The 72,089-nt window shown below is 36.1% G+C and overlaps 2 protein-coding genes and 2 long non-coding RNA genes across 5 annotated transcripts; 1 reads left to right on the forward strand and 3 right to left on the reverse strand.

The window, feature by feature from the left end:
* Nucleotides 1-9,816: 9,816 nt before the first annotated feature.
* Nucleotides 9,817-10,550, forward strand: LOC145114102 (uncharacterized). The gene is made up of 2 exons (XM_079050112.1): nt 9,817-10,482; nt 10,539-10,550. Exons 1-2 carry the CDS (start codon nt 9,817-9,819, stop codon nt 10,548-10,550), a joined length of 678 nt encoding a protein of 225 aa, XP_078906238.1.
* A 10,018-nt stretch (nt 10,551-20,568) lies between these two features.
* On the reverse strand, nt 20,569-21,014 carry LOC145114729 (uncharacterized). The gene is made up of 3 exons (XR_013711177.1): nt 20,902-21,014; nt 20,740-20,787; nt 20,569-20,658 (listed from the first exon to the last, which is right to left on the reverse strand). It is a non-coding gene; the product is annotated as an uncharacterized LOC145114729 (long non-coding RNA).
* Nucleotides 21,015-22,736: 1,722 nt separating this feature from the next.
* On the reverse strand, nt 22,737-24,541 carry LOC145116505 (uncharacterized). Of its 2 annotated transcripts, none has more exons than XR_013712125.1 (4): nt 24,339-24,541; nt 23,707-23,760; nt 23,357-23,572; nt 22,737-23,063 (listed from the first exon to the last, which is right to left on the reverse strand). It is a non-coding gene; the product is annotated as an uncharacterized LOC145116505 (long non-coding RNA). The 2 variants fall into 2 exon arrangements; XR_013712126.1 differs by having other exon boundaries at nt 22,737-23,076.
* A 5,239-nt stretch (nt 24,542-29,780) lies between these two features.
* LOC145112754 (thioredoxin domain-containing protein PLP3B-like) lies at nt 29,781-32,143 on the reverse strand. The gene is made up of 9 exons (XM_079048884.1): nt 31,968-32,143; nt 31,692-31,816; nt 31,174-31,248; nt 31,035-31,082; nt 30,799-30,941; nt 30,640-30,712; nt 30,497-30,558; nt 30,303-30,400; nt 29,781-29,909 (listed from the first exon to the last, which is right to left on the reverse strand). Exons 2-9 carry the CDS (start codon nt 31,773-31,775, stop codon nt 29,803-29,805), a joined length of 690 nt encoding a protein of 229 aa, XP_078905010.1. The 5' UTR covers nt 31,776-31,816; nt 31,968-32,143; the 3' UTR covers nt 29,781-29,802.
* Between the last annotated feature and the right edge of the window lie 39,946 nt (nt 32,144-72,089).

Genomic DNA, 72,089 nt, shown 5'->3' on the forward strand with positions numbered 1-72,089 from the left:
ATTTTTATGGACAAGGGACCTCAAAGGTGTTAAGATCTAACATCCATGGCTTCTGGAGTAGACCATACTCTCAAATATGGCTTAAAGGACCCAAAATGCACAAATGAAGCTCTAACCTGGATCTAGTATAAGGAACCATCAAGTTGATAGCATTATACCACAAATAGCTTGCACATTTGATGATGATTCTGGATCTACAAGCTCAAGACACTCCAAAGCAACCTCCACGAGTTCTTCTTCCTTCAAGTCACCGAGGGTGTCATAAGTTGTTTAAATAGGGCACAAATACTAACTTCCAAGCTCAAATCTCACAAATTGCAAATAGGGTTTCGAACTTAGGGTATAGAGAGGTGCAGACTGGTCATAAGGAGGTCCAAGGGTGTCATAAGTTGTTTAAATAGGGCACAAACAAAGAGAAACCCTGCAAACAAACGCATACAAAAACTCTACAGATAAAGTAGTACCCTACAAACAAAGCAATTTGACATACAAAGCCACATAAGAAAAGGGACACGAATCCAAAAGTAGAACGCTATTAAACTAAACCTATGACATGAATTCCAAAATAGAATCCTACAAACAAGACCACACAAGAACCCTATAAACATAGCCACAAAAAAAGGGTCACAAATTAAAAAATAGAACCCTACAAATCGATCTAAAGACAAGAATTCCAATGCGGAATCCTATAAACAAAACCACACAAGAACTCTCTATAAACAAAGTAGAACCTTATAAACAAAGCTACTTTGCTAACAAAGAGAAACCCTACAAACAAACCCACACAAAAACTTTATAGATAAAGTAGAACCCTACAAACAAACCCACACAAAATAAGAGGCACAAAGTCAAAAGTAGAACCCTAAAAACTAAATCAAGACATGAACTCCAAAGCAAAATCCTACAAACTAATCCACACAAGAAACAAATAAAGTAGAACCCTATAAAAAAAGTCACATAAGAAACTCTCTACAAAAAAAAAAGTAGAACCTTATAAGCAAAACTACTCTTGTAACAGAGTAGAACCCTACAAACAAAGCCACACATTAACTCTACAGAATAAATAAATAAATAAAAATAAAACACTACAAACAAAGACACACAAGAAAAGAGACAAATTCAAAAGTAAAACCCTACAAACTAAACCAAGACATGAATTCCAAGGAAGAATCATACAAACAAAGCCACACAAGAACCCTCTACAAACAAAGTAGATCCCTACAAACAAAGCCACACAATAAAATACAAATAGAGCCACATAACCAAAACAAAAACTCCAAAGCATAACTGTAAAAACAAAACCAAAGAACTCTACAAACAAACCCTGCAAAAGAAATCTACACAAGACCTCTACAAATAAAGCTACACAAGAAAGTGACTTGACAAGAATATCTAAAGCAAAACTCTATAAATAAAGCAAAAGCTTGCAAACAAAGCCACACCATAACTCTACAAACAAAGCAGTACCACACAACAACTCTGCAAACAGTGCAGGGCCCTACAAATAAAGCCACATAAGAACACAAATAAAGTGCAATCCTAGAAACAAAGCTACACATGAAAATGCAAATGGACAAAGAATTCTAAATCAGAAGCGTACAAACAAAGCCACACTCTGAACTCATTGTGTCTAATTATTATGTAAAACATATTATTAACATAGTAAGAGTAATGACACCCTAATTGTTGATGATTGGTCGAGGACAACTAGGGTTTGAACAAAAGTAACTATTTATGGAACTCTCAAGGATGAGCAAAGCTATAAAACACCAACCATGTTATAACAAAAAAAAAAAGAATCAAAACTTGTAAACAACACAATATCTTTAGGAAATTAAAAGAAATGGATAGAAAGTAAGAAAGTGTACTTAATTAAGCAAGACAGAATTAGAAAACACGAACCTGAACTTGCTATAGCCTATGCAAATTTTGGTCCAGTGGCTTTTTGAACCTGTTACTATATTTTCTAAAACAAATATTACGAACCGTAAAATTTAACTAAGAGCAAGCCTTTACAAAAAAAAAAAAACAGGTAAATCTTTGCCCACCCCGCTCCCGATCAAAAAGAGCGTGCGGGACTTCGAAGGGACATTCAAACATGAATTCATGAGCAACTGCACGAACATTGTAAAAAGGGGGAAGGGCGGCTGTCCGTGCACTTTCCGGAAATGACGGAAATACATTCAAACATGAATTCGTGAGCAAATGCACGAACATTGTGAAAAGGGGGAAGGGCGGCTGTCCGTGCACTTTCCAGAAATGACGGAAATCTAGTCCAGTGTCGCGAAGGCGATAATGTCTTACGATCTGGAGATCTCCGCGGAGACGGATACAGAAACCCCCCCGCAGATGGGTAAAGAATATAAGGGGGCCCTAATCTCCAAAAACCAGTCATTAGGGAATACCGACCAAATGAGTCTGTCTGCCGCTTGATTTCATAATAGAGCCGTTATTCCCGGCTGGCATAGAAGTCTCTTGCGCGGGCGAAGGAGATGCATTTCTGGTACTGGTAGTATTGGACAAGAAAAAAGGGAATAATTTCTTTCTTCTTTCTGCCTTTCTTTCCCATGACGACTAGGAACGGGCAAATCAAAAATTCCACTTCGAATTTCGGACCTCAACATCCTGTTGCTCATGGTGTTTCACGATCAGTATTGGAAATGAACGGAGAAGTGGTGGAACGTGCGGAACCACATATTGGATCACTCCAGTGCGGCACGAAGCCGCTGATGCCGAGTTGGCTCCTATGCTGCTAGCTATGCCCTGCTTGGTCCCCCGGCACGGTGGAGGTTCCGTAGCGCGTCATGAGCACCGAGCTAAGGGGCGGTTGAGCAACTCAAGCGAACCGCCCTACCTTACTACAACATAAGGACAGCAGGGAGAAGGTTGTGAAGGTGGCCTCGTTATCCACACCTACGGTCGGATGAATGGAGGATCGACCGACCCGGGTTTTCACGAGCGTTGGCGGGTTCTGGAGTGCTTGTCAAGGGCGCTAGCGCATACCCCGGGGTGATCATCACCACCTGCACCTCAAATCTCGGCACAGTGGAACATGTAACCCGCCTGCTATTCCATTCAACTACATTTGTTCCTGTAATCCATAGCCTAACAGAACGCAGCAGCGAGGGGCAACACGCCCATACAGCCAGCGGGGAGGATGACACTACTGGCAAAGACTGTCTGGCGAAAACGCTGCAGGCGCGAAGCGTGGTAGGTCTGCGCCGGGGGAGCATAGGGAAGAAAGGGAGCCCAGACGGTGGAAGAGCCAGGGGAGGCCGGATCAAATGGAAAGCTTTGGACTATGAACCTCTTAAAGAAGGCCCTATGGAGTAAAGGGAAGTGCATGAATTCATGGAAAAAGAGGGAGCGAGCCTATATAAAAAATGGAATCAAGCAAATTCAATGAATAGATAGAGTCAACGGTACAACAGACAGCGCTGCCTACATGCGAATTTGCTTCCGAAGTCGAGCAGTCTCAATTTCACTACAGGATTTTAGAATGAATGTTGGGCTGGGCCACCTCGAATGGCGTGAGCCGCATGCGGGGAGACCCGCACGTACGGTTTTTAGGGGGATCTGGTCGAAAGACCGGCCGACGCCCACCCGACTAGAGGGACTGAGAAATTAAAAAAGTACAAAACTTATCTTCAAGCTTTACCTTATTCTGATCGTTCAGAGGGCGATCGCGGGGTCACTGAATGAAGTCCTCCGTTTCTTTCGGAGGTGTTGACCCGCAGCGAGGCAGAGATGATTTTCAAATGCAAGCTTTACCTTATTTTAACCAAGACGATTTAAAGAAAATTGCGGCCTAGTCAACAAGCTTCTCAACTTCCTTTCATCTGCTTATACGAGAAAGACCTAAACAGAGCCCTGGATGAGGCATCTACTTCTGATCTAAAGACGGATTTAGAATCTGAGGTAGTTGTTGTGAGGTATAGAACAAACCTTAAGAGGCAGTATGAGTTGGACTACACGAACATTGTGAAAAGGGGGAAGGGCGGCTGTCCGTGCACTTTCCGGAAATGACGGAAATCTAGTCCAGTGCCGCGAAGGCGATAATGTCTTACGATCTGGAGATCTCCGCGGAGACGGATACGGAAACCCCACGCAGATGGGTAGAGAATATAAGGGGGACCCTAATCTCCTAAAACCAGTCATTAGGGAATACCGACCAAATGAGTCTGTCTGCCGCTTGATTTCATAACAGAGTCGTTATTCCCGGCTGGCATAGAAATCTCTCGCGCGGGTGAAGGAGATGCATTTCTGGTACTGGTGGTATTGGACAAGAAAAAAGGGAATAATTTCTTTCTTCTTTCTGCCTTTCTTTCCCATGACGACTAGGAACGGGCAAATCAAAAATTTCACTTCGAATTTCGGACCTCAACATCCTGTTGCTCATGGTGTTTCACGATCAGTATTGGAAATGAACAGAGAAGTGGTGGAACGTGCGGAACCACATATTGGATCACTCCAGTGCGGCATGAAGCCGCTGATACCGAGTCGGCTCCTATGCCGCTAGCTATGCCCTGCTTGGTCCCCCAGCACGGTGGAGGTTCCATAGCGCGTCATGAGCACCGGGCTAAGGGGCGGTTAAGCAACTCAAGCGAACAGCCCTACCTTACTACAACATAAGGACAGAAGGGAGAAGGTTGTGAAGGTGACCTCGTTATCCAGGGGAGGCCGAGTCATTTGACAGAAATGGAAGGCTTTGGACTATGAACCTCTTAAAGAAGGCCCTATGGAGTAAAGGGAAGTGCATGAATTCTTGGAAAAAGAGGGAGCGAGCCTATATAAAAAATCGAATCAAGCAAATTCAATGAATAGATAGAGTCAACGGTACAACAGATAGCACTGCCTACACGCGAATTTGCTTCCGAAGTCGAGCAGTCTCAATTTCACTACAAGATTTTAGAATGAATGCTGGGCTGGGCCACCTCGAATTGCGTGAGCCGCATGCGGGGAGACCCGCACGTACGGTTTTTAGGGGGATCTGGTTGAAAGACCAGACGGCGCCCACCCGACTAGAGGGACTGAGAAATTAATAGAGTACAAAACTTATCTTCAAGCTTTACCTTATTCTGATCGTTCAGAGGGCGATCACGGGGTCACTAAATGAAGTCCTCTGTTTCTTTCGGAGGTGCTGACCCGCAGCGAGGCAGAGATGATTTTCAAATTCAAGCTTTACCTTATTTTAACCAAGACGATTTAAAAGGCTTGCTCTTAGTTAAATATTTCAAGTGAAAAGTTGTAATTGAGATGATTTTCAAAGAAAAAACATGCATTTTTTAAGAAAAACTGAAACTACAAGACTATAATAGGTAAATATTTCAAAGTACAACGCCTAGATAAGTAAAACATGTAAAGATTTTTGTAAAAAATGTCTTGATAAAAAAATATTTGGAAGTAAACATGTTATAAGAGGAAAAAAAACTAAAAAAATGCAATGCTTTATTTGGAAGATTTTTTAAAAGAAATGTGCTTTTATTCAAAAAACAGAAGGTAAAATGCTATATTTAGAAATTTTTCAAAGTAAAATGCATAGAAAAATGTAAAAAATGTAAAATTTTTTGTAAAAAATGTCTTGATAAAAAATATCTGAAAATGAACATGTTTTAATAGGAAAAAAAACTAAAAAAATGATTTGGATGATTTTTCATAAGAAATGTGCATTTATTCAGAAAACAGAAAGTACAATGCTATAATTGTTAAGTTTTTGAAAGTAAAATGCCTAGATAAATAAAAAACGTCTTGATAAAAAAATATCTGAAAGTAAACATGTTTTATTAGAAAAAAAATCTAAAAAAATACAATGCTTTAATTGGGTTGATTTTTTAAAAGAAATGTACTTTTATTTAGAAAACAAAAAGTACAATACTGTAATTTATAAATTTTTCAAAGTAAAACGCCTAAATAAGTAAAAAGTACAACGTCATACTAGAAAAAAAAACTAAAACAATGCAATGCTTTAATTAAGATAATTTTTTCAAAAAAATGTGCAATGCTATAATTTTTAAAATTTTGAAAGTAAAATGCTTAGACAAGTAAAAAAATTCTTGCTAAAAAATATATGAAAGTAAACATGTTTTATTAGAAAAAAAAAACTAAAAAAATGCAATTCTTTAATTGGGATATTTTTCTAAAGAAAAGTGCTTTTGTTAAGAAAACAAAAAGTACAATGCTTTAATTGGTAAATTTTTTAAAGTAAAATGCTAGATAAGTAAAAAATGTAAAGATTTTAGTAAAAAAGGTCTTTATAAAAAAGATACTTGAAATTAATCATGTTTTACTAGAAAAAAAAACTAAAATAAATGCAATGCTTAAATTGAAATAATTTTTTAAAACAAATGTGCTTTTATTAAGAAAGCAGAAAGTACAATGTTATAATTGGTAAATTGTTTAATTGAAAAGTAATCATGTTTTATTGTTTAATTGAAAAGTAAATTGTTAAATTGAAATAATTTTTTAAAACAAATGTGCTTTTATTAAGAAAGCAGAAAGTACAATGTTATAATTGGTAAATTGTTTAATTGAAAAGTAAATTGTTAAATTGTATAATTGGTAAATTGAAATAATTTTTGAAAAAAAATGTCTACATAAAAAATAGCCAAAAGTAATCATGTTTTATTAAAAAAAATGCTTTAATTGAAATGATTTTTTAAAAGAAAACAAAAAGTACAATGCTATAATTGGTTATTTTTTAAGGTAAAATGCCTAGATAAATAAAATGTAATGATTTTTGTAAAAAATGTATTTATAAAAAATATCTAAAAGTAATCATGTTTTATTAGAAAAAAAATATAATAAATGCAATGCTTTAATTGAAATGATATTTTAAAAGAAATGTGCTTTTATTAAAAAAATAGAAGGTACAATGCTATAAGTGGTAAATTTTTCAAAAAAAATGTCTAGATAAGTTAAAAATGTAAAGATTTTTGTAAAAAATGTCTTGATAAAAAAATATCTGAACGTAAACATGTTTTTATAGAAAAAAAAACCTAAAAATATGCAATGCTTTAATTGAAATGATTTTTCAAAAGAAATGTGCTTTTATTAAGAAAACATAAAGTATAATGCTATAATTGGTAAATTTTACAAAGTAAAATGCCTAGATAAGTAAAATATGTACCGATATTTGTGAAAAATTTCTTGATAAAAAATTATTTGAAAGTAAACAATTTTAATAGGAAAAAAAACTAAAAAACTCAATGCTTTAATTAGGATGATTTTTCATAAGAAATGTGCTTTTTAACAAAAAAATGAATGTACAATGTTATAATTGGTAAATTTTTCAAAGTACAAAATGTAAAGATTTTTTAAAAAATGTCTTTTGATATAATAAAAATTGAAAGTAAAATTGCTTTAGTAGAAAAAAAGACTAAAAAATTTAATTGGAATGATTTTTCAAAAGAAATGTGTTTTTTTTTAAAGAATGTACAATGCTATAATTAGTAAATTTTTCAAAGTAAAAAATGCACAGACTTTTTTAAAAATGTCTTTTGATAAAAAAGTAATTGAAAGTAAAATTACTTTAGTAGAAAAAAAAAACTAAAAAAATGCAGTGTTTTATCTGGATGATTTCTCAAAAGAAATGTGTTGTTATTCAGAAAACAGAAGGTAAAATACTATATTTAGAAAATTTTCAAAGTCAAATGCATAGATAAGTAAAAAATGTAAAAGATTTTTGTAAAAAATATATTGATAAAAAAATATCTTAATATAAACATGTTTTAATAGGAAAAAAAACTAAAAAACAGATTGAGATGATTTTTCATAAGAAATGTGCTTTTATTCAGAAAACAGAAAGTACAATGCTATAATTGTTACATTTTTTAAAGTAAAATGCCTAGATAAATTAAAAATGTCTTCATAAAAAATATCTAAAAGTAAACATGTTTTATTAGAAAAAAAAAACCTAAAAAAATGCAATGCTTTAATTGGGTTCATTTTTTAAAAGAAATGTACTTTTATTTAGAAAACAAAAAGTACAATGTTGTAATTGGTCAATTTTTCAAAGTAAAACGCATAAATAAGTAAAAAATCTAAAAAAGTAAAAACTACAATGTTTTATTAAAAAAAAAAACTAAAACAATGCAATGCTTTAATTGGGATGATTTTTAAAAAGATTGTGCAATGCTATAATTCTTAAAATTTTGAAAGTAAAATGCTTAGATAAGTAAAAAAATGTCTTTATAAAACATATATAAAAGGAAACATGTTTTATTAAAAAAAATGCAATTCTTTAATTGGGTTGATTTTTAAAAGACATGTGCATTTATTAAGAAAACAGAAACTACAATGATATAATTGGTAAATTTTTCAAAGTAAAAAATGTCTTGATATATAAATATTTGAAAGTAAAATTGTTTTAGCAGAAAGAAAAATTAAAAAAATGCAATGCTCTATGAGAAATGGTTTTTTTTTAAAGTGTGCTTTTTATAAGAAAACTGAAAGTGCAATGCTATAATTGGTAATTTTTTCATAGTAAAATGCCTAGATAAGTAAAAAATGTCTTTAAAAAATTATCTTCAAAACTTAATGTGTTTAAAAGAAATGTGTTTTTTATAAGAAAACTGAAAGAACAATGCTATAATTGGTAAATTTTTCATAGAAAAATGCCTAGAAAACTGAAAAAACTATCTGCAAGTAAACACGTTTTATCAGGAAAAAAATAAAATAAAATAAAAAAATAAAAAATAAAAACAAAAAATATGCAATGATTTAATTTGGTTGATTTTTTAAAAGACATGTGCATTAACTAAGAAAACAGAAACTACAATGATATAATTGGTAAATTTTTCAAAGTAAAAATGTCTTGATATAAAAATATTTGAAAGTAAAATTGCTTTAGTAGAAAAAAAAACTAAAAAAATGCAATACTTTATATGAAATGATTTTTTTAAAAGAAGTGTGCTTTTTATAAGAAAACTGAAAGAACAATGCTATACTTGGTAAATTTTACAAAGTAAAATGCCTAGATAAGTAAAAAATGTAAAGATATTTGTAAAAAAATTCTTGAAAAAAACTATTTGAAAGTAAACATGTTTTAAAAGGGAAAAAAAAAACTAAAGAAATGCAATGCTTTATATGGGATGATTTTACAAAAGAAATGTGCTTTTTAAAAAAAATTTGAATGTACAATGCTATAATTGGTAAATTTTTCAAATTAAAAAAATGTATAGATTTTTTAAAAATGTCGTTTGAAATAAAATTAATTGAAAGTAAAATTGCTTTAGTAGAAAAAAAAACTAAATAAATGCAATGCTTTAATTGGGATAATTTTTCAAAAGAAATGTGCTTTTTAAAAAAAATAATAATAATTGAATGTACAATGCTATAATTAGTAAATTTTTCAAAGTAAATAATACACATGTTTTTTTAAAAACGTCTTTTGATATAAAAATAATTGAAAGTAAAGCCACTTTAATACAAAAAAAAAAAAAAAACGTATTGGAATGTAAATATTGTACATATGCATTAACCTAGTTTTAGCCCATGGGCCCGTAGGGTTTCATATGTCTAGGGATCCTGCCTCTTTATATACCCTGACATCTTCTTGTAATAAGTGTACAATTAACAAGGTTATTTTAACCCTAAATCTATTTTCTAGTTTACATGGTATCAGAGAGAGGTTTAGGGTTGGAGGGTTTTTTGCATTGAGAGATTACTGTTCACGAAGTACTGTTCATCGAGCACAATTCTGGTACTGTTCATCGGTACTGTTCATCGGTGTTCCAGCACCTTGTGAGTGCACCGTTTTCTGATTAGGGCATCCTGTGAGTGTCGTTCTCTTTTCTTATTTGTTTCTAGTTCGTAAAGATGTCCGGAGGAGACAAATCATCTAGCAGCAGTGGTCCACGAGTACCTGAGTTGCTTCCGGTAATTGCTAGACTCACCGACAACAAACTTAATGGCTCCAATTTCTTTGAATGGAACAAAACTATTCGGATCTACCTCCGAAGCATGGGAATGGCTTCTCATCTCACATCTGATCCCCCCAAAGGTGATGGTTCTGATTTGTGGCTACAAAGTGATGCTCGTTTGTATTTGCAGATTGTCAATACTATCGAGCCTTCTGTCTCTTCGCTGGTTAGTCACTGTGAATATGTGAAAGAACTTATGGACTATCTTAACTTCTTATATTCTGGACAAAGCAACATCTCACGAATCTATAGTGTTTGTAAGTCCTTTCATCGTGGGGAACAACAAGATCGATCACTCACCACTTATGTCATGGAATTTAAGAAAGTATATGAGGAGCTCAACTCCCTTCTTCCCTTGAGTGCTGATGTCCAAGCTATGCAGACTCAGAGAGAACAAGTGGCTGTAATCAGTTTCTTGACTGGTTTGCGACCAAAATTCGACTCTATCAGATCTCAGTTTTTGAATGAATCCGCCATTCCTTCCCTTCAAGAAACATTTGCTCGTGTTCTTCGAAATGAGAATATTCAGTCTCCACAACCTTCTGATCATAATAGTGCTTTGGTTAGTCGAGGAGGATTTCATGGTGGCTCCCGAGGAGGATCTCGTGGGGGTCACAGAGGGAGTTCTAGAGGTGGTCATAGTGACCGAACTACAAAATCACGGGTTGCTATCTCAACTTCTGATGACGTTGAGTGTTATTATTGTCATGATTTTGGTCACACCAAACGCACTTGTAAGAAGCTCTTGTCTAGAAATCAGAAAAGCTCATCAGCACATGTTGCTTCTGCATCAGACAACACTATTACCATACCCGCAGAAGAATATGCACGCCTTTTAAAGACTGAGAACTCCACTGGTCCAACTGTTGCATTTGCTGAAAAAGGTAACCCTAATACATGCCTATTATCTTCTGCCTCAAAATGGGTAATCGATTCAGGTGCCTCAGATCACATGACAGGTAATCCTACCCTCTTCTTTAGTCTTGATAAACACACATCTTCATCTCATGTCACGATTGCTGATGGGTCTACCCCACATGTTCTTGGTTCTGGCACTATTGAACTTACGCCATCTGTTTCCTTATCCTCTGTATTGAGTCTACCAAATTTCTCGTTCAATCTGTTATCAGTTAGCAAAATTACCCATGCCTTAAAGTGTTGTGTCTCATTCTTTCCTGATTATTGTGTCTTTCAGGATCTGTCGACGAAGAAGATTATTGGTAGAGGACGGGAATCTGATGGCCTATACATATTCGAACATCCAACACCTTACTCTTTGGCGTCATCCACTTCATCCCCATTTGAAGTTCATTGTCGATTAGGTCATCCGTCTCTGCAGAATCTAAAGAAGTTGTGTCCTGAGTTTTCTTATTTAACGTCTTTACAGTGTGAGTCTTGTCAGTTTGCTAAACACCAACGTATTCATTTAAGTCCAAGAGTCAATAAGCGGGTTTCATCCCCATTTGAGTTAGTCCATTATGATGTTTAGGGACCATGCCCTGTTACTTCAAAACTTGGGTTTAAATATTTTGTTACGTTTGTTGATGATTATTCACGTACTACCTGACTTTATTTTATGAAAAATCGATCTGAAGTGTTTACACATTTTTGTTCATTCTATGCTGAGATTAAAACACAATTTAAAACCGCCATCCAAACCCTTCGTAGTGATAACGCAAAAGAATATTTGTCTCAAACATTTCAGTCTTACATGCTTCAAAATGGTATTCTTCATGAGTCTTCCTTTGTTGACACACCAGCCCAAAATGGGGTCGCAGAACGGAAAAATCGTCATCTTTTAGAGGTGGCTCGGGCTCTTCTATTTCACATGTCTGTTCCTAAAACTTATTGGGCTGATGCGCTTTTTACTGCTTGTTTTCTCATTAATAGAATGCCTTCTGTTGTCTTGGATGGTATGAGTCCACTCTCGGTTCTATTTCCTACAAAGTCATTGTTTCCTGTCGAACCAAAGATCTTTGGGAGTACGTGTTTTGTTCGTGATACCCGACCACACCTAACCAAGTTGGATCCGAAGTCCTTGAAATGTATCTTCCTTGGTTACTCTAGACTTCAGAAAGGCTACAAGTGTTTCTCTCCTACACTCAATCGGTACATTGTATCTCGAGATGTTACATTTCATGAAAATATACCCTTCTTTCCTATGACCAATCGTTCCAACCCAAGTGTGTCTGATGATCTGTTGGTATATACCATACCTGCTCCTGAGTCTCCTAGCCCATGTAACTCCACACAACGTGAAGAGCATATTAAGCCACCAATTATTCACGTATATAGACGCCAACGACCTACATCAAATCCCGATCCAATACCATCTTCTTTTGCAGATCCAAGTACTGATGAGACTCCTGCTATGAGCGATTCATCACCTTCCGATACACGGGAACCTGATCTTGATGTTCCTATTGCCCTAAGGAAAGGTAAGCGTTCATGTACGTACCCTATAGCCTCTTTTGTATCCTATGGTAAACTGTCTGCAGCTTCACGCTCTATGATCTCTACACTTGATACTATACATGTTCCTAAAACGGTTGGTGAAGCCTTGAACCATTCTGGATGGCGGGATGCTATGATTGATGAGATCAATGCTCTTGATCATAATAATACATGGGAGTTGGTAGAATTACCTGTAGGTAAAAAGGCGATCGGTTGTAAATGGGTATTCACGGTGAAAGTCAACCCGGATGGATCTGTGGCTCGTCTGAAGGCACGGTTGGTTGCTAAAGGATATGCTCAAACTTATGGGGTCGACTACTCAGAGACATTCTCTCCTGTGTCTAAGGTATCTTCCATCCGCTTGTTCATTTCATTAGCTGCTACTTATGGCTGGGCCCTTCACCAACTAGATGTGAAGAATGCCTTCCTACATGGTGATTTACATGAGGAAGTTTATATGGAGCAACCACCTGGGTTTGTTGCTCAGGGGGAGTATGGCAGGGTTTGTAAGTTGCGTAAATCATTGTATGGTTTAAAGCAATCCCCTTGGGCTTGGTTTGGACGGTTTAATGTTGTGGTAAAAGAGTTTGGCTTACGAAGAAGCTCTTATGATCATTCTGTGTTCTTTGCTTCATCTTCTTCTGGATGCATTCTGCTAGTGGTGTATGTTGATGATATTGTGATTAGCGGGAGTGATGGAACTGGAATCAAGAAACTGAAAGATTTTCTTGCATCTCGATTTCAAACCAAGGATCTAGGTCCTTTAAAATATTTTTTGGGAATTGAGGTCTCTCGTACTCGAAAAGGGATCTGTTTGTCTCAACGAAAATATTGTTTGGATATTCTGAGAGATTCTGGGATGATTGAAACAAAGCCTTGTGAGTCCCCAATGGTTCCGAATATGAAATTGAAAGCAGACGATGGAGATCCACTTGAGAACCCAGAGAAATACAGAAGAGTTGTGGGAAAACTTAACTATTTGACGATTACACGTCCAGACATTGCTTTTCCAGTGAGTGTTGTAAGTCAGTTTATGTCGTCACCTCGAACTTCTCATTGGGATGCGGTTACTCATATTCTAAAGTACCTAAAGGGTGCTCCTGGTCATGGCATCCTATATCAAAATCATGGTCATCATGTCATTGAAGGGTTCACAGATGCTGATTACAATGGAGATCCTACAAACAGACGGTCTACCACAGGTTATTGTGTATTTGTCGGAGGGAACCTAGTTTCGTGGAAAAGTAAAAAGCAAAATGTCGTTTCACGATCAAGTGCCGAATCTGAATATAGGGCTATGGCTCAGACTACATGTGAGCTGATATGGGTACAGAATTTGTTAGGTGAAGTTGGGTTTGCTCAATCAAAACCAATGAACCTGTATTGTGATAATGAGGCGGCTATCCATATTGCAAACAATCCCGTGTTTCACGAAAGGACTAAACATATCGAAGTAGATTGTCATTTCACTCGTGAAAAGCTAGAAGATGGAACCATCTCTACTCCTCATGTTCGAACAGGAAACCAACTAGCTGATGTCTTTACCAAAGCTTTACCTGGTTTGCGAATATCTGTAATTTGTAACAAGCTGGGAATGTATAACATTTATGATCCAGCTTGAGGGGGAGTATTGGAATGTAAATATTGTACATATGCATTAACCTAGTTTTAGCCCATGGGCCTGTAGGGTTTCATATGTCTAAGGATCCTGCCTCTTTATATACCCTGACATCTTCTTGTAACAAGTGTACAATTAACAAGGTTATTTTCACCCTAAATCTATTTTCTAGTTTACAAAACGCAATGCATAGATAAGTAAAAAATGCTATATTTAGAAAAAATTTCAAAGCAAAATGCATAGATAAGTAAAAAATGTGAAGATTTTTGTAAAAATGTCTTAATAAAAAAAATATCTGAAAATAAACATGTTTCAATAGGAAAAAAAAATTAAAAAAATGATTGGGATGATTATTCATAAGAAATGTGCTTTTGTTCAGAAAATAAAAAGTGCAATGCTATAATTGTTAAATTTTTCAAACTAAAATGCCTAGATAAATAAAAAATGTCTTGATAAAAATATCTGAAAGTAAACATGTTTTATTAGAAAAAAAAATCTAAAAAAATGCAATGCTTTAATTGGGTTGATTTTTTTTTTAAAATGTACTTTTCTTTAGAAAACAAAAAGTACAATGCTATAATAGGTAATTTTTTCAAAATAAAAATGTAATGATTTTTTAAAAAATGTCTTGATATATAAATATTTGAAAGTAAAATTGCTTTAGTAGAAAAAAAAAACTAAAAAATGCAATGCTTTATATGAAATATTTTTTTTAAAGTGTGCTTTTTATAAGAAAACTGAAAGAACATTACTATAATTGGTAAATTTTTCATAAAAAAAAATGCCTAGATAAGTTAAAAATGTAAAGATATTTGTTAAAAATGTCTTGAAAAAAAACTATCTGCAAGTATACATGTTTTATCAGAAAAAAAAAACTAAAAAATATGCAATAATTTAATTGGGTTGATTTTTCAAAAGACATGTGCTTTTATTAAGAAAACACAAACTACAATGCTATAATTAGTAAAAATGTAATGATTTTGTAAAAAATGTCTTGATATATAAATATTTGAAAGTAAAATTGCATTGGTAGAAAAAAAACTAAAAAAAAAGCAATGCTTTTTATGATGATTTTTTTTGAAAGAAGTGTGTTTTTTATAAGAAAAATGAAAGAACAATGCTATAAATGGTAAAATTTTCATATAAAAATGACTAGATAAGTAAAATATATATATATTTCTGTAAAAAATGTCTTGAAAAAAAACTATCTGTAAGTAAACATGTTTTATCAGAAAAAAAAACTAAAAATATGCAATGATTTAATTGGTTTGATTTTTCAAAAGACATGTGCTTTTATTAAGAAAATAGAAACTACAATGATATAATTAGTAAATTTTTCAAAGTAAAAAATGTAATGATTTTGTAAAAAATATATTGATATACAAATAATTGAAAGTAAACATGTTTTATTAGAAAAAAACTAAAAATATGCAATGATTTAAATGGTTTGATTTTTCAAAAGACATGTGCTTTTATTAAGAAAACAGAAACTACAATGATATAATTGGTAAATTTTTCGAAGTAAAAAATGTAATGATTTTGTAAAAAAAATCTTGATATATAAATAATTGAAAGTATTTTTATTAGAAAAAAACTAAAAATATGCAATGATTTAATTTGGTTGATTTTTCAAAAGACATGTGCTTTTATTAAGAAAACAGAAACTACAATGCTATAATTGGTAAAATTTTCAAAGTTAAAAATGTAATGAATTTGTAAAAAATGTCTTGATATATAAATATTTGCAACTAAACATGTTTTATCAGGAAAAAAAACTAAAAATATGCAATGATTTAAATGGTTTGATTTTTAAAAAGACATGTGCTTTTATTAAGAAAACAGAAACTACAATGATATAATTGGTAATTTTTTCAAAGTAAAAAATGTAATGATTTTCTAAAAAACATCTTGATATATAAATAATTGAAAGTAAACATGTTTTATTAGAAAAAAACTAAAAATATGCAATGATTTAAATGGTTTGATTTTTCAAAAGACATGTGGTTTTATTAAGAAAACAGAAACTACAATGCTATAATTGGTAAAATTTTCAAAGTAAAAAATGTAATGAATTTGTAAAAAATGTCTTGATATATAAATATTTGCAAGTAAACATGTTTTATTAGAAAAAAAAAACTAAAAATATGCAATGATTTTAATGGTTTGTTTTTTCAAAAGACATGTGCTTTTATTAAGAAAACAGAAACTACAATGATATAATTGGTAAATTATTCAAAGTAAAAAATGTAATGATTTTGTAAAAAATATCTTGATATATAAATACTTGAAAGTAAACATGTTTTATTAGAAAAAAACTAAAAATATGCAATGATTTAATTTGGTTGATTTTTCAAAAGACATGTGCTTTTATTAAGAAAACAGAAATTACAATGCTATAATTAGTAAATGCAATGCTTTATATGAAATAATTTTTTTCTAAGAAGTGTGATTTTTATAAGAAAACTGAAAGAACAATGCTATAATTGATAAATTTTTCATAGAAAAATGCCTAGATAAGTAAAGAATGTAAAGATTTTTGTAAAAAAATGTCTTAAAAAAACGATCTGCAAGTAAACATGTTTTTTCAGAAAAAAAAACTAAAAATATGCAATGATTTAATTGGTTTGATTTTTTTAAAAAACATGTGCTTTTATTAAGAAAACAGAAACTACAATGCTATAATTAGTAAATTTTTCAAAGTAAAAAACATAATGATTTTGTAAAAAATGTCTTAATATATAAATATTTGAAAGTAAACTTGCTTTAGTAGAAAAAAACTAAAAAAATGCAATGCTTTATATGAAATGATTTTTTTAAAAGAAGTGTGCTTTTTATAAGAAAACTGAAAGAACATTACTATAATTGGTAAATTTTTCATAGAAAAATGCCTAGATAAGTAAAAAATGTAAAGATTTTTGTAAAAAATATTTTCAAAAAAAAAACGATCTGCAAGTAAACATGTTTTTTCAGAAAAAAAAACTAAAAATATGCAATGATTTAATTGGTTTGATTTTTTAAAAGACATGTGCTTTTATTAAGAAAACAGAAACTACAATGCTATAATTAGTAAATTTTTCAAAGTAAAAAACATAATGATTTTGTAAAAAATGTCTTAATATATAAATATTTGAAAGTAAACTTGCTTTAGTAGAAAAAAACTAAAAAAACGCAATGCTTTATATGAAATGATTTTTTTAAAAGAAGTGTGTTTTTTATAAGAAAACTGAAAGAACATTACTATAATTGGTAAATTTTTCATAGAAAAATGCCTAGATAAGTAAAAAATGTAACAATTTTTGTAAAAATGTCTTGTTAAAAAAATATCTGAAAAGAAACATGTTTTAATAGGAATAAAAAAAAAGTAAAATGATTGGGATGATTTTTCATAAGAAATGTGCTTTTATTCAGAAAACAGAAAGTACAATGTTATAATTGTTAAATTTTTTAAAGTAAAATGCTTAGATATATTAAAATTTCTTGATAAAAAATATATGAAAGCAAACATGTTTTATTAGAAAAAAAAAATCTAAAAAAATGCAATGCTTTAATTGGGTTCATTTATTAAAAGAAATGTACTTTTATTTAGAAAACAAAAAGTACAATGCTGTAATTGGTAAAATTTTCACAATAAAACGCATAAATAAGTAAAAAATCTAAATAAGTAAAAAGTACAATGTTTTATTAGAAAAAAAATAATAAAAAATTGCAATTCTTTAAATTGGTAAATTTTTCAAAGTAAAAAATGCAGAGTTTTTTAAAAATGTCTTTTGATATAAAAATAATTAAAAGTAAAATTACTTTAGTAGGAAAAAAAACAAAAAAATGCAATGCTTTATCGGGATGATTTTTCAAAAGAAATGTGCTATTATTCAGAAAACAGAAGGTAAAATGCTATATTTAGAAAATTTTCAAAATGAAATGCATAGATAAGTAAAAAATGTAAATATTTTTGTAAAAATTGTCTTGGTAAAAAAATATATGAAAATAAACATGTTTTATAGGAAAAAAAAACTAAAAAAATGATTGGGATGATTTTTCATAAGAAATGTGATTTTATTAGAAAATGCATAGATAAATAAAAAATGTCTTGATAAAAAATATCTGAAAGTAATCATGTTTAATTAGAAAAAAAATCTAAAAAAATGCAATGCTTTAATTGGGTTCATTTTTTTTTAAAATGTACTTTTATTTAGAAAACAAATAGTACAATGCTGGAATTGGTAAATTTTCAAAGTACAACGCATAAATAAGCAAAAAATCTAAATAAGTATAAATAAAGTACAATGTTTTATTTAAAAAAAAACTAAAACAATGCAATGCTTTAATTGAGATAATTTGTTTTTTTAAATGTGCAATGCTATAATTCTTAAAATTTTGAAAGTAAAATGCTTAGATAAGTAAAAAATGTTGTTATAAAAAATATATTAAAGTAAACATGTTTTATTAGAAAAAAAAATAAAAAAACGCAATTCTTTAAATTGGATATTTTTCAGAAGAAATGTGCTTTTGTTAAGAAAACAAAAAGTACAATGCTTTAATTGGTAATTTTTTTAAAGTAAAATGCCTAGATAAATAAAATGTAAAGAATTTTGTAAAAAATGTCTTTATAAAAAATATCGGAAAGTAATCATGTTTTCTTAGAAAAAAATTTATAATAAATGCAATGCTTTAATTGAAATGATTTTTAAAAGAAATGTGCTTTTACTAGGAAAACAAAAAGTACAATGCTATAAGCCGTAATAATTTATCAGTGTTAGTCGTAGGGAGTTAAATGATATAATTTCCAGAATTTGGGGTCTATATTGTAACATTAGGACTTGAAATGTAAAGAAATTTGTGTAGGTATAATCCTATAACTAGTTGGATTTTAAAACTAAAATGTCATTATAGAAAAAAAAAATTACAATATTTTACTACGAAAAATACTTAAAAGTAAAATGTTGTAATTAAAGATTTAATGCTATAAACTTGTTAGATAAGCATCTAAAACTACGATGTCTTAATAACAAAAAATACTTAGAAGTATGAGATGTATATTATTTTTTTTCTTTCTGTAAACAACACCTTTATTAAATAGTTTTCTAAAACTAATGATATATTTGAAAGTAAAATGATATATTTGGTAAATGTTGTACAAGTTAGATTTGAAAGTAAAATGATATATTGTGTTACCTTTTAAAGATCAAAGAATAATATTAAAAATACAATATCTTAGTAGGAATAAACATGAAAGTACAATGTCTAAGTATGAAAAAAAGGTACAATATCTTAATAAAAAAATATAATGTGCAATGTTATATAAGTTGGAATTTGAAAATATAGTGCGATGTAGATTGTGGTTACATCTTAAAAGTACAAAAAGAATATTAAACGTACAATATCTTAATAGGAATTAAATTGAAAGTAATGATAACCAAAACCAAAAATTTTGGCTTTTCAAAGTGCAATATCTTAATAAGAAAAATAATTACAAGTACTTCTAGATACAATGTTATTGCAATATCTTAAGAGGTAAAAGAATTAAAGTGGTTATACTTTAGTGTATAATGTCTTAATATTAAAAAATGTGAGTATAATTGGTTAGATTTCAAAGTTCATAATAGGAAAACAATGCAAGTATAATGATATAATTGTTAATCAAAATCAAACAAGTTTGATATGAATAGATTAAATTTCTTAATAGGTTGATTCTAAGTAAGGGAAAAAATTTAGAAGTATGGTGTCTTAATAGGTAAATTTTCAATGAAGTTTTTTACTAAAAAATAAATAAAACCTTAAGTGTGTGTATGACAATGTAATTGAAGGTATAATACTATAGTATTTTGCTATAATTAGTAACCAAAATCAATCAAGTTTCAAATTTCAATGTACAATGTCTTATAGGTAGAATTTTCATGTTCTCTTTATAAGGAAAAAGATAAAAATTAGAATTTCTTAATAGGTTGATTCTTAAAAACATAACACTATAACTAAAGGTATAATACTAAAATAGAATATCTTAATAGAAAGAAACTGTTGAGAGTATATAGAAACAAATGTGAAGAAAGTTTAGCTTTTCAGCAAAGTACAGAAAGTTTGGCTTCTCACCTTGCTAGCTAAATTTATAATATTCTTAGGCTGTGTTTGGTACGTCACAGCTAGCTAGAAAGCTAGCTTATCTTTCGAGCTTTTTTAAGTTGTCATGTTTGGTAAGCAAAAAAGTAGCTTATAAGCTAGCTTTTTAAAAAGCTACTTAGACTAGCTTTTTAGGAGCTTTTTTAAAATTTTCCAAATATACCCCTTAATTAATTATAAAAACACATTCTTTTAAATGTCTTTTTACGTCATTTCATATTTTTCAGCTAGTTTTATCAAACATCATTTTTTATCGGCTAGCTTTTTATTTAACAGCTAGCTTTTCAGCTAGTACGCCAAACATAGCCTTAATGTTATCCAAAGATGACAATTATGTCTCTCCTAAAATATAAAATAGCATTAATTTCCTGACCACAAACCCAAGTGTCCAAAAGCTGTTTGGTAAAAATTTATAAAATAAAACATTCTTGGTAACATCTATTTTTTTTCAAACCCAAAAATATTCATATCTCACTCAAATTAACATCTTATAAATTTAAGATACATCTTCCTATATGACACCCACAAAGCTTCAACGCCATCATTGAATTCCTAAATATATCACAAACAAATGGAATAAGAAATTTCATTCCCATTTCTATTTCATGTGTTGAGAGAGATTTCAAGAATTACCTTCAAACCACCCATAGAAGAACCAATCAATTGATTGTTGCTGGAAACCTTGAAAATTTAAAACCAAAATATTAAAAGTACAATCAATGCTTCTATGTAAAGAAATATTATTAAAAAAAAACTCCAAATCATAATTGGTAACAACCTATAGTAATATTATACCTACTTCTTCTTCTCTTTATCTGTACCTCTCCTATGATTATGAAGAATCTGGAGCTCAATAACTCCCACACACATCAATCCCAAGGTTAAATGAAGATGTTTTCAGAATTATCTATTTACCTGAAGAAGATTAATAATTGTTCATTAGTTAATTTAATTTAACACAGCATTCCACCCACTAAAGACATTTTTAATTTGTAGGTTTAGATATATATGACACTATCTACAAGCTTTTCCATAACTAAATTAAAATTTCCATTTCAAAGTAGAAATTAATGATAGAAATCATAACAAAAAATAATTAAGAATCTAGTACAAGTAACCAATAGTACATCTTCCATACTCATAGACCAAAGTGACTTTTCTTTAGACGTTTTAGTTGCTTCCTAAATTTGTAATTAAAAAAAAAATCATGTTGACATGGCAGTATTTGCATATTATGAGTTATAGGTGATGAAGAATAATAAGTGAAGATAATAAAGATGCAGAATTTGTTAGTTACCATGTAAACAAGGGCGGAGCCACCCTAGAACCAGGGTAGGCCCAGGCCCACCCTCAAATTTTCAATTTTTTTTTTATATTTCAAAATAAAATAATATTTGGGTGTAAGTAATTCAGAAAACATATGTAGTGGAGTTGGCAAGGCACATAATATCAAATCCTTAAAGACTATGGGATCCATTTCATGGCTTTACATTTTGACATGTTTTTTTAAATAATTCATTTTTAAAGTTAGCTCCTCATATTTAGAAATTCAATTTCTATAATAAGTTAGTTTTTAAAATTTACATATTTCATACCTTAAATTTTATAAATTTGCACAATTCCATTCTTAGATAAGTTTATTTATTTTTTAGTTTTTCTTTTTCAAATTTAATTTACTTATATATAAAAAATTGTATTTAAGGGGTTATTTTACACCTTCAAAATCAATGCTCAAATGACCCCTTCTCACAATGAGAATGTATATAACCCTATTCCGGTCTGGTCCGGTTACAATCATAGAATCGACTCGATCATTAGATTATAGATTATAAGTTCATAACCCAAGCCCATTAACATTTTGGGCCGGCCATATATATATATATATATATATATATATATATATATATATATATATATATATATATATATATATAAAAGGAATACCCTAAAAAATTTTTTTGGCTCCGCCCCTGCATGTAAATACAAGTCGTATATAGAAGATGTCGGTATTTTGATTTTCAAGAACCAAAACCACAAGATGAACATCAAAAATGAATTCAAATGTCAAAAAAGAATAAAAACTTAAATTAGAATTTGATTAAGGGGGAAAATGAAAATGTTAATGAGAGGAGGGCGTAAAATGGTAAGAAACAGTAACCTTTTCAAAGACCGATTGAAACAGTAAAAATCTATAAAAATAAAAAATAAAAAAAATAAAAAAAATAAAAAAATTGTACGCTTTTACTGATTGAAACAGTAAAAATCTATACAAAGAGGTGACTTTTTGATTAAAACTGGTAAGAAAAAATAGGTATGAAAAGCCAAAAAGAAAGAAAGTTCTTCTTGATAATAAGAAGGAGAGATTAAACAGAAGACAAGATGGTTGTTTAGGGGCGGGGTATTTCAGAAGGGGTAAAAAGGGAATTCTGCCAAATAATGGGATAGTTTATAAATTTAGTCTGTGAGTTTGTGAGAGAAGGGCATCTTTTTTGTGAAATCAGGTTTTGCACCTCGAATCTCTAGGGTTTAATTGTTCATTTTTGGTGTTATTTTGAAGCTTGGATTATCTGTTCTTATTCTCTGATTTCAAATTAGTGAAAGCACATTTGTGGAACAAACACATAATAGTAGAGAGAATAAGCCTCGGTAGACATCAAAAATACATAAATAAATATGATGAAATTAATCAACATTAACTATTGTTTGATGCTCCAGATTTTCGGGTTTTACTTGATTTTGATGTTTTTATCTCCATCTATGTATCCAACAACAACTCCATTCTTTAGTTCAACAACATTATCACCTGTAACTACAACCACTTGAGCTTCAAGGACATCCCAAACAATAATTAATAATTAATCCACTTTCAAAAGCAACTAAAACTCTTCAAAAGAACAAGCAATTGGATATTTTATTCGGGCAAACTGTATAAGATTTAGTCTCTTTCTTCTCCAAGGCTGCAAATCAATCCTCCAAATTAAACAAAAAATAAATTGTTATTAAAAAAACTTATTTTGAGAAGAAGTGACTATAAAACTCAAACTGATTTGAAATCTTTGAGATTTTGAGAAAATTGTTAGTTATTGTGTCTTACGAAAAGAAAGTAATGTATGTTTTATATAATCTTTCTTCTTAAAGCTCCATTTAATGAAATATCCAAAGATTTCAACTAAATTACAAAAACAAATGAAGCGTTACACTCAGTAAGACTAAAATTCTAACATTTAACAAAAACCAATCTTTTTAATACCTGATTACAAGAAACCCTTACAACATATCATCATCTTCATAATTATCAAATGAAATTGCATATGATGACCTGGCATTTACAACTGATCACTGAAGGTCGACTGTGGTTTGCTCTTCTGATAATATCAACATGATTCTTGTTTGGATCATCTCTGCTTTTGTTGCTTGAGGTTGTACTTATCTAAAATCATTACCATGGGATTGGCCAAGTGGGACCCTGATTGGAAAAAGTCAAACTTTGACTGTGAATGGAGTTTTCTTGCTTAACTCAGACCACAAAAAACCTAAATTATCTGGATAGGTAGTTTAGTGTATTATGTGAAAAATGAGAAATAAGAAACTAGTTGCTACCTGTATATCATTGTCATTGGATATGCTGACCAAAAACCCTTTGTTGGATAGAAACTGCAAGAGAAAAACAATAAAAAAAAATCTTCTTAAAAGATTTACGTGTTCCATATCCTAGAATGGCTTAGAACTTAGAAGGTAGTTACTTTGGAGAAATTAGAAGTCCTTCAATGTTATCACCACCAATCACTTTTATTATGACATCTCAAGGAATTAATAGGAGAAAAGGTTACTAAATGAAGTTGCATACCCACACACAGAAAACTGTGATCTGATCAAATTGCTTATTCATAAAACTGAAATGCATTCTCAAAACCATCCAAACACACAAAAGCATTGGCGAATCGATCAACAAAACGATCGAAACACAGACACTCTATATTAGATTTTACAGCAAAACCCCCAATGAAAAGAAAAAGAAGAAACCCCCCCCAACGAAAAGATCAACCAAGGTATAGAAACAGTCTGTAGTGCAGTTAATTAAACCCAGAAAATCAAATTTTACAAAAATAAGAACGTCATCGAAATAATAGAGGGTAAAACAAGACACCCTATTGAGAAGAGAGAGAGAGAGAACTGAGAAAACAGCAATTAACCTTGGATTTTTCTCATCCCTACATCAATTTTAAACTTACAGAGGAAATTACAGCATCCACGATCTTGATGATTATTGGATTAAAGCCATGGTAGTGGGTCTCCTGCTAAGGATTGGGACAGGGGGTGTTTAGTTCTCCGCGGAGCGGAGTTACAGAGATCACTCTGAGCCTCCGGCGACCGGCGGTGTTTGGGTGTGTTGAGAGCGGGACGATTGAAATATATTATGCGCCAACACCGACCCAATCTTTTCGACTTCCAACGGTTATTTATTTATTTATTATCTAATATTTAAAACCTTTCCATAATTAACACTTCCTGTTAAATCATTTATTTATTTATCTATAAAACAACTCGAGTCGATCAATTAATGTTTGATTTCGATTTTTTATAAGATAATATATGTATTAACTAAATATTTATACTTTTATATGATTGTTTTAGTTTGGAATTGGACATTGTAATGTTTTAACATGTACATAATTCTTAGAGAGGAGGGTCTCGTCGCGACTTTTACAGACAGTAAATGGCAGTATTGGCGGTACCGCCGGTTATTTGTTCCTTGTTAAATGGGTTCATTTGTTTAAGGCATTAAATCGGTTTCACTAACCCATTGATTTTTTACTAAATTTATTGACAACCGAATGCATGTGAATGCATGCGATTCACATGCAGATACAAAGAAATATAGGCCCACCTACCCACTTTTAACTTTTGCATGCATCTTTGGTCCTTTTCTTTTATTTATTTATTTTTAATTTTTTGCATTAAAATATAAGTTTGTATAAACTTGAAACTCAAATTTCACTAAACTCTAGTTGTTTTGTCTGAAATTTTTTATAATTTGCTCAATTTCTTCGGTGACATTCAATGGATTCCTGAGGCAAAGTTAAACAAACCGGTTCTAACCAAAGACTTAAATCCACACCAGACAATTCAAGTTAAAATATTCTATTTTCTTTTCCATAATTTCAAAACCCAAACAATCGGCAATACCAAAACTACCCATAACAAAATTACCAAATGCAACAATCTTACAACATATTTCTCAAAGGGTTCCAGAAACTCAATTCCAATCTTCTCAACCCGAGAAATTCCTTGATGCTCAAAATATAGAATTTGACAGTTCTAGTGACGACCCGGCTCCCAAAAGAAACGCAAAAGAAACCAGTGAGGAATTGCAACCCGTTGCTGAGAAAAAACGCAAATATACTGTAACATCCTAAAATTTAAGACTGAGTTCTTAAATAAATAAAGTGAATAAAAGAGAGATGATGTATATAGTTAAAGCATTAATGAGTAAGCATATCGTTAGTTGATATGAAATTTAGAAGGTTAGAAGTGAAAATTATAACATCTTAAAAGTTAAAGGGCTATTTTGTGACAATCAGGTGAAACTTAGGTTTGACTAGCTATTTGACCAACTTAATAACTTGGACTAAGTTGGTGAAGATTTGGATGTAGAGGGACCATTTTGGAGGTTAATTGAAGCTTCTAAGTTAGTTTGGAGTTATTTTGAAAGAGCTTTTGAAAAGAGAGACCAAAAGTGGCAAGTTAGGAAAGTTCAAAAGTAGTTAATGGGTCTTCTCTCCCATTTGATTGGGAAGAACGTGACTAAGAGAAAGATAAAGGGAAATGGTGATTTCTATGAAGCAAATGAAGATTTAGAGTGGTTTTTTTTGAAACGGCAAATACATACTTTACTCCTAAAATCCACCTATGTCCACTGCGGGACTTGAACCCTCAACCTCAACAAGGGAGGGCAACACCGGATACCTTGATGAATCAAGTTAGTAATTGAAGATATGAAGCAACATCAAGCTTGAGAGGTATAATTTCTTATTCTCAAACTATATATTTTGAATTCAAGGTTTGGGAAAAACCCCAATGTCGAAATTAGTTTGATTCCTTGATTAGGTTATGGTTTCTAACCTCCCTTGAGTTGTTTTGATGATCCCAATCTCAATCCAATCATCCTATTGATGGATTTGAGGATTTGAGTGAAAACCCTAATGAACCCTAGAAGTTCAAATTGGGGATTTCATGTTTATATGTTAGATTGGAATGGATTCAATGACCTAGATGATGTTTGATGACAATAAAGCAATTGGAATGCTTAAACACACCCATGATGATAGAATCAAGTATAAACATGGATTTTAGGTGATTTTGGGGAAAATGTGATAAAAATAAAGGAATCATTTGTATGTGATCATTTGATGATTATATTATATCTATAAACATAAGTTGATACTAATAATATGATTTGAATGCGAGAACATGAAGGTCTGAGTGATCTATAGTTGAATTTATGGAATAATTAGCCATAAGGTCATTTTTGGAAATCTATGGATAACTACATGATGATTGACGTATAAGAAGTGAATGACATGCATGAACATGAATTGACACTCTAGATATTATATTGAAACACAAACATGGAGGTATGCTATTAAGGTTTTAGCTCTAGTGATTACTTTGGCCCAAAGGGCACAATGGGGAAGTTGGAATTGGACATTCTGTAACTCTATTATGGAATTAACATGAGCTTTGTGTAATGTTAAGCACTTGACAACACCCAATGATGTATTAGATGATTTGTGAAAAAGTAATATTGGTTAAAGAGTGTTCTTGATCAACTTGAGCTCTTAACCCTTTCATTTGAGTGTTTATAAGCATTATGAACTTAGCATTGTGACAAAGGTCTTAATGATTAAGTTATTATGAGGATAGGGGTTAACTGAGTATTTGAGAAGTTGATAACCTTTATTTAGTCCTTAATAACCATGTTCAAATCCTGGCACTACTCAGCCCTTGTGGCCATGGAGGTTCGTTTGCAGTGACTCCAGGGCATGAGGCAAAGCCTCATGTTTGCAGCGGGGGATTAGTCGGTGCGTGAAAGCTGGCCCGGAAATCCTCGTTAGGGAAGTTCCCTTTCCAAAAAAACACTTGGTAAAGTTTAGTGGCCATTGGAGGTCTAGGGAACAAGTTACAAAGCATTTAACAAATTTTTGCCCAAAATGGTGACCTGCACTTTTGATACGGAGGCGTGTCAAATGTCCTGTTAAGTACATATTTTTTCATGGAAAATCTAGTAAATGACCTCCGATTGTCCTCAAACTTTATGTTGAAAATCTTAGAAGGGTAATTTGGTCATTTTGTTGACCTTCACCTTCATGTTATATATGTGATGTTAGAGAGTGTTGCTCTAAGGAAAGGAACTAAATAAGGACTAGCTAAGCTTCTCATGATTGAGGTCAGTACTGTTGGCATTTTTCCCATTTTAGGGTACATGGAAAAATGATTTTATGGTAATGAAACACCAATAATGCTTTGATATATGAAATGTTTTGAAATAAAAGTGTCAAATGCTTTTGGAAATGATGTTTTGAAAGAATGCCTTGAAGGAAAGAACGTTTTTTTAAAGAAAAGAATGTATTGGAAAAAAAACTATTGTTTGATATGGGAAATGTCTTTTCAAAGTATATCTAACTAGTAACCTACACTATTATAAATGATGATATGAGTATTGATAATGTGCAAAGTGAAAGCTAAAAAGAAAGTAAATAAATAATGAAAACTGTCTGAGTCGTGATGCCTCATAAGAGGTTTAGAGGAACCTACTAGGATGGTACCTTCCCCTTCATGAAGCAGATGTCATATATGCATGATGCATTGGTGGATTGATTATGTTCTTTCCATCTTGGTCTTGGAAATGATGTCATGGTGGAATGATTGGTTCTTTCCACCTTGGTCTTGGAAACGAAAGCATGATGCCTTGGTGGATTGATTTGTTCTTTCCACCTTGGTCTTGGAAATGGAAAATGGAAATGGAAATGGAAAAGAAGCTAATGGAATGATAAGATAAGAAATGAGACCTATGATATGATATGCTATGTTATGTACGAAATGATTTTTCATGTAAATGATTGAAAATGCTTTATGGTATGTATGAAAGGAGTTTTCCTTGAAAATAATTGAAAATGTTTTATGATCTAAAACTCATGTAGCTCACGAGACATTTTTGTCTTACGTATTCCTTTTTAATGTCATGTATCTCAAGTTATATTCAAGGAGAAAGATGATAGTAGAAGTAGAAGTTATGAGACAGAGAATAGAGTGGAACTTGTTAAGTTCATTATTTATTGTATTGATGTAATTCTTATTTGTTTGTTATGATTGTATTGATGCTTAATGGTAACACCCAATGTTTTTATTTTGTAAATGTTTTTGTGGGACCATTTTTGTTAAATGTGTGTTAATAACCGAATGTTTTTAAAACCATAGCATTTTAAAGTTTTGAAAGTTTTGGGGTGTTACATATACACACCGCTAAAAGCGAAAGAACTGGGTGAAACGCGAAGAGTTGGCTTTGGCTAGGGCATATGTCGATGTTTCTAAAGATAAAGTATGCGGAAATCAATAAAGTTTGGATGCATTTTGGGAGAGGGTTCTAGAGCATTTTAATTTTCAAATAGGAGGTTCGGATCGGTTACGGCACCAATAAACACAAAATGAATAAAGTTCGGATCAGATTGGTCGTGGGAACTGGCAGAATGTCATTCTCTTCATTAAGTGCTTAATCCTTAGAGATCTAAACCCAAAACTTCAGGTCTACTTTTCAATGACTTAATGGATAAAGTTTCTAAATTTATCCATTAGGACTTCATTCTAAAACTAGATCTACAATCCTAAGTCCTTAATAAAGCCAAAATGACACAAAGTGACTCCATTCTACAAAGCATATAGACCACAGAGGAGCCTTACTAAGGCATACTAAGTTCCTCAAACTCCAAGAGCATCGATGGAAGGGGCCAAAACCATCCAAATATGACCTCAAACTTGAATTTAGAAGAATAAGTGCCAAGATATGAACTTTATACATCCAACACCTCATAATCAAACAAGTTTAGTTTTATAATGTACAACATCATAACAAGAAAAAATAAAAGTAAAATATCTTTATTAGGCTACATTTTGAATGTGTAATCTTATCATTTGTTAGATGCTCAAACTATAAAGTCTTTATAGGAAAAATAAAAGTAAGGCATTGTACTTTGATATCGGTATTATAACATTGCACAACATCCAACTTTTGTATTTGTTTATAACATCCAACTTTCATATTTGGTTTATGGCAAACTTATTAAGGCATTGTATTTTTATATTTTCATAATAGCATAGTTGAAATAATTGGATTCATTTCAAGTTTCATTTTAGAACACCTTACTTTCGTATCTCTTTTATAACATCCTATCAAGGCAATCCACATTGAAAAATCTATCTTTATACATCAGTAAATGCATCGAATTTCTAATGTATTACATCAGTTTAATCAACTACATACATTTTGATGATGAACTAGATAGCAACTATTTAAATGCAAACACACCATACTTCGAATTTGCAAACATTTAATTATACATATAGCAGATAAGATTTGGAAATGGAATTAATACTTTTGAGAAACAGAGCCATTTTAGTTTTTTTTTTTTTTTTTTTTTTTTATTCAGAGTCGGAATCATGAATTCCAGAGTATCTAACTGTCCTACGTCTACTTTCGTCATATTCAGCTTCTTCATCCTCATCTTTTTTCTTCTCCTCAATTATACCTACACAAAACATAATTTCATTTATTTATTTTTTTACAGCATCCTACTTTCAAATTCTTGCATTTCACCCATTTATATATTTTTTTTGTCTAAAGATGTCAAACTTTTGATACTATATCTGATAATACTGCTACTTTTCTAACCAAATAAATGAATGTCTGTTGCTATTTCTTCCCCTTTTTATATATGTTTTTAAAAGTACAGGAACTTTTTAGAAAGAAAATTAATAAAAAAAATGTTACCTTTCTTGATCAATAAAGCTTCTATATCTGATAATACTGCTACTTTTCTAACCAAATAAATGAATGTCTGTTGCTATTTCTTCCCCTTTTTATATATGTTTTTAAAAGTACAGGAACTTTTTAGAAAGAAAATTAATAAAAAAAATGTTACCTTTCTTGATCAATAAAGCTTCTAACTTCCTTGTGCTGAAATCGTCTTTTCCTCCAAGATCTTGAAACCCAACAAGCCTATCTCCTGCAATTCCTTTTCTGAGAAAAAAAAAAGTTGAATTTTTAATCCCATAAAATATAACACAGAAAAGGAAAAATTGACATTAATAGAATTAATAAACAAACATGTCTGACCTGAACAATATGACACATGGCAATGTCTTGATTCCTAGTTTTGTCACAAAGAACGGGGCATTCTGTATGTAATATTTAAAAATGTTAAAAAATATATATGTAGAGAAAATAAAACATTGATGTTAAAAATGATAATAACAAACCTCTGCATCTAGCTTAACAAATTTGGCATCAAGATGGCTTGTTGCAAGAGACTTCAAATGCTTATCCATTATCCTATAATAACAGATATTATATATATCAAGAAAGTATATGGTGAAAATTGTTTGTTAGAATCTTAAAAGGGCAAAATGGTCACTTACTTGCAGCGATAGAACTCCCGATGGTAGAAATGGCAAATCACCTTTTCACTGGTAGTGACTTCACTCAAAAAGTCTCCTTCAGTTATCTCCCTATACTCTCCATGCCCTTTTTTCGTTAATGATTGTCTCTTTTCGGCTTCTCTCTTTTCCAACAAAAAAATTTAATAAAAAACATATGAGACTTTACCAAATTTCATTTTCTACTTGTGTTTGCATTATAATAATCAAATTACAACCTTAAGAGCTGCAATCCTATCTGCATGCAGCTTTTCCAGCTCAGGATCCTGATATACAGTTCCATAAAAGTGGAATTAAAATGAAGAATTTGATTAAAAAACATGTATATTATACAATAAACATGCATTTGCAACTTACATCCATCAAATCATCTAGATCAACCTCCTCATTAACAGAGTATGATGATTGTGCCTTTTCATGAGCTGCAACTTCCTATAAGAATTAAATAGATACATGAGTACTATTGATCAATGTGAAGGAGCAAAATATACATTAAAATCACTCATCCTTCATCAGTTGTCACTATCAAAAAGGGTACAAGACATTTTTCTCTTTTTACACTTTCATTCATCAATGTGAAGGAGCAGAATGCTCACTATTTATAAAATTCAATACAAATCTTGAATATGTTAAGCATTCTCTTCACAGATTACTGGTTTTACTAGTTTTTAGCTTCAAAATAAAGATCTTTTGGGCTAAACATAAAATTTATTACTACAGTAAACTCCCGGAAAAAGAAACTACTGCAATTGGAATCTGATAAACATATCTCGTCTCAGTTTACAAACCCTACAATGAAATCTAGTGTTTGAAAAAAAAAAGTAAAATTAATATCGTAAGAGAATTTGAACTTCATGACATAGAAATACAAATACCTTCTGATAATCACGAGCAGCTGCAGCCATTACATTTCCAAATGCTAGAGTCTGCAGAGTCGATTTAACTGAATCGGGATCCATGTCTACAGACGCTAATTACTTCTTTTATCTCTGTAGAAATCCTACATAGTTCGAAGAGTAAAACATCCAGATATTATCATGAATCGGCACATAAATCAAAGGTTAAAAGGGATACAAGGATCTGAAACAATGTTGAAATTACAGTACGCCTATCGATTTTGAATCGGAGATAAGTATGGAACCTAATCTTACCACGGATCTCAGATTTGGTGAGAGATGTTCTGAAAATCGAATGTCTTTCAAACTATTGAAATTTGGTCCTTCGATCGAATGTCTTTCAAACTTTCTTCTGCAGACCTCTTAAAAAACAAAAATAATAATGAGATGAAATAGAATGAAATAAAAAACATTAAAACCTTCCATTCTTTTGTTTCCCTACTTCAATTTTGATTTTACCGAAGAAAATCACATCCCAACAGAAGATATAAAAACACGGTTTTATTTTTGTTATTTTTTTTTTCTCTTTTCATAGTTAGAACATCGATTTATTATTATGTTTATTGATTAATCGTTATAATAATGATTTACTTTGGACTTTGACATTGCAATATTCAAACAAAATTGCATCTTAGATTGTATTTCACATATATATAACAAATAAATTATAAAAATTGTCCTTGTAGTTGATATAATTTATTTGTTATATATATATATATATATATATATATATATATATATATATATATATATATATATATATATATATATATATATATGTGAAATACAATCTAAGATGCATATACAACTTAACCCTATCCACCACATCTTAACATTATTAGTCGAATGGCCTAATTCTGTGCATATACAACTTAAATCATATGCTTCTCTCTAAAAGAAATAGCAATATTTATAATAATATCATATTCATGCTTAATTCCCTAAAATACATATCTACCACTGAGTGAAAGACATTATAATATCCAATTATTGTGTTTAATTTGATAACATTGATGGGTTTTTGTATTAATCAAAATCAAACATCTTGCAGAGACTTTTACAATTCTAACTTGATCAGTGCTCCATGTTTTAGCTAAAAGATATTACATATTAATAATCTCAATTTGGATTTTGAAGGCTCATAAATCTCTTTTTGTTTGGTTTCTTGTGATATCAATGAGTTGATAAAAGAAATCCATAGTTTGTTAGAAAACAATTATTTGGCGATTTATAAACCTTTTGTTTGATTTCTTGTTATACAACAATAACATTAATTAGCCCAGTTCCATACAAATGGGGTAAGGCTGATTTCTTGTTATAATATAATATTAATCAATTGCTGGATCAAGGCTAATGCAAGTTACAAAAATGATCTCTATGTAAGAGTGAAATTGCAGAAATAGTCCCTTATCATTCATTAACCACCATCGAGCCGAAAGGAAAAAAGAAAGTCAAATAGGTAAAAAGTTAGTGTCTTGATATTATGGCTTAACTCATTAGACCAATTTTTCTAGTTTAAGTAAAAAAAAAAAAAAAAAAAAAAAAAAACAACCATGTGTGCAGTGGAAAGGATTTGTGACACAAACGGATGAGCTTATTATGTTGAGTGAAGGGCATGAAGTCTTTGAAAAGACTAAAATGCCCCTGCCTCATTTGGATGATCTTTGTAGGGATAAAGAACAACCTAGTACGGTTTGATCAATTGGTGTTGGTATCATTGCAGATTTAGGCAGTGATAATGATGTTGGTATTTCATCAGATAACTCTGAGAAGAAAAATAAAGACAAAAGGGTAAAACAGTCATTTGGTCATATGATAAACCTATGATTTTTGAATGTAAAATGATATAAATGAAAGTATAATTAACTTTATTATGCTGATTTCCCATCTTACCCCTTTCTCTAAAGTTGTATGTGAGTGAATGCAAAACAAAGTATAATGCTATAAATGGTAACAATAATCAAACATGTTTAGAAATTCAAGGACAATGTCTTAATACTTTAGATTTTGAATTAAAAGTACAATGTCTGAAAGAATAATACTATAACTGGTAACAAAAATCAGTATTTCAAAAATACAATGTCTTAAAAACTCAATCTTAAAAAGAAAATTTGAAAGTATAACGCTGTGATTGGTAAACAATGTTGGATTTTCAAAGTAATTTAACAGAAAATGAACAAAAAAAAAATAATAGCTACAATGTCTTAGTATGAAAGTGTGATGTTATAATTTTGAAACAGGTTAGATTACAAAGTATAATAGCTTAGAAGAAAAAAAAACAATTGAAACTTGAAAGTATTAATGACTTAATAGATTAAAACTTCTAAATAAAATGGCCCAATAGAAAATTACAGTTAGTAACTAACTATAATGTCCTAATAGGAAATTTAGATTTTCAATTAGAACTTAGAATCAAGTAAAATGTCCTAATAGGAAGAAAAAAAAAGTAATAGTAGAATTGAAAGTATAACACCTGTAGATACTCAAAAGTGGACTTTGAAAGTATAACACCTCTTAAGTACATCATAATAAGTGGACTTTGAAAAAACAATGTTAAAATTGAAGAATCATGCTACAATTGGTTAGATTTCAAAGTAATATTTTCAAAGCACAATAAAAAAACTAAACTACAATCTCTTAATAGATTAGAATTTCAAAGTAACATGTCCTATTAGAAAGAAAAAAAAATATAATGCCTTAATATGTTAGATTTAGAAAGTTCATATTTTCAAAGTGCATTCTAAAGTTAAATTTTGAGTATATAATGCTAAACTGAAAGTAAAAAATATTAAATAGTTAGATTATTACATAAAATGTCTTAGCAGAAAAATATAATGTTTGTACAGATTAGATTTTGAAAAAATATATATCACTATGTGATTATCTTTTCAAAGTAGTCTTTTATACAGGAAATATTAACAAGATGATACCTTAATAAAAAAATGAAAAGTATAAAAATGTAATTGCCAACCAAAAGAAAAAAAAAGTTTGGATTTTCAAAGTGCAATGTGTTGATAAGAAAAAAATAAATAAACTATAAGTACAATGCTATATAAATGGTTAGATTTTCAATACACAATGTCTTAATGGAAAAAAAACATTAAAAGTAGTAACCAAAATAGAATCAAAATAATATTAACTAATAACCAAATAAAACATGTTTAGGTTTTCTAAGTATAATGACTTAGTTTGAAAAGAATAAAATAAAAACATAATGCTATAAGTGGTAACCAAAATCAAAGTTTAGATTTTTTAATCACAATGTCTTAATACAAAAAAAAAAGTATGTCTTAATTAGTTAGATTTAAAAAAAATGGTAAAAGTTTAGTATTTAAAGCTACAACTGGTTAGGTTTTCAAAGCAAAATGTCTTTGTAAAAAACAAGTAAAAGTAATTTATCTTAATATGTCAAATTTTGTAAGTATAATGTTATAATGAAAAGTATAATGCTATAATTGGTTCTATTTTCAAAGTACTATGTCTTAATAGAAAAATGAAGGTCCAATGCTATAACTTGTAAGCAAAACCAAATAAGTTTACACTTTTAGAGTACGATGTTTTAAGAAGGATAAATAGATAGTCTTAATAGCTTGGAATTTATAAAGAAATGTTATACATGAAATATAATGCTAAAATTGGTTAGAAAGTCGATGTAAAGTGTCTTAATATATATATATATATATATATATATATATATATATATAACTACAATGGTTAGAAAAATTAAGTTACAAAGCTATACATACATGGTAACTAAAAAAAAGAAAATAATTAAAAGTAGAATGCCCTAAATGGTCATAATTTCAGTATATAAGGTCGTAACATGAAAATAGAAAATACAAAAAAATAAATGAAGAGAAAAAATTTGGAAGTATAACTTATAAGAGGTAACCAAAATCAAACATGTTTATATTTGCAAAGTGTAATGACTTAAAAGAAAAGAAAAAGGTAGAAGTATAACATTTTAACAGTTTTGGTTAGAAAAATATAATATTTGATTATATAAAAATAATGCTATAAAAGAAAGTATAATGGCTATAGATAGTTAGATTAACAAAGAACAATGTCTTAATAACAATAACTTGATAAGAAAAACAACTGTAACTAGCACGATATAAAAAGTAACGTGTGACATCCCTATTTTCACGGCCAGAAAATGCCGATTTGTTTATGCTTTGTTTTAAAATCAGAGTAATCGTTTAAAGAAAACTGTTGCGGAATTTGTTCCCAACACAAAATATGATAAGAATTTATCAAATCATTTATTAAAGAAATATATTTTCCATTTCATTATAAAACCTCGGGATGTCATGTTCCGATACAGACAAAAAGCATAAGCAGTACTGTAACATCCCAAGTTCGGAAGCAAAAAGTTGAAGGGTGCAAAGTGTAAATTTAGAAAGGGGACTCGACGAGTAGGTCCGCTTACTCGCCGAGTCGGAGCGGGATTCTATCGCTGTTTAAGTGGCCAACTCGCCGAGTCGGCAACTTGGACTCGACGAGTTGGTGCTGAAGAGAGAAAACCCTAATCCCGAGGGTTGCACCCTATTTAAAGGACATTATGTCCTCCTCCCAACCTCCTAATCCCCCAGAGAGTTCCAGAAAACCCTAATTTCGTGTGAGACTTCATTGTTGAGGAGATTGGAGCTTGGAAGAGGAATTTGGTGGAAGGAGCTTGAGAAATTGGAGGCTAGCATCAAGGGGCTTGCGTAGATCTGGGATCTACATCAGTTTGGGCACATCTCAGAGGGAAGGAGCCAATATCTTAAGCTATTTCCTTTTTGGGTTCATCCTTGGTGGTTGATTTGGAGTTCCTTAGCTTGTTTGAGATCTATTTCGGGTTTGGAGCTTAGATCTGAGGTTGCTACTCCAGATCTAAGCTTGTGATGGTCCTTAATGCCATAAAGCTCCTGTCTAAGAGTTATTGGTGAAGCCCCTTTGTCATGAACCCTAGCCCTAGAGTGTTTTGGGCCTATATCTCCTTGGTTTCACGTAAAGTTTGCAACTTTATGTGAGGGTTAGGCTGTAGAAGAGTGGATCTATGGATTGTAGCCCCTGCATGGCTCGAAAAGCCTCTGAATGGATTGAGAACTGGAGAGACTCGGCGATTCACATGGGTGTACTCGACGAGTTGTATGAAGAATGCCTTGGACTCGACGAGTTGGAAGAACAACTCGGCGAGTCTGTTGAAGATTGCATGGGACTCGGCGAGTCTGGTCGCGGAACCCTAACCTCTTCTGGTTAAGCCTCGAATCGGTGAGTCGAGGGACGACTCTGTGAGTTGAGCAGGATGGGACTCGGAGATCGTTGGACTCGACGAGTCTTGGGGCGACTCGGCGAGTTGAGTCGTGTTATGGGAGTTTCTGAGTATAGGAACTCGACGAGTCGACGGGTCGACTCGGCGAGTAGAATCAACCAGGAAGGTTGACTTTGACAAAGAGTTGACCATTTTGACTTCCAAGGGTATTTTGGTAATTTTGGTATTTATGGAATTGATTCTTTGGTAGTGTTCTATGGTGAAGTTCGTGTCGGTGGTCGGAGCAGCTTGGTCTTATCTCTTCAGTCGGCAATTGCAGGTGAGTTATCCTCACTATATCGATAGGGTCTACGGCACCAAGGCCGGCCCTTTATCGGATGGAAATCCGGGTATTGTTTGTTATGTTATTGTTTTGCTAGATCTGCATCCTGGTATTTAGGATGGTGTTATGTTAGTGACCTGGTTAAGGTCGGTACCCGGTATATAAGGTAATGTTATGCTAGTGACCGGTTAGGTCGGAATCCTGGTTAGGATGTTGATATGCTATGTGATCTGTTAGACTGTTTGTCTGGTTAAGGATTTGTTATGTGATTAATGGTTTTATGTACACATGGTTGTTTGACGGGGGTTGGGTTGAGGCGGGTCCTGCTTTGTGCTGTAGGCCAACATACCCAGGACGGACCGGATATTCCGAAGGCCCAGCGAGCGGTCCGGATAGGCTGAAGGCCCCAAGAGGGCGGACCAGACGTGCCGAGGCTCGGAGAGTGGACCAGGTCGACTGAAGGCCCGGTGTGGGCGGACCAGTCATACTGCAGACTCAGAGAGTGGACCAGGTGGATTGAAGGCCCGGTGCGGGCGGACCAATCACACTGTAGACTCGATGTACATGGCTAAACTAGGAGGGTGGACCAGGTGGACTGAAGGCCCGGTGCGGGCGGACCAGTCACATAGTAGACCCGATGCGCATGGTTGTTCTATTTGTGATATGTTATGAGTATGTTTATGTGTGGTTGGTATTTTGGGGGTAACTCACTAAGCTTTCGGGCTTACAGTTTCAGTGTATTGTTTCAGGTACTTCAGGAGATCGTGGCAAGGCGAAGGCGTGATCGTACCCCTCCTCATGTTTTATGTTTTATGTGATATGGTTCTGGGGGATACTCTGATGTTTAAACTATTTTGAAAATGAGATGTATGAACTTAATGGTTTTTGAATGAATTAAAATGTTTTAATTTGGCTCAATTTTTATGGGTGTTACAAGTTGGTATCAGAGCCTTGGTTTGAGTGAATTGGAGGAACATTCGTGTGAATCCAGTCTCAAATCAAGGAGGGATTTTCAAAATGGTTTTCAAAAGGTTTTCAAAATAAGTAAAGGAGGATGCAGAGGGTACGATCATCTAGAGCCAGTAAGTAGACCCCAAAATACCATACAAGTTATTTGATTATGTGATATGTTAGAACAACATGCTAGTACTAGGCTAGGGAATTTCAGGAATTTCATGATAGAATTGCCTGATTATGTGATGCCTACTAATTATGTGATGCCCACAATAATATAATTATTATATTTAATCATTAAACAATCAACCCAACTACCCATCCCCATTATCTCCTTTTATTCTTAAGGATCTACCCTAAGAATTAGCTATTCCTTGTTCATTCATTCCTAAGGATCATCCTAAGGAATCAGCATGAAATCCATCGTTGCCAGGGTTTACTCGACAGGCATTAAGTCGCATAGTCGCCAGGGTTTAGGCACTAAGTCTGCATAGTCACCAGGGTTTAGGCACTAAGTCTGCATAGTCGCCAGGGTTTATTTATAAGACACTAAGTCTGCATAGTCACCAGGGTTTAGACACCAAGTCTGCATGGTCGCCAGGGTTTATTTATAAGGCACTAAGTCTGCATAGTCACCAGGGTTTAGGCACCAAGTCTCATCCTCAAACTCATCTTTCCTCACACACCAACTATTTCATCTACCCATGTTCTACCCAACATATTTATAGATATAAATTACATATATAGTTTAAATCATTTAAAAACCTGTATAAAACATTCATTCAACATCCATCTCAAGTAAGCAAACAACGTATAAACACATAGCACATATTTCATAGCAAATACTTCATATCTATGCGGTAGAAGAAAGTAACTACACACTCACTTGTTAAGACGATTGTAGGACAACACTACGACTTTTCAAGTAGTATTCTTTGATGAAACCGGGATATCTTCACAAACCGGGCTTCTCGCGGACAGAGCTTCGGCTCGAAAACTCTTTCTCTCGGGATCTTCGGGGCTTCGGGACTTGCTTCGGGTATCGGGATGATACCGGAGCTTCGGGGGTACTTTAAGAGGGCTAGAGAGGGTATAGGGAGAGAGGGAGTAAGAAAATAGTAGCCAAAATCGGTTGCCCTTCAATTTCTATTTATAGGGCTGAAATACTGAATTCACGTCGTGAATCTCAAAATTCACGTTGTGAGTTCAGTAGTCATCAGGTGCATCATCGCAACTTGCGTCTGTCAGGCTCCAGAAGTCAGTAATATTGAGTTCAAGTCGTGAATACTGTATTCACATCGTGAACTCTGACACAGTGTCGGGGTTCGTGCCCCGAACTTCAGAAATTCATATCTTTCGCATACGAGCTCCGTTTTCGACGTTCTTTATATGCATGCGTAGGTAAGATTATGTTCTACAACTCTCGTTTAGACTCTGTCGGCTAATTTTGATTTTAACTTTTATTATATATTATTTTTAGTAGGCCGGGACAGGAAAACTCCGGTAGGAATTCACAACTCCTTCATCTGACGTCCGTTTTCGTCTGTCTTTTTACCGTTGGACTACTATCGACGAGATCTTCGATTCTCGTTTAGATTGTTTCGGCTAGAAACCACTCGATCTCATATTCGAACTTTGGGCTGCATACCGCTAAGTCGAAACTTCGAAAAATCATAACTTCTTCATACGAAGTCAGATTTAGACGTTCTTTTTATGCACGCTCTCGGTTTAATGTATTTTACAAATTTCGCTTAGATTGCTAAAGCCAAATATCGCTATATCGTAAATTCACTATTTATGTCGCGCTGTGTTGTGCCGGATCTGGCGCAAAACTTCGACAGGTCATAACGTTTTCGTTATAACTCGGATTTCAGCGTTCTTTATATGTACGGAAACCTTGTGACATATACTACAACTTGGTTAAGATTATTTATTCTAAACACTCTTCTATCAAAAAGTCATTTTTGACGGTTATCGTCTCTAAATTGACTAGCTCGGATCTACGGGCGTTACATAACGACAGTTAAACAAGTTTGAAATTCAAAGTACATTCAATGTCTTAATAGGATAACAATAAAAATACAATGTCTTAATGTTCTATATAAAAGAAATTACTGTTAAGGAACAATTACGGAGGAATGTCGTCAGACCCTAGTATGTCGACAATGGTTGTTCCAGGCACATGACATTGACAGGAGACATATCGCAGCTGCATGACATTCAAAATTTCAATGGGGGTTATGTTTCCTTCGCGGGAGGAGAAGGCGGAAAGATCACACAAAGAGGAACTGTTACAAATGGAGTGTTGAGCTTTGAGAATGTCAACTATGCTCCCGAGCTAAAGCATAGCTTATTGAGTGTCTCTCAAATGTACGACAAAGGCTACTCAACTCACTTCACAGATAAATAATATCTTATCTTGAAACCTGGAATTATCATCCCGGAAGATTGGATCTTGGTGAAATCAAAGAGGGATGGAAATGCTTACATCATAGACATGAATCATAATATCCCGGAGCAAGTTACATGTCTCTTCTCTAAAGTTTCTGAGCACAATGCCATGCTTTGGCACCGTCGACTCGGCCATGCAAACGCCAAAAACTTGAATCGTCTTGCCAAAAACGAGATAGTGCGTGGTCTCCCTGTCAAACACTTTATTACTTTTAAAAAATGTGTGGCGTGTGCACAAGGAAAACATCATCGCAAGCCCCATTTGCCAAAGGCAGTCAACTCAATCAACAAGGTTCTCCAATTGTTGCACATGGATTTATTTGGTCCGGTCAACGTTCTTAGCATCAACAAGAGCTCCTATTGCTTGGTTGTGATAGATGACTACTCGAGGTTCACTTGGGTTTTCTTCTTATCTAACAAGAGCGGAATTGTTGATCTGATCAAGAAGTTCGTGGTGATGATTGAGAATCACACAAATGAGAAAGTGAAGGCGCTAAGAACGGATAATGGCACAGAATTCAAGAACGCTGTTCTGGATCATTTCTGTGCCGAAAAGGGTATAATGTGTCAGTACAGTGCTGTTCGCACACCTCAACAAAATGGTGTTGCTGATCGGCGCAATCATACTCTAATGGACGATGCTCTGTGATTCTAAACTTCCGGTCTTCTTTTGGGCAGAGGTGATCAACACTGCCTGCTACGTCCAGAATCGTGTCCTGATCAACAAAGCCCAGATGAAGACCCCATATGAAATTCTGTATAATCACAAGCCACCCGTTGCTTACTTCCGAATTTTTAGATGTCCTTGCACCCTCCTTCACTTAGAGTCCAACCCCAAGTTCAACTCGAAGGCTGATGACTGTTACTTTGTGGGATATGCAGCGCGTACAGCTTATCGTGTTTACAACAAGAAAACCAAACAGATTATTGAATCTTTCAACGTGCGCTGGCTGGAGGAGAATGAGACAGATGCCCGAGTCGGTCCTGACTGGTTATTTGATTACGCTTCTTTGTTTAAATCATTTAATGTTTTTTCAGATGATGTGTCAGGTTCTTACTCATGTTCGAACGTTTTGATTGAAGATGAAGAGGAAGATGTTGTATACAGACCACCTTCGGTGCCTTCTACGACTCCTAGGGTGGATGACACTATTCCAAGCACTTCTTCAGATTCTCCTAGTCAAAGAATCATTCCTGATGCTGAAGCCACTCCACTCACTCCTGCTGAAAGAGAGTTCATGACCAGAGATACTTCCGCTGCTACTCAAACTTTCATGGAGCTTCTCTTTTCCGAGCTGATTGCAAATAAGTACGTGGCAAGCACCTCTCACGGTTTAAGATCGTTTGAGGCGGATGATTCAGTAGATGACAGACTTATCAACATCAATAACCTTCCTGTCACACTCAATGATATCAACCATGAAATCCCCACCAGACTTCAACGCGATCATCTGATCAAAAATGTCATTGGTCAACTAGGCGACGGAGTCAAAACGAGGAGCCAGAGTGGAGATGTCAACACATGTCTCTACTCTTTATTCATCTCTCAGATCGAGCCAAAGAACGTTGAAATGGCGGTAAATGAGCCTAGTTGGGTTGATGCTATGCATGAGGAACTTAACCAGTTTGAGAAACTGGGGGTTTGGAAATTGGTTGAGCTGCCAAAGGGCAAAAAGTCTTTGGACACGCTTTGGGTGTTCCGCAACAAGCAAGATGATTGTGGGGTGATTGTGCGAAACAAATCCCGTCTGGTCGTTTGTGGGTTTCGGCAAATTGAAGGGCTTGACTACACTGAAGTGTTTGCTCCTATAGCGCGTCTTGAAGTTATCTGTATCTTTCTGGCGTATGCCTCCTACATGGGGTTCACAGTTTATCAGATGGACGTTAAGATTGCCTTTCTATATGGAGCCGTGAAAGAAGAAATTTATGTTGATCAGCCTCCTGGTTTTGTCAACTCAATGTTTCCAAATCATGTCTACAAATTAGACAAGGCTCTGTATGGGTTGCTTCAGGCTCCTCGGGCCTGGTATGCTACCCTAACAGATCATTTTCTCGAGCATAGTTATACCAGAGGCACGATTGATCAGACGCTCTTTATCAAGCATGTGGATGGAGACATAATTCTTGTTCAGATCTATGTCGATGACATCATTTTTGGCTCAACGACTCCAAAGTTGTGCACCGAGTTCGAAACTATTATGAAGAAGAGATTTGAGATGAGCTCCTTGGGGGAAATGACCATGTTTTGGGGGTTGCAGGTCCGTCAAGATTCAACCAGAATCCTTCTACACCAAGGAAAATATGTCGAAGACATGCTTGAGAGGTTCGGGTTTAAAGATTCCAAAGTTTCCTTGACGCCGATGGCCGAACGACCGTTGTTGTCTCCAGATCCTGAAGGTGAATCCATAGATCAGACAGAGTACAGATCGACGATCGGATCCCTGATGTATCTGACTGCGAGTAGACCTGACATCATGTTCGCAGTTTGTCAGTGTGCACGCTATCAGGCTAATCCTAAACTCTCTCATTTAATTGATGTCAAAAGAATCTTTAGGTATCTAAAAGGTAGCCCAAAATTGGGTCTTTGGTATCCTAAAAATTCTGATTTTGATTTATATGCATTCGCTGACAGCAATTATGGAGGTTGTGAACTTGACAGGAAATCAACTTCCGGGGGATGTCAATTCTTAGGCGACCGTCTGGTGTCTTGGCAGTGCAAGTGATAACAAACTGTCTCAACCTCAACGGCAGAAGCGGAATACGTTGCTGCTTTTGCCTGTTGCTCTCAATTCATTTGGATTCAACATCAGTTGTTGGACTACGGTTTGAATTTTCTTGAAACTCCTATCTTTTGCGATAACGATGCTGCAATCCAAATAGCCAAAAACCCTGTCCAACACACTAAAACCAAGCACATCGACATCAAAGTTCATTTTATCATAGATTGTTATGAGCGTTCGCTCATTCGGTTGGAGCAGATCCACACTGATAATAATGTGGCGGATCTGTTCACAAAACTGTTTAACAAAGCTCGATTCGATGTGCTGGTGGGCTTTCTAAAAATGCTACGTTTTAAGGACTGATTTTTGTTTTAGGTAGTTTAAATTTGCGCATTTAATTTCTATTCTTCCCTATGAACAAATTTAGGGGGAGAAATAAACAAAAACAAAACAAAAATCATAAAATTCAAAAATCGAAAAATTGTGTTATTTCTGCTTTATTTTTTCCAGAAAAATGAAAAATCATAAAAAAAATAGTGTCTTATGATAGCCTGTCTGCAGGTGATGTGTTGGGAAGTGATATCAAGTCAGTGATAACAGGCGATTTTGATTTGTGTAAGGTACCAACCCTGACCTGTCTAGGCTCTGTGTTCGATGCGCTGGTAGGCACGAAAGATTTAAATGGACCATACTAGGTTTAGATTGTCATTTAAATGGACTTGACAAGTAATTAACTTAGATAGTTCCGTTTGGTCTGACAATACGACGCTCGGGTAGATTGAGTAGTGAGATATACTTGGGAATCTACGGGTTACACTAAAGTTATCTGTATCTAGAACTGTGGCGTAACTTTTCCTCGATGTATGGACACATGTCCTTAATTACGGTACTGATAGAGCGACTAGGGAATTCCGATAAAGCAACTCTGTAGAAAGTTATTTTCTTGCTTTCTTTCTGTTAGTCATATGTTGCCTCCTCTCCGTGATCGGGAGATCCGACCTGGATTGCAACATATGCAACTCTACTTCTATGCATCTTCTTATCTATGCAAATTCTTTCTGTCTGTTAGTCATATGTTGTCTCCTTTGCGTGATAAGTTCTTATCGGACCTGGAACACAATATATGCACCATTCTATTTCTCAATCCCTCTATCCAGTTAGTCATATGTTAATCCCTCTGCGTGATTGAAAGATCCGACCTGGGTGTACAACATATGCATTCTAAATCTGACTTCCCTCCTAATAATTGTCTGCTCATCTAAAGTAAAGAGTATTCTGGAAGTTCTTGATTACCGGAGTATGTCAGGAAGCGGGAAACACATTCTAGTTCATCTAAAATTGAACATTTAATAGGTTGTCTGTAGATCTCCCTACTAAATTTAGGTGGACAACAATATCTGTGGTCGTCGTCAGCTAAATGGTCCTTTAGGAATATTATTTAGGAACATTGGGTCAAAAGTCTTGTCACTTGTATCATGTCCAAATTTGTCACAATTTTTCGTGTTTAAGTGGACCACAATACCAACGATTGACCAGATCTACTCATGAAGGTGGAGGTACTGAAAAGCAGATTAAGGTTGTCCCAGAACTTTGATCCCAAAATCACAAAAAGAATATCAGCTTTGGTGAAAAGAAATTAGTGATATTTTATTTTATTTTTTATTTTTTTATTTTATTTTATTTTATTTTTTCAAGAAAAAAATTGAAAAATTAAAAATTTAGTCAAAATTAGTTTAGTTTAAATTTTTTAGATTTTATTTATCTTAATTTTAATTTTTAAGTCCTCAAAATGTTTTAGTTTTGAAAAATTGAAGTCTTGGGCTTGGATTTGAAGCTTCTTGGGTTTGCAGCCCATGGGTATTGGACCAGGTATGGTCCAGGTATAAATGGAAGGATTCACAGCTGAAATCCCTTTTACTCTCACTTTTCGTTTGCGGCCGTGAACCCTTCATTCGGATTCTCTCTCTCTCAATTCTTGATTCATCACATTTCTACGTTTTTTATCCGAAGTTGCTTGCTGATTATTGTAGGTACTTCCAAAGCGATCACACTCATGCTAAACTTAAACAAAATCGACTGCATTTCGAGGGTCAATTGATGCAAAAAGATTTTTCGGCACTGTTGATACGTTCACGACTGTTGAAGCGTTCACGGCCGTGAACCCTCTTTTGGACATAAACACATTTTTTACTCAATTAAAATAAAAATTAAAGCCTAACTAATTGATAAGTGAGAAAACTTAGCTTGAAATTGATTAAATTATTTGTTGTCTCACTTGGCTCGGTTGGTGCAGGTCAACAATGGAAGATTTGAAGTTTTCTGACAACCATAACCTTGCAGCCTTCTTGATGGATCCACCAGCTGCTCACAATGACTTCAAGTCCGTGATTCATGGATTGAAGAAATGTTGCCTTGCTCATGCTTTCACATCTAATCCAATCATTTATCAATATCTTGTGAAGCAATTCTGGAACAAAGTTGTTGTGTACAAAGGAGAAGATGGTGCAGACTCTGTAGGATCGACTGTTAATGGAAAGAAGATCATAGTGAATGAGCAAACCATCCGTGAAGTGTTACAGATCAATGATTAGCCGGGATTTCCAACAGAGATCTCCATGGAACAGACTGAGGAAATCATTGAGCAGATGGGCTATGAGGGAGTGTTTCCTCCTACAATTAAGAAGCTATTGCCACCTTATTGGAGGTTCCTTGCTCATGTGTTCGTGAGCTGCATCTCAGGAAGGAGAGCCGGTGCTGACGAGATCTCGCTACTCAACACGGGTGCCATTGCTGCTCTCGCTACGTGTCTCGACTTCAACTTCTCAAAGTACATCCTGAATGAAATGATAGGCAATGTGGAAGGAAAGAAGAGGGATAAGTTTCTAATGTTCCTAAGGTTTCTACAATTGATATTCAACTGCAAATATCCAGAACTTGAAAGAAGCGGAGAAACCCTAGATGTGAAGTCTCTTGGTTGTAACACTTTTGGGCTCATGAAGCAGAATCGAAAAGGAAAGTTCATGTTCCAAGGGAAATATCCATTGGTGAAATTTGGGCAATTCGCACAAGTTAGTGATGCATCCGAGACTGAAAGTTCCTCAGATCATATAGAAACTGAAGATGACGTGATCACTGCTTCCGAACATGAGGAAGAGCCTGTTCCTCCAGTTGCAATCGTGGCAGAAGAGCATGTGCCAATCACAAATGTAGATGCAAATGAAGATGAAGATGCAGAAAAGGATGACGAAAGTGATTTTGGGAGAGGCTTGATGGATAATGTTGTAAAGGATGATAATGATGATGATGATGAAGATGATGATGTAGAGGATATGGATATTGGTGATGACCTAACTGGTTATGATAATGATGATCTACTATTTGGTTTTGAGCAGGGTCAAGATGTAAGGTTAAGCACTGAAGACCTTGATGCTTTCTTTGATAACGTCAATGATGTTGCAAAAATTGCAACTAAGACTGAGGGATCTGGTGATATTCTCAAGGCAATGCCTCCTACTTCAACTCAGATGGCCGACCCTTCAACCAATATGGATACAACTTCAAGGATTCCTCCCCTTCCAGTTGCTATTCCAACTTTCTTGCCATCTGATAGTGATCTCAATCTGACACAAGCCTCCCAGCCTCCAATTAAACAGAGAAAAGTTGATCCCAGGCTGGGAGTTCTAGTAAGGGAACAAGCACCGCCTGTTCAACAAACTGTTGCTGCTGCAACACCTGCCCAACCAACACCTAAATAAAGTCAAATTTTAAAAGAAGGTCCAAGCGTTGCTCGATCTTCTCATGAAGTCGGGAGTTCTTCAGCTCCTGGGGGTTCCTCTCCTCCACGACCTGCGCATGACGCTGCCTCTGAGAGGCTTGCCAGGTTGTTGGCGCAACAAGATTCAGACCCTTCACCTCGCGGAAAAGGAATATCTATAAGGGAAGGAAATGTAGGGGAGCGGACCCATCGATTGCTGATCTTAGAGCAGAGATTGGGGTACTGAACCAGAAAATCATTGAAAAAGATGTTTTGATTGGAAACCTCGATGTTCGAGTTTCCGAGCTTGAAGAAGAAAACATATTAAACTCAAAACAAATCTCTACTCTTCAAGTCAGCCTTGGAGCCTTGACGACTGGATATTATGACTTAAAGAATAAGCTCATTGCTGAATTTGGTGACAAGTTCAAGACCACAGTCGAAGATCAAAATGCAACACAGATTTCTCAATCAGCCCCAGCCAATACATCACAATCTAATCAGCTTGATGACACTCCTCCAGTCAGAACCACTAGAATCGTTGACCGCTTTGAAAAAGAACCGGAGCAAGCCAATCCAAGAATTACAATCAAAAGAGCTGGGAAACAGGTCACTTCACAGATGAGGGGAAGGTGGCTCTTCATGAAGAACTCTGATCAAAATCTTCGTGGAGACCAGCCTCAACTAACAGTGACTGAGATCGACAAGAAGAGGTTCAAACACAAATACGATGACCGGTCAGGGATTCGTATGTGGGGCTTTCATGATAAACTTAATTGCTGGCTGGTGAAACGAAAAAGTAATAATGTGGAATATTACAAGGACAAGAACGATTTTTCTTCCCTTACCAAAGTGGACCTCGCTAAGCTTTCTGAAGCTCCATTCTCCAACCCTTCCAATGATCCTCGTGCAACTGATTTTAAACTCTTCTTAGAGAACCAAGTGAGGAGAGGATTTGATGGGATGAATACCGTCGAATCTTTCTTGAAGACAGCCAAAGATGTGTTTGACCCGATCACCAAAAAGTCCTTCAAGAATGTAATGTGGCCTCCAACGAAGCAGATGACAAATATTCCCATCGTCTAGAACTTTTGTGATGGTTCGCTACGCAACATGCAGTACTAGGTTTACGATGAAGCCACAACTATTGCTGTAATCAAGTTCAAAGATGTTGTCTTCCGTCTCGTTGATAAGAAGGACCTGCTTCAGTTTGGTGAAAGGGACATCCACACCTTGGCTGCACATCAGATTTTATGCGATCAGGAGATCATGGAGGCTGCTGCCAAGGAGTTCACAAGCATGATAACGGAGATCATTGAGAAGAAGATGTGGATGGGTGCTATGGGAAGATCAGATATGTTGGTGATCGAGAAAGACTGAATCTATGCTAGCTCAAACCAAGGGGGAGACTGTTAGGTCACGTTTTGTTGGTTTGGGCTACGCATCAATCTGTATAGGTCTTGATAGGGTTTGGTCATGTAATGGGTGTACGGTTGTGTTTGCGGCTGTATGGGTGTTCACGGCCGTGAACCTGTTTATGGCCGAGAACGTGTTTGCGGTTGGTTGCCCCCTATAAATAGTTGTCAGATGTGTCAGATGAACAGTAGTCGTGTGTGTGTATCCAAGTGTACCTGACGTTTGCGGCCTAATAGACGTGTGCATTGTTGGATCATTCTTTGCTTCTACTCCTTCTTATTCTTATCGATTACTACTTGATTGTGTGTTTGATTACTAGTTGGTTCTAGTTTTGGGGACTTACAAATCTAGTTATCAAATCAAGCATGCTAGGTTTGATCAATCAAACACAAGTCATAACCAACAAGTAAAGTCTAAACTAATATATTAAAATCATGAGTTCCAGCTTCATCTAGCTAACAGAAGCAGCTAGATTTAGCTGGAAATTCTAACAAATAAGCTAACACAAGTCATAATCAAAAGCATGTTTAAAAGTACCAAATTATAAAGTAGTTTATGAACTTCTTCTTCCTCCTTGGTGTTAAGAACATTTCCCACGCCTTCTTTTTCTGTGATTTTCGACTTCTGAAACCTTTCCAAGTCAGCCAACCTCTTTAAATCGTAGGGATCAAGTCCTATTTATACTTTCTGAATTATCCGCACTCACGTCATGAGCATATGTGTCTCAAGTCGTGAGATCGTAAGTATCCGTGTTCGACAAGGATTCTGATCCACGATGCTTATCTTCTAGAATGACCCAACTCACGTCGTGAGCCTTCAATACTCACGTCGTGAGGGCGTGTTTTTGCTGAATTTTTATTCTTTCAAGTCTTCATCCTCCAAAGTTCCATTCTTTGACACTTCTAGTCCCTTTTCTTCAAAATGTCTTCTATTTGGCTCCAAAATACAATTTAACCTTATAAGTATCATTATTCCATGCAAATAACCAAAATATGTATAAAAATGTACTTAAATATTGCCTAAAAATATGTATAAATATGGCAATATCACAAACCCTAATGTGCATGACTTTCCACATTCCTTATGCTCCATGGGTTTTAACCTCCATGGAGTATCCATGGGTCACCACATTGGTTTAGCCCAACATAAAGAATCATGGATCATAAGCCCACTTTACAAGAATGAATGATTTACACAATCAATCTCCATCTATTTAATTAGTCTCTTTTGACCACAAAATTAATTCCAAATTAATTCTTGATCAATACTTATTAAATAATATGATTTCATATTAATATATTATAACTTATAATATATTAATAAACCATAAAAATCCTCTTCTCAAAAGTCCAAATTGTTCTGGTGAAGTGCAACCCAAATGGACCATGCTAAATCGGGTCAAGTACATACCAAATATAGTTATGGACTCAGACACCTTATCCAACAAAAAGACCAAGTTTCGAAGATTGGTTCTTTATCGAAGTCTTCTGTATCTTGAGATTCTTTTTTGTACTCTGTTTTCATCATTTGACGCTTCGATCAAAGTTGAAATGGAACTATTGTTGAAGTTGATAAATCTAATGCCAACTGATGGCCCGCCTGTTCACACAGGGGTGCAAGGGGGCGAAAGGAATGTAAGTGTTGGCATGGGATCGAATGTAGGAATGGGTTCATCAAATTTTGCAGGAAGTGGTTCATCGAAAGATGGTGAAGATGCGAAGGTTTTTGGGAAAGTTATGTCAACACAAATTCCCACAACTTTACCAAAGACCACATTTTCAACTGCTTCAACTATTGTTACAACAAGGCCAGTGATGAAAGGAGTTGTTATTGGGGGATCAAGTTCTTTGAAGCCACCCCAAACAACTGAAGAGATGAAAGGTAAAGGGAAGGGTGTTACCATTGAGCCAACTGTCGAAGAAAAGAAGATTGCATTAGAAAAGGAGATGGAAAAAAAGACATATTCAAAGCATCTTGAGGCAAAGGCAAAGTGACCCTCCAGGTCTCGAAAAGGGTGATCCCATGAAGCATTATTGTTACGAGACCATTGAAGCTATAATTTTTAATGGAATTATGCATGAGTTTGAAAAGGTTCCCAAGAAGAGTTATGCTACTAAAAACTCTGAGTTCAATCAATTGGATTTTCCTATAAATGAGATGTTGTTTATGGCTGCTCAATATCAGATCATTGATAAATTTGAAGATAAAGAGGAGTATAAATGATTAAAGATCAGATTTCATGCAGTTCTAGGGAAAAGAGAAGACGAAGTATGGTTACTGGTGAAAATTGTAAGAGTTCTCAACATTTCGAAGGATGTCTTATTCGAAGGAATGTTGCAGAATATCGATTCCATGTTGTTCGTGCTAATAACGTTGCATTCGACTTCTCTGTAGCTGATTATCCCTTGATGAATCTACATGATATCATATGTGTTGCTAGGATTTTGAAAGGAGTAGATGTTTTGAAGCTCCAAGTGACGAACAAAGAAGACTTCCTGATTGGGTTTGCTCACATAAAGCTTTTCATCGATAATTACTATGATTGTCTTGGAATGACAGATGTAGATCTTGCACTTGCCATGGGACGGCAAGTTATAGTGTCTCAATCAATGTTGAAGGGTCAAGGAAGCCTTAAAAACTTTGAAGATGGAGAGATCTGTGTGAAGCCTCTTGGTATAGTTTTTGTGGGGAAAAAACAAGAAAGGGAACAACACAAAATATCTTTTCCAAGTGTGTGATGTGGAAAAGTATACTTCTTCTCAATATATGAATATGTTGGTTCGTATGAATTGTTGTGTGAAGAACAATGATGGTGAAAAAGCAGAGATCATAAAAACAATCAATTGGTATGCTAAGATAAGGACAGTTATACATCAAGCGGCCCATATGCTGATGACTTAGTGTAACGCCCCGATTCTTAGGTATTGATTTAATATAAAGTTTCTTGATTTCAAGGGATACTCGACGATTTTGTTGCCCTACTCGTCGAGTAGCAGCGGGTTAGTCCACACGTTTTAATGACCTATTCGCCGAGCCCAAGAAGGGACTCGACGAGTAGGAGCTGGCAGATGAAACCCTAAATCCCGGGGTTTTGCACCCTATTTAAAGAATCATAATCCTCCTTCAGCCTCTTTACAATCCCTTGAGAGTCCAGAAAAACCCTAATCTGTGTGGTGTTTCCTTATTGTGTGTTTTAAGCTTTGGAAGGTGGATCCTTGAAAAGAAGAGCTTGGAGGACAAGAGGCTTGAAGCAAGGAAAAGTGTGGGGATCAGAAATCTACCTCAGTTAGCATCATTGAAGGTATCAAGTCGTCACCTTTACCTCATTTCTTTCTAGATCTCGCTTGGGTGAGGTTTAGGGTTATTCTTGGCTTGGTTATGATGATATTGTGGTGTATGAGCTAGATCTGAAGTTGCAACTTCAGATCTGGACCCTTTTTGGGTTCTAGGTTCATAAAGTTTTGAGCTTGGTCATGTATGAAGCCTTCCTTGAGTGTAAAACTCCATTATAAGCTTGGATTTGTCATTAAGAGCCTTTAGAGCCATGTATGCACGTAAAGTTTGCAACTTTACGTGATAAACATGCCTTAGAAGCTTGGGTCTGTAATATGGAGCCGCTGCATGGCTTAAAAAGTGTCTGTATGGGTGAAGGTCTGAAGGGACTCGGCGAGTTGCATAGTCAACTCGGCGAGCCACATGAAGATGGCCATGTACTCGACGAGTTGGATGAACAACTCGGCAAGTACGTTGAAGATTGCCTTGAACTCGGCGAGTCAGTCGAAGACTCGGCGAGTCGGCTAGGGTTTCTCTCAACCTTTGGACACGTATGAACTCGACGAGTTATAGGGGAACTCGACGAGTCAACCTAGGATTTCACGACTTCTCGAGTCCAGGAAGAACTCGACGAGTCGGTGAACTGCACTCGACGAGTTGGGTCAACATGGACTGTTGACTTTGACTGTGGACATGGACTTTGACCAAGGGTTGACCAGTTGACCTCTGGGGTATTTTTGGTAATTTGGAAATTTATGAAAAGGGTTTTGTAGTAACTTTAGGTGGAGGAGTTCGTTTTGGTGATCCGAGAGTTGAGCTTATCACTTCAGTACGACACTTGAGAGGTGAGTTATCCTCACTATATCAACAGGGTCTAAGGCACCAAGGCCGACCCTTTATGGATTTGTATCCGGATTATTACATGATATGTTACTGTTTTGCATCATGGTAGCTAGGATGGTGATATGCTATGTTAGTGACCTGGGTAGGTCGGTGTCTTGGTTATAAGATGTTGCTATGCTATTTGATCTGCTAGATCGGTTGGACTGTTATTATGATAGTATATGATATGTATGTGCACATGTTTGTTTGATTGGGGGTTGGGTTGAGGCGATCCTGCTTTGTGTTGAAGGCCAACATATCCAGGGCGGTCCGGATATACTACAGACCCAGGAGGGTATGCTGGTCAGACCGAAGGCCCGTCAAGCGGTTCGGATAGGCTGTAGGCCCTACGAGGCGGTCCAGACGTGCCGAAGGCTCGGAGAGCGGTCCAGATAGACTGAAGGCCTGCGAGGCGGTCCAGTCAGGATGAAGGCTCATTATGCATGTTGTTTACTTACATGATTATGTGATATGGTTATGAGGTTGGTATTTTGGGGGTAACTCACTAAGTTTTCGGGCTTATAGTTTAAGTTGTTGTTTCAGGTACCTCTGGTGATCGCGGGAAGGCGAAGGCATGATCGTATCGCTCCTCCTGATGTTATAATTTTTTTATGATTTGATACTGGGATACTCTGATAATTAGTATTTTGATAATAAACTATGTAATGTTAAATGGTTTTAAGTGTTTTGAAAAAGTTTAAAATTGGCTTGAATTTTATGGGTGTTACAAGTTGGTATCAGAGCCTTGGTTTGAGTGAATTGGAGGAACATTCGTGTGAATCCAGTCTCAAATCAAGGAAAGGTTTTCAAAATGATTTCTAAAATGGTTTTCAAAATAAGTAAGGGAGGATGCAGGGTGTACAATCAGCCGGAGCCAGTAAGTAGACCCCAAAATTCCATACAGTTATTTGATATTGTGATATGTTAGAACAACATGCTAGTACTAGGCTAGGGATCTTCAGGAATTGCATGATAGAATTGCCTGATTTCATGATGCCTGCTAGCCTAGGGTTTCCTTTATATGAGATTGACATCATTATTGTAGTTGCTTAGTGTATGCATCATGGTTATACATAATTAATATCTTATAGCCTGGGAATGTTTGATTTGGCCTTATGTTCTATTCTTGTTTGATTGGGAGCTTAGGGTAGGATTAGATATTCGAAAGTTTATAGGGTCCAGCGTTATGTATGGCTAGTATACACTAGCGCTGCAGGGTTGGTGGAAGTTTCATGGATGGGTGGGGTGTGTAAGGCCGGGAGGCCAGTTATGAGACATTTAGCATTCCTCTAGGAGTGAGGATTGAGCGCTCGATATGTTATGTATATTGTTAGGGTGTTGTGGTGACACTTGAGACAAATATGGGTAGGTGTGGAAGGTAGTATGGGCCCGTACTACTGAAAGCATAGAACCCATACGCGTAGCAAGGAAGTCATAACCCCTAGGGCTTAGTTGGGAGTTAGTTCCCAGTTCTTCGTATGGATTATCTGATGCCTTGTGTTATGTTTCAGAATGGTGATGACCAGGCGCTTGGTGACTGGATCCGGTTCGGGATCATGATCGGGAGAGGGAGCGGGCGGACAGGGGGCGCCAACAGCGCCCGAGACCATCGGTCAGATGAGGCCAGACGATATGGATGACAGGATCTGGGAGATCCTGCATGATGAGGTTGCTGCTTTGTTCCAGGCCGAGTTGCCAGAGATGTTCAGGTCTATTAAGACCACTATGGTGGAGTATTTCGATGATCGTTACGCAGCCCTCACTGAGGCGGCTGCCGCAACAGCTTCGGCAGCTATATCAGCCGCAGGGTTGGGAGCCAGTCGGGCTTTTCAGTATCGGGATTTCAACAACACGAAGCCCCCTACTTTTGATGGGACTCAGGATCCCATCAAAGCCATGAGGTGGCTGTCTGACGTGGAGGGATGTTTCTTCACATGCTTATGTCCTGTTGACCAGAAGGTCAGATGTGCCCTGAACTTGCTGAGGTCCGGGGCAAAGGACTGGTGGAGGTTGATGACTGGGTCATATTCAGACGAGCAGAGGGCTGCTGTTACTTGGGAGCAGTTCAGGGATATGTTCCGTGCTCGCTACATTCCTCGAGTCGAGCGGGAACGGTTAGCTCAAGAGTTTTTGGAGTTGAGACATGATCAGGAGACGGTGACGGAGATCACTCGTATGTTCACTGAGAGGGCAATGTTCTTCCCGGAGTTTGCTTCTGAGCAAGCTCAGATGACCCGTTATCTGAGCATGCTCAAGACGGATATTCGACAGTTTGTGGCGACTCAGCATTGTGATACGCTTTTGGAGTTACAGGAGGCCGCCAGGCGGCGGGAGCTTGAGATTGAGTTACAACTGAGAGAGCAGGGTCGGGCTCCGGCACAGGCGCAGCCAGCACCAAAGCGGTCTATGACCGCTGATTCTAGGGTTGGAGGCCAGTAGGGCCGCACTTGTGGAAAGTGCGGCAAGGGTCATTCGGGAGCCTGTCGAGCGAGTAGTGGGTGCCACAAGTGTGGTAGAGAGGGGCACTATGTGAGGGAATGTCGCCAGTCCTCCCCTACATCAGATACGAGGATATGCTATCATTGTCATCAGGTTGGTCACGTGAAGACCAACTGTCCGCAGCTCGCAGCCAGGGCGGCGCAGGTTCCAGCGCCGGCTACATTGAGGGTTACCTATGGGAGGCCAGTTAGGGCAGAGCCTCCGAAGGCCCAGGGGCGTGCTTTCCAGCTTACAGCGGAGGAGGCCAGGGCAGCACCAGATGTGGTTGCTGGTATGATTCTATCCTTTATCTCATTTATTATATATGTTTTATGCTTATCTGTTGTACCTTTGATTAGGTACGTTTCTAGTGAACTCCTTACCTGCATTGTTTTTATTTGACTCGGGGGGCGAGTCGGTCTTTTGTATCTCAGACATTTAGTAGGGAGTTCAGAGTGCTAGTAGGCAAGCTAGAGTGTCCGTTGCGAGTCTCTATCACCAACGAACACGGGGTTTCTGCTTCTTCGGTCTATCGAGGGTGCGAGTTGGAGATCTTCAGACTATCCTTTCCGATAGATTTGATACCGATTCCCATGGGGGAGGTGTGCGTGATCGTAGGGATGGATTGGCTTAGCCGTTTTGGTGCCATGATAGATTGCGAGGGTCAGCGGGTGGTAGTTCAAACCCCAAGTGGGGGAGAACTGATTGTTTATGGCGAGGGCACCATGTTAGCATTCGGGTTTTGTTCGGATGCTTGGGCTCGGCAACACCTTCAGCACGGATGTGCGGGTTATCTAGCATACATGGTAGATACGCAGGCCAGAGAACAGGCTTCAGTTTCAGATGTTCCGGTGGTCAGGGAATAAGTACTAAGGATTGCATCTAAGGGTTGTAGGACTTGGCTATTGAGTTTGGGGTCCAAGGGTAAACTCTTTTGGAGTTTACGGTTTTGGGACCAACTCTCATTGAGTTTACGGCCGTAAACCCATGAGTTTACGGCCGTAAACTCATGGTACTTTTACCATTTTGTGTTTTGAAGCTTTAAAGGTCATAAGAAGCATTCCTACTTCATGTTTAAGCCTTAGGAAGTGATTAGGGCACCATTTCACCCCTTTGTGGAGTTTACGGTCCTTGGACCATTTCTCCTTGGGTTTACGGCCGTAAACCCAAATGGTTTATGGTCTTTTTGATGTTTTAAGTCCTAATCACATCAAGGATGGTATCTAGACTAGTATCCAAGGCTTGGTAAGGGACTAGGGCACACTTTGGCCCCTTCATTAGGGTTTACGGTCCAAGAACATCTTGGACCGTAAACACCTTTGATCTTGTGTTTCCTTATGTGACAACCCGAAACTTTTTCCGTTTCCGTTTCGTGATTTCCGTTAATAAAATTTCAAATTCGTTAACTTTTCCGTCAAACTTTTTGGTTTAGAAAATAATCTAGTTATGTTTACTTAAATTATTTACGAGTCGGAACTAAAAATCGCACGGAAACCCGATTATTTCGAAAAATCAAGCATTTGCGGTCTAAATGAGATTACGACCGTAAACGTGTTTACGGCCGTAAACTCGTTTACGATCGTAAACCTGTTTACGGTCAGTAACGAGTGGACCCCCCACCTCACCCCTATAAATACGATACCTCCACCTTCATTTGAACATTTCTGGCCAAAAACTCTCTCCTTCTCTCTCTAAGAACCTTAACTATAAACACTCAAAACGCCTTCAGATTTCGGAAATCATCGAGAAAACCACGTTTGGGTCGCTTTGGAACGTCTGGAAACGCTCATCTCTTCGAAATCAGCAACCAGCACCAGTGTTCTTGAGTTTACGGTCCGCCTTCAGAAACCGTAAACTCTGTTCTTGAGTTTACGGTCTAAGCCTTCAAAGACCGTAAACACTGTTCTTGAGTTTACGGCCCGAGCCTTCAAGAACCGTAAACTCTGTTCTTGAGTTTACGGTCCGAGCCTTCAAGAACCGTAAACTCTGTTCTTGAGTTTACGGCCGTAAACCCACCGAGCCTTCAGGAACCGTAAACTTCTCTTCGACCGTAAACACCTTTTAAGTGGTGCTTTTGGCTGAAAACTCACCCTCTTTGATTTGATCAAGTCCCGGTAACATTCCTCAACCAAATTCAAGTGTTCCTCTAACACGTTATCTAACAAAATCGCTAATTTAGATACATATATGTATTTATTTGATAATAGGATTTCGTTAAGTGCCGTGCAACAACTCGAGGATCTTCATTTCAGTCAACGATTTCACGCAACAACTGTGAGTTCATACCCCTACATTTTCCGTATTTTTAATGTTTTTAGGGGGGGAATACAAGCTAAACATAAATGTTTTCAAAACTCATGCAATTCTCATACTTTAACCCTTTTGTACTGTGTTGAGCATAAGGGACGTTTTCACTAAAATTGCATAGTTTTCCGGATTCGCTATTCACTACATTATACATGCAAACTATAATCGGTATAGTTTGGGATTTTTCTAAAACATATCAAGTATAGAAACTTTCACCACTAAACATATGTGCTGAAACAGAAACCGTTTACAGTTTACATCACTACTTTATCATGGTATTCATAACTGAAATTATCACTATATACGGTATACATACGGATTTTCACTACGGTAGAACGCTACTACAAAACTATTTTGAGGAAATCAGTAGACAGGTACTTGCTGGATTTTGAGGAACTGAAGCATTAAGAGTTTTTAAGTTTTTACTATACAAAACTATTGGATGTAATTTAAACTAAGTTTCAAACTGGTGTAAACATCTTTATTTAAGTATTCACTGTAATGGTTGTGTTGCTATGATTGCTGTTATTCATTGGTTGTGATGCTATACATGACGTCCTCCGCCCCGGAACGTTTCCGCCATCGGTTTCGGGGTGTGACAGATTGGTATCAGAGCCCTTGTTTATAACGAACTAGTATACCGAACCTTACGTGGTATACAACTATAAACACTAAGGGGCCTAAGTGCTCTACGCTAAAAGTATACTTTCAAAATATTAAGTATTTTTATAAAAAGTATACGAGCATGCATACATAACAAAATTCGTGTCGCTAGTAGAAAAGAACAAAAGTATTTGGATGCTGGAACGTTGTGGTTAAACCTGGGCAGTTATGTAATCATGTCTACGGTGAATATAGTCCGATCAACTATATTCAGTCGAGACATGACCAACATGTGCTTAGGAGTGACTGTGGTGTTACAGCAGGCCTAAAACTTACCAGACATCATCTCACATAAAATACTATAGGAGTATTTTTGCTAGAGCCAAACTCAGTATACATATTCACTCTAAGTGTTGCTACCTCTTCTTCCTTAAGCGATAACTTACTCGTGTTAGTAACCTTTCTGTGCTTATCGCTCGGTAATATACTTTTATTATCAGGATGAGATATATCTTGTTTTATAAATCTTGAGGACTTACCATCCTCTTCTTCCTGACTGTTTTCTAGAACGAGATGCCTCCTCGACCAAGACCCATCAGAAGGAACAACGACACTCCGCCACCACCACCACCTCCTCAGTTCGACCCTGTCATGTTTCAGGCTGCAGTTACCGCCGCCGTGACTGCAGCATTGGCACAACTGAATGCTGGTGGGGCTGGAGGTGGAACCAACCCTCAAAGGCAAGACGGATCCCAGGGACAACAAAAAGAATGTTCCTACAAGGACTTCATGACTGCAAAACCCAAGTCCTTCGACGGAAACGGGGGAGTCATCGCTCTGACTCGATGGTTCGAGAAGATCGAATCCATCTTCGAAATTTGCACCTGTTCGGAAGCCAACAAAGTGAAGTTTGCCGCCTGCACCTTGACCGACAGAGCTTTGACCCGGTGGAATGGTCGAGTCAAAACCCTAACCCTGCCAGTGGCTAATTCCATGGGTTGGGAAAGACTGAAGGAGCTCATGCTCGCGGAGTACTGCCCGAGGGGCGAAGTGCAAAAGTTGGAGCACGAACTCTGGAACTTGAAGATGAAGGGTTTCGACATCGCTGCCTACACCGCTAGATTCTGTGATCTGGCTCTCCTCTGTCCGGGAATGGTCACCCCGGAAAGCAAGAAAATCGAAAGGTACATCTGGGGACTGACACAACCAACAAAAGGGAATGTCTTGGCTGCTAGACCGATTACTTTTGAAAGCGCCAAGGATCTGGCACAGACCCTGATCGATCATGGAATCGATCTGGATGAGGTGGCAGCTGTCTCCGAGCCACAAAAGGAAAGCGGTGGGAAGAAGAAGAAGTTTGGTAACAAACGAAAGGGTCAGTCTTCGCAGGAGCCCTCCAAGAAACAACAAACAGTGGCAGTTCATGCTGTTACTGCGCCTGCTGCTGCTCCCACTGCTGTTCCAACCACCCAATCTCCTACCGGTGGTTATGCTGGAAGACTACCCCTATGCAACAAGTGTAACTTCCATCATCATGGACCCTGCCGTGAGTTGATTTGCAACAACTGTGGAAAGAAAGGACACACAGTTCGATACTGCAAGACGCCGGCTCAACCGGCCAACCAGGCTCCGGGAGCGGGCGCTGGTCAAACTTGTTATGGATGTGGAGAGGCTGGGCACTTCAGGAGAAACTGCCCCAAGGCAACAACTGGTGGCAATACAGGGAGAGTTCTGGTGATGGGCCAGGAGGAAGCAGGTGCTGATCCTACCATTGTTACGGGTACGTTCCTCCTTGACAACTCTTATGCATCCATTATCTTCGATTCTGGTGCGGAGAGGAGTTTTGTTAGTCATACATTCAAACATCTAATCAAATGTAAATCCCAACCTCTAACCGAAACATTTACCGTCGAGATGGCTAACGGAAAGAAGGAGAGCACTAACGACATATTCATAGGCTGTACTCTTACTCTAGACAATTATTCGTTTCCCATCGACCTTATGCCTATGTCTATCAAGAGTTTCGACGTCATTATCGTCATGGACTGGTTAAGCTCCAATCATGATGATATTCTTTGCTTCGAGAAGGCTATCCGTCTCAATCTTCCCTCTGGCGAAACCCTCATGATTTACGGAGATAAGCCTAGCTCGAACCTCCGTATCATTTCGTGCATCAAAGCTCAGAAGTATCTGCGGAAGGAGTGTCATGCATTCCTAGCTCATGTTGTTGATAAGACGCAAAAAGTTAAATACTTTGAGAGCATCCCCGAAGTCTGCAACTTTCCTGACGTTTTCCCCGAAGATCTTCCAGGAATCCCTCCCGAGCGCCAAGTCGAGTTTCGTATCGACTTAATCCCCGGAGCTACTCATGTAGCTAAGTCCCCTTACCGTTTAACACCAGCAAAAATGCAAGAATTATCCAGTCAGCTCAATGAGCTGATCAGCAAAGGATTCATAAGGTCGAGTTCCTCACCCTAGGGAGCTCCGATCTTATTTGTGAAAAAGAAAGATGGATCCTTTCGGATGTGCATTGACTACCGAGAGCTGAATAAGCTTACCATCAAGAACCGATATCCCTTACCCAGAATCGACGATCTCTTTGACCAACTTCAGGGAGCCGGTTATTTCTCAAAGATAGATCTAAGATCAGGGTACCATCAGTTGCGAGTTCATGAGGATGATGTGCCCAAAACAGCATTGTGAACTCGCTATGGACACTACGAGTTTGTAGTAATGCCCTTTGGTCTAACCAACGCACCGACAGTATTCATGGACCTGATGAATCGGGTGTGCCGCCCTTTCTTAGACAAGTTCGTGATTGTGTTCATCGACGATATACTTGTCTATTCGCGGAGTGAGGATGACCATAAACAACACTTAAGGCAGGTGTTGGAAACATTAAGGGCAGAAAAGCTATACGCGAAATTCTCAAAGTGCGAATTCTGGATCAGGAAAGTAAATTTCCTAGGACACGTGATTAGTAAGGAAGGGATACACGTGGACCCTTCCAAGGTAAAAGCTATTGAGAATTGGTCTGCACCAAAGACACCCATAGAAATCCGACAATTCTTGGGTCTCGCGGGCTATTATTGCAGGTTCATCCAGAAGTTCTCCAGAATCGCTAAGCCTTTAACTACCCTGAAACAGAAGGGTGTAACCTTCAGTTGGGGAGCTAAGCAAGACACTGCATTTCAAACATTGAAGCAGGCCCTGTGCAGTGCACCTATCTTGTCCCTGCCCGAAGGGACGGAGGACTTCGTTGTCTACTGTGATGCATCCAATCAGGGCCTAGGCTGTGTGCTCATGCAGAGAGGAAAGGTCATCGCCTATGCCTCGAGGCAGTTAAAAACACACGAGGTCAATTACACAACCCACGATTTAGAGTTGGGAGCAGTGGTCTTTGCGTTAAAGATCTGGAGACATTATATCTCTATGGAACCAAGTGCACTATCTTCACCGACCATAAGAGCTTGCAACATATTTTCGATCAAAAGGAGTTAAACATGAGACAACGGCGATGGGTAGAGTTACTCAGTGACTACGAGTGCGAAATTCGTTATCATCCCGGAAAGGCCAATGTGGTAGCAGATGCCCTCAGTCGAAAGGAGTATTCAGGACGTAAGGTGAAGGCACTAACAATGACCATCCATTCCCACCTGTCCGCGCAGACCAGAGAGGCTCAGCTGGAAGCCTTAACACCCGAGAACGTGACAGATGAAGCTTTGCGGGGAATGGACAAGAACTTGGAGGTCAAAGGAGACGGAGTGTATTATTTCATGGATCGGATCTGGATCCCAAAGTTCGGCGGGTACAGAGAGGTTGTCATGAATGAGGCTCACAAGACGAAATACTCCGTTCACCCAGGGTCGGATAAGATGTACTTGGATCTCAAACAGCTCTATTGGTGGCCAAACATGAAAGCAGAGATCGCTACCTTCATGGGCAAGTGCCTGACTTGCGCCAAGGTGAAGGTCGAATATCAGAAGCCCTTAGGTCTACTTCAACAGCCGGAAATACCTGAGTGGAAGTGGGAAAGGATAACCATGGATTTTATCACCAAGTTACCCAGATCTCCGAGTGGGCACGATGCCATCTGGGTAATTGTCGATCGGTTGACGAAGTCCGCCCACTTCCTGCCAATCAAAGAAAGCTTCAAAATGGAGAGACTCACACGGATCTATCTTTAAGAGATAGTTCGCCTTCATGGGGTACCTGCATCTATTATCTCCGACCGAGATAGCAGGTTTACCTCGAGATTCTGGCAATCACTACAGAAGGCTCTTGGAACTAAATTGGATATGAGCACGGCTTATCATCCGCAGACTGACGGACAGAGTGAGAGAACAATTTAGACCTTGGAAGATATATTGAGAGCCTGTGTCATCGACTTCGGCGCGTCATGGGACACTCATCTTCCTTTGGTTGAATTTTCCTACAACAACAGCTACCATACCAGCATCAAGGCTGTGCCGTTTGAAGCCCTCTATGGCCGTAAGTGCAGATCCCCTCTATGCTGGGCTGAAGTGGGTGACACGCAGCTAGCCAGGGGTCAAGTCCCCGACAGTACTCTCACTGGTCCTGAATTTATCCGAGAGACAACTGAAAAGATTGTACAAATCCGAGAGCGACTGAAAGCCTCTCGAGATAGACAAAAGAGCTACGCCGATAAGAGACGAAAACCCTTGGAATTCCAGGTTGGTGACCGCGTCCTTCTGAAGGTCTCGCTCTGGAAAGGCATGATACACTTTGGGAAGCGTGGAAAGCTAAACCCAAGGTACATTGGATCGTTCGAAATCCTTGCTAGGATCGGTCCCGTGGCATACAAACTTCAGTTACCCCGAGAGCTCAGCAACATCCATCCTGTTTTCCACGTATCGACCCTAAAGAAGTGTCTGTCCGATGAGACACTTGTGATTCCTCTCGACGAGATTGAAATCAACAAGAACCTCAACTTCGTGGAAGAACCGGTCGAAATCATGGACAGAGAGATCAAACGAACGAAACAAAGTCGCATCCCGATAGTGAAGGTTCGTTGGAATGCCAAGCGGGGACCTGAATTCACTTGGGAGCGCGAAGATTAGATGAAACAGAAGTATCTGCATCTCTTTCCTAATCCATGATTTGTATTCTAGGTTCGAATTTCGGGACGAAATTCCCTCTAACGGGGGGGATGATGTGACAACCCGAAACTTTTTCCGTTTCCGTTTCGTGATTTCCGTTAATAAAATTTCAAATTCGTTAACTTTTCCGTCAAACTTTTTGGTTTAGAAAATAATCTAGTTATGTTTAATTAAATTATTTACGAGTCGGAACCAAAAATCGCACGGAAACCCGATTATTTCGAAAAATCAAGCATTTGCGGTCTAAATGAGATTACGACCGTAAACGTGTTTACGGCCGTAAACTCGTTTACGACCGTAAACCTGTTTACGGCCAGTAACGAGTGGACCCCCCACCTCACCCCTATAAATACGATACCTCCACCTTCATTTGAACATTTCTGGCCAAAAACTCTCTCCTTCTCTCTCTAAGAACCTTAACCGTAAACACTCAAAACGCCTTCAAATTTCGGAAATCATCGAGAAAACCACGTTTGGGTCGCTTTGGAATGTCTGGAAACGCTCATCTCTTCGAAATCAACAACCAGCACCAGTGTTCTTGAGTTTACGGTCCGCCTTCAGAAACCGTAAACTCTGTTGTTGAGTTTACGGTCCAAGCCTTCAAAGACCGTAAACACTGTTCTTGAGTTTACGGTCCGAGCCTTCAAGAAACGTAAACTCTGTTCTTGAGTTTACGGTCCAAGCCTTCAAGAACCGTAAACTCTGTTCTTGAGTTTACGGCCGTAAACCCACCGAGCCTTCAGGAACCGTAAACTTCTCTTCGACCATAAACACCTTTTAAGTGGTGCTTTTGGCTGAAAACTCACCCTATTTGATTCGATCAAGTCCCGGTAACATTCCTCAACCAAATTCAAGTGTTCCTCTAACACGTTATCTAACAAAATCGCTAATTTAGATACATATATGTATTTATTTGATAATAGGATTTCGTTAAGTGTCGTGCAACAACTCGAGGATCTTCATTTCAGTCAACGATTTCACGCAACAACTGTGAGTTCATACCCCTACATTTTCCGTATTTTTAATGTTTTCAGGGGGGGAATATAAGCTAAACATAAATGTTTTCAAAACTCATGCAATTCTCATACTTTAACCCTTTTGTACTGTGTTGAGCATAAGGGACGTTTTCACTAAAATTGCATAGTTTTCCGGATTCGCTATTCACTACATTATACATGCAAACTATAATCGGTATAGTTTGGGATTTTTCTAAAACATATCAAGTATAGAAACTTTCACCACTAAACATATGTGCTGAAACAGAAACCGTTTACAGTTTACATCACTACTTTATCATGGTATTCATAACTGAAATTATCATATATACGGTATACATACGGATTTTCACTACGGTAGAACGCTACTACACTACATGTAAACTAGATTGTACGATACTGTGAGGCGCTACTTCACTACTGTACCCTTAGGTGTACATGGATAAATCCTACCACTGTATAACCAGAGTCTCCTGGAGGGAGAGCGTGAGATTTGTGAATAGATCTATTCGGGACTGACAATCCCACATCTGGACTGCTAGCTACAGTTAGGCGGGCACGCCTGAGATGTACAAATGTCATTTAACTCGACGCCTGAAGAACGTTGGAAAGGTCTCTAGTCATATCAAGCATGGTTATACGACTCACATTATGTATAAATCACCTTTAGTTTACAATCTGACACTCTTCAACGGTTTTATTTATATTAAATAGAACTAACACACTACATATACTGGCTGAAGTCAGGGTTTTCAAACAGAACCGATTATGCATTGGTTTCACACACAAATACCTATACTTCATGATTAGCTCTAGCTAGTCACATGAGGTAGTATTTTCGCATATCACTATGGTTTCACTAAAGAAAATATTGGATTTTCTTGGAAACATACAAGACATTCATGGTTCATTACAAGACTTATAACACTACGTTTTCACTAAAGAAAATATCGGATTTTCTTGAAACTTTACAACTTTTTGACTAGCTCATCAACAAGTTTTCATTACAAATTACCGCTTATGAACTCACCAGCTTTATGCTGATATTTTCAAACTGCTTGTATTCTTAGGAAATCAGTAGACAGGTACTTGCTGGATTTTGAGGAACTGAAGCATTAAGAGTTTTTAAGTTTTTACTATACAAAACTATTGGATGTAATTTAAACTAAGTTTCAAACTGGTGTAAACATCTTTATTTAAGTATTCACTGTAATGGTTGTGATGAATCAAAGAATCGAGTAATGAACTAATCAAAGTATGAATTCAAGCAAGAGTGCGAGATTTGAACACGGAATGTAAATATGATATGTTATGCTCTATTACGCTTTCGAATTCTTTACAGAGTACAAGAGACAAGTCTGTAAAAGTTCTTATCTAACTCTAGTAAATAACCCTATTTATAGGGAACTGAAAGCGTATAAAAAATATACTAAGGCATAGACACTAAAGCTTCGAATAAAAGTGCCCTAGTAAAATACATTACAAAATATTCGAAGAGTACAAAACATACTTCGACTAATTACAACAATTCGACCCTTACAATCTCCCCCTTTGTAATCATAGTCGAAGTCTTCAATTTGTAAGAAGCGTGATGGAATATAGTAATACTCTACGAATCTCCGTGTACCAGGAGATAATCTTCTTCAGCTCTTTCTTGTCACCTTCATTGTTCTTCTTGCAATGATTCATACGAACAATTAAGTTCGTATACTGTGACGTTGAATACCTCTCCACTTCACTTGCCTGGAATAAAAACCTTTTAGCTTTTCCAGCTTTGTCTTTTCCTGCGAAGACCATTCCAAAAGGCTTCAGGAAAATTTCACCATCAGCATACTTTTTCAATTCAACCTGAGTCTTCGTAGGAGCCATAGGTGCTTTTATTTCCATTCCCTTGGCAGTAGCTAACTCCACATCTGTCAGTGCCAAGCACTCATAATAATTTTCGATAAAAATCTTGATGTGAGCAACTCCAAGCTTGAATTCACCCGGTTCAGTGTTTTGAAGGAATGAAAATGATTTGTCTTTTAAGAGCAATGCAACTTGTATGAGATCATACAAGTTCATCAAAGGAAAACCAGCAATCGTAAATTCGCAAATTTTTCCATTTGCCCTGGCAACCACATACTTAACATTCTGGACTGTGTTTTCGAAAATCACATCCTTCTTCATACTGATCACTTTCTTGATTTTAATCAATGACCATACTTCCTCAGGGGCTTTTCCAAGAACAGCATGAAAACGAATTTTCATGTGTGTACCTTCATCTTTATTTTTAAAATTCCCTTCTGCTTTGAACTGAGGCATGATAAACATCATTTCATTTATGGGAAAATCCAGCTGGCTTGCATCAGTGTTTGTGACCAAATAGCTCTGCTTTGGTTTCTTTTCGAATGTATACATGTGATTGAACGCAACCTTGGCCTCGATTGCTTCGTAATTATAATGTTTGGCTGGATCACCTTTATCCATTCTCTTTGGATCACTAGCTCGTTGAGTCATAATGCTTTGGATAATCCTCAGTTTTTCAATTTCAGCTTCTGCTTCACCCTTCTTTTCTTCTTTCGATTTTTCCACAAGAATTGATTTCCCTTTCTCTTTCAAGGCTGGATTATCAATTGTTTCTTTTGGATTCGAACCACTCCCACCAGTCTCCGAAGATTTACCAATCACAATTCCTTTCGAAATTGGTCTTGCAATTGGTATTGTTGTTACGACTATTGAAGTAACCATTTCAGCATAAACAATTATTGGTTTTGTTGTTGGGATTTTTAAAGAAAAAACTTTTCCCACAACTTTCGCATCCTCACCACTAGCCTTCGACTCAGTAGTTTTTCTTTCTCCCCCTTGCACCCCTGTGAAAACAGGCGGGGCATTTGTTGTTGGAAGAAGGCTTGATATGCGAAATAGAGGAGCGAGTTATTTGTTGAGAATGACTTCGAATTGTATAAACTTCTGAGATAAAAATTCAGGAGTAATCAATGAAGAAGACATTGGCCTATCAGAAATCTCCTTTAACTCCTTGAGCAACTTAAGCACCTCCTCAAAGCTTGCACTTTCGGATGTTGAAAGTTGAGTAATTTGAGGACTCAAATTTTCATACAACTTAACAAATCGAGTGACTGCGTCACAAATGATATCAACCTTTTGATGCAATGATGCATAGTCATGTTGAACAGTTGCTATTTCTCTTTTCATATCTTCACGAAGTTCGTGAATTTGCAAGTTGACATCCTCTCGTACTTTCTTCACATCTTGAATAAAAAGAACGAGTCTTTCCTTTGCAACATTCTTCAACTCTCTCAGATCACCAGTAAATTTCGAATTTTGAGAATTGATCTGAAGTTCATTGTTTTGATCATTATGATCAATCTTCTCCAAGACTCGAGATTCAGAATCTTTAATCATCCCCGATACTTTACTTATGATTCTGGATTCAAACACCTTCAGCAACGAATCAACTTCAATACTTGAAACAGATGAACCAACCCCGAGATCTGCTTGAGATTGAATGACAGAATTCAACTTTTGATTTAAAATCTTAAACTGCTTCATGGTCATCAGCATGTGATTTGGAAACTGCTCTTCTTCGTCATGAAACTCCAAATCTTCAAACATTCCGCCAAACCCCTCATTATCAGTCTCTGTCTCCATACAAACAGTTTCTTCAACAGGTGAATTTGGTTTGGGTGGCTCAGTAGATTGAGAAGAAAAAATAGAAGTAAAGGGTTGATCAAGAATGTGTTCGAATGTGGGGGAATCTGTTATTGAAGTAAGAGGAGTAGAAGATAATGATAAGGAAACAATACTTGCAAAAGGAGCAGAAGTAGATGGACCTTTAGCTTCATTTTTCGAACCTCCTTCACCCATATTGACATTTGCATCCGTATCAGATACGTGTGCAGGGATGCCTGAAGTTCGAACCTCCTCAGGAACTGATTTGGCAATCGAAACTTCGGGTGGTATGACAACTGTCTTCTCAGGAGTAGAACTTTCTGTGATAAGAGTAAATTCTGGAGTTTCTGGAATTCTTTCACCTTCATCTTCGGTTGACTCAGTAGAAATCACAAGTTTGCGAGTTTTCTTCTTCTTCTTCTTCGACAAACGTTTTGCCATATCTTCAGCCCTTCGTTTCTTTGACACAGGAGAAACAGGTGTTGGCACTTCCCTAATTAAAACGCATTGATGAGTGATTTGAGGCTTTCGAATCATTTGTGTGGGAGACTTGCATTTATGGGAAGATTTCATTTTAATTCTTCGAAACATTCCAGTCTTCGAAGGAATAATAACATTTTCTTGTGTTTCCTCAAGAATGGACTCAACCACTTGAGTCTCAGCAAGAGATACTTCAACAGTTTCAGGCTTCTTCTTGGGAGATTTCGAAGATTTTGACTCTGTTTCATTCTTCTTCGTCTTCTTGGATTTCGTATCTTCTCTATCCAATAGTACGCCAGTTTCAATTGTAGTATCGATAGTCTGTAAATATGCCACCAAGACAGAGTTCGACGGATCAACTCTTTTAAGCATAGCATCTGGAATACGAGCCACTGATGGAAAAATTTCAGCACTGTCTGTGACATCCTTCAGATAGTGGTATGGTTGAAAAACTGCTCTTTCTTCATCATTTGGTACTAAAATACCTTCCTTATTGTAGAAATGTTGCAAGATCAAGCTCCAGTATCTTGCACACGAAATGCCATGAATGGCATTCGTATATTCTACACCCTTTTGAAATTCCTTCCATAATTGAGTAGAATAGTCCACTTGAATATCATAATATGCCAGCAACCATGACATAAACTTCCATCCTTCCTTTATCAAGACCAGCGGATCGCCCAGTCAAACATCTTAGAAAAATTCCAAATAAGAAATTCCAGATTCTTGGAAGTCCAGATTTCTTGAAATCACTAATCTTGGACAATGGTGGCTGATATCCCAACTCATTGAACATGTGAACGATTTGTGGAAAAGTAAATGAAACATATGGAGGCGAATTCGGAATATCAAGAATTTGACAAAATAGTTTCTTGGTTAGCCTGACCTTTTTATCATTCACCAGATGAAATGTAATCGTATCAGATGCTTTGTTGTATGTTGCAGTCGATCCTGCTTGAGAAAGCCAGGACAATGGAACAGAGAAAGAGTTGAACATCGCTTTAGCCAAAACCGAGTTCTTCAAAGCAACTATGAGCATCTTTAATTCTTCCGGATACTGAGAAACTTCACCCTCCAAGTAGTAGTTTGTTGCTTGAATCTTCATTATTGGTAATGAAGAGGCATCTTCAGTTGTATAAGAATCAACATGAGCAGAAGTCGCCATTGTTAGGGTTTGAAGAAGATGATGAACAGAGAATTTTGGGAAATTTGCTTTTTGATCGCGTAAACAGACAATGAACCCTTGAATCCCTTTTTATATGTAACCCTGAAGTTTGAATTTGAAGCGGGATGTGTATTTAATGAAATCCGACGTGGCACCTTGAAAGTCGGACCATTACTGCTGAAAAGTAGCCATGCGTCAAAAAGTAGTTGTCACATCACCTTGAAAACCGGACAGAATACCATACGTCATTTAAAAACAGCCTGTCTTGTGATCACCAAGAGTATTGTAACCGTCAGAACCCTTCGAATGGAAGCAAGGCTCTTTCACTTTTGGGATGAAAAGCGAAGTCATACGCCAGAAGTTCGAAATCATCAGCCTGAGTTGGTATTACTCAGAACCTCAAGGATTTCGTGAGTGCTGTGTTCCAAAAGAATCGAGACGTGAAACAAATATAAGAAAAATATGGGATAGTGTGATGTCAAATTATTGACACAAAAGCAAATTCAATCCCGGGCAAAGATTACTTCATTAATCATTAAGAGAAATGATAAATAGCTTGTGTGGGTTCCAGTGAATTACAATCGAATACTTGTTGATAAGTATCGAAGGGCTTCTTTTATAATGCTTCGTGGGTAGTTCAAAAAATTTCATTACATGTCAACCTAAACATAAGGTAAGAAATTGTAACAGAAATTACTTGTTTGACCAGTGTAGTCAGTGACAAGTTGGCGTTGAAAATTTTTGAAATAACTAGGACATTCGAATGAAACTCACACGGAAATCATATTCAAAAAAAAAAAATTGTGTTCTGGATCTTGTTGGGTAACAAACATCGTTGGTTTCGAATGTTTGATCAAGACGACGCATTTGAAATGAATATGATTTGAAGTTTCGAATTTTGGTACAGAAACAAAAGTTTCATGAAAATCTGGAACTTAGTTCCCCGTCAATTCCTTAAAAAAGATAATGAAAATTGGGTTTCACTTTCATCACGGTCTCATGATGTCAGATCATAAACACAGAGTTTTAATATATCTAAGTCTCGATGGGTTTTATCAGAGACCTCTCAGACATATATCTTCGTGTGTGATCGTGTAAGAACTTTATAGATGAAAAAGATTGATTTAAGACACGAAAAGTACCTCTGTTATGTTTGGACCAAACAGTAAACTCTTAACTCATTTTGAGAAGAGTAAGGCAGCTCAGAGACTAATGTGAATATAAGCCTGATTGGGAAGAAATCTTCGTATGAATAATTTCATTAAGGCTTTCGTACACACACATTGAGTCATGGAGGCTTTGGTCAACATGCAGCAGCATGCTTCTAGGGACAACCTAACTAGTTCGAATGATGAAAAATTTATCAATTCATACGAAAAATGTACCTTACCCTAGTACTGCAATCGTAATTCCCTCTGAATCTGCATCATAATCTACAACAACATACTAAAAAGAAATAAGAATCAAAATATTTTTGTTGTTTTGATTTTTCGAAAATAAAGACAAAACAAACTAAAATCTTTTTGGAATTTTGAATTTTCGAAAATTGAATTACAAAAGTAAATAAAATCTTTTTGGAGTTTTGATTTTTTGAAAATAAAGACAAAACAAACTAAAATCTTTTTGAATTTTTGAATTTTCGAAAATTGAGACACAACAAACTAAAATCTTTTTGGATTTTTGATTTTTCGAAAATAAACAATACTTGTTGTAAATATGCGAAATTTTATCATCCTCTTTTAAGTAACAAATGTACGAATTCGAAGAGGTCGAAGTGTTGACTATGAACTGTAACAGCTGAATCAACCCTTAAAATAAGTAACAAATGTGCGAATTCGAGGAGGTCGAAGCGTTGACTATGAACAGTAACAGCTGAATGCTGAATGACTTTGCCTTGTCTTTTATTAAGCGCCTCTGATTCATTCCATATCGTGCATCATTCTTCTTTTTCGCATGGAACAGAATTTCCATCGATCATTCCAAGTCCCTCTATAATTCTTACAAGGGATTTTTCATCTAAAGGTTTCGTGAAAATATCAGCTAGCTGATCAGTTGTTTTCACGAAATGTACTTCAATATTCCCATCCTCCACGTGATCCTTGATAAAATGATAATGAAGAGTTATATGTTTAGTCTTCGAATGCTGCACAGGATTATGACAAATTCTTATAGCACTTTGAGAATCACAATATAATGGAATCTTCTTCATATTTATTGCATAATCACGCAATTGACTTTGGATCCACATTATTTGTGAAGTGCAAGCAGCAGCAACCACATATTCTGCTTCGGCTGTTGAGATTGATATGCATGTTTGCTTTTTCGACTGCCAGCTCACCAATTTGCCATCGAGAAATTGAGATCCACCACTTGTGCTTTTTCGATCAAGATTACAACCACCCACGTCTGCATCCGAATATGCTTGTACAAAGAACCCAGTGTTCGAAGGATACCACAATCCTAACGAAATTGTTCCTTTAAGATAACGAAATATATTCTTCACAGCAGTGAGATGTGGTTCTCGTGGA

Source organism: Lactuca virosa, chromosome 5 (genome assembly GCF_052849685.1).
Source record: "Lactuca virosa cultivar CGN04683 chromosome 5, Lactuca_virosa_CGN04683_v6, whole genome shotgun sequence".
NCBI lineage: Eukaryota > Viridiplantae > Streptophyta > Magnoliopsida > Asterales > Asteraceae > Lactuca > Lactuca virosa.

Coding starts and splice junctions, on each gene's coding strand:
- LOC145114102 (XM_079050112.1), top strand. CDS start 9,817: ATGTCCGGAGGAGACAAATCATCTAGCAGCAGTGGTCCACGAGTACCT.
- LOC145112754 (XM_079048884.1), bottom strand. CDS start 31,775: ATGGATCCCGATTCAGTTAAATCGACTCTGCAGACTCTAGCATTTGGA. Junction 31,249..31,691: donor CTGCTCGTGATTATCAGAAG/GTATTTGTATTT, acceptor TAATTCTTATAG/GAAGTTGCAGCTCATGAAAA. Junction 30,559..30,639: donor TTGTTAAGCTAGATGCAGAG/GTTTGTTATTAT, acceptor TATTACATACAG/AATGCCCCGTTCTTTGTGAC.